The sequence below is a fragment of the Arachis ipaensis genome, chromosome B10 (assembly GCF_059453495.1).
Source record: "Arachis ipaensis isolate K30076 ecotype BB chromosome B10, ASM5945349v1, whole genome shotgun sequence".
Classification (NCBI taxonomy): Eukaryota; Viridiplantae; Streptophyta; class Magnoliopsida; order Fabales; family Fabaceae; genus Arachis; species Arachis ipaensis.
In genome coordinates, this window is record NC_142435.1 from 12,426,311 (window position 1) to 12,486,932 (window position 60,622).

The window sequence follows — 60,622 nt, forward strand, 5'->3', positions numbered from 1 at the left end:
TAAAAATATACTAATAGAGAATATATTTTAAAGTATAAAAAATATGTATATACTTTTTACTAACAAAGTGGTCTATTTTTCGTATAGAATTTGTGTCAAATTTTTTAACAATTTTTTTTCAATATAATTAAAAGACAATTAATAAGAAATTCATCTTTTATTTTGTTTTTGAGTCATTCTTCACAACATTCATAACTAAAAAAGATCTTTCAATTATAATAATTGAAATAAAAAAATTTAATACTAAATGAATAAAAAAAGATGATCATAAAAAAAATTCACTTTATAAAATTTAAAAGATTTTATTTAATTAAAAAATATTAATAATAATATTTTTTTTAAATTTTTAATATTATTATTTATTTATTAGATATTAAAATTATTAATATTTAAGTTAAATTGAATTTTTATTTATATTAAATTAAATATTAAATAAATTTTTTAAAAAATTAAATTATATTTAATAATTTATTATTATTAATTTTTTTAAAAAAAAAGTTAGGAGAGCCGAAGTCTTCACTTATCCCGTATGTCCGTCCCTGCTGGTGGTTGCCAAGTAAGTTCATTGTTCAGCTTTATCGATCAAAATAGTTCGGATGTTTTTTTATGCTTATTCATCTAATAAATATGACAAGTTAAATATGTATAGTTTATAAGTCGTGAATTATTTCGTTAAAGTTTTCTTTTAGTATTTTATTTATTTATATTATTATAAATTAAGTTCGCCCTTTTTTATTTTATACAAACTTATTACTTTAATATTTAGGTATTTATTGTTTTGGGTTGGATAAGGTTTTAAGGCCTAGGGGTCTGGGTTTATGGTTTTATTGTTTTGGATTTTGGATTTAGTGTTTTAGGATTTTAGTCATATAGTTTTTTGTTTAGGGATTTGGATTTATGTTTGATCGTTTATTATTTTTGGGTTTATAATTTTTTTTTTTTTTGGTTTAAGATTCAGTGTTTAGAATTTTTTATTTTGATTTTAAGATTTACAGGTTAGAATTTAAATTTGGTGTTTAACATTTAATATTTATGGTTTATATATATAATTTGAGATTTAGGATTAGTTTTTATAGTTTTAATTGTACAATTTTGTATAATTGTATAATTTTAATGTTAATCTCCTTCAGTTAAAAAGTTATAAATGATTTTTATTAATTTATAATATTTTTATTATGATTGTGTAATTTTTTTGAGTTATATAATTTTAAAAAAGCACTCAATACTTTTAGATATATCATTTACTTCGTTAATATTATTTAATTAATTTTTAACTAAAAATCATCGAATATCATCTTCATAGTACACTTAATATTTATATTTTTTTATAAATATTATATAGATTAATATTTTTGGTATATTAACTTAATATATAAATATATAATGTTAACTTTTTACTATTAGAGTATACAATCAATAATTAAATATGATAAGAAACAAGTGTTATTAGTGTTTATGGTGGTTAGCTTAGCGATGTAAATTTTAGGGTTCATTAGTTGAGAACAAAATTTGTATAATTCTTTTATTGTTTTATATATTTGTGATCTTTTCAGTTTATACGACTTTTCACTGTAATAAATTTTTCATAAGTTACGACTTTAATTTTTAGTTATTTCTAAATTCTTAGTTAGTGTTTACGGTGATTAGCTTAGCGATAGAAACTCAAGGGTTTCCTACTTAAAATCAAAAGTTTGTATATTTTTTTATTATTTTGTATAATACTTTAAGATATAATTATAAATAATTAATTTTTTTATTTATTAAGATGTATGATTTAATATACTATGAAGCACCGCCCAAAAAAAGTTATTATTGTATAATTGTACAATTCTAATTTTAATTTTTTGGTTTAAAAAGTTATAAATGATTCTTGTTCATTTATAATATTTTTATTATATTAATAATTTTTTTGATAAATCATTTGTTTTGTCAATATGATTTTATTAATTTTTTAACTAAATCATTGAATATCCAATTAAGATCACACTAATATTTGTATTTTTTTTTTACAAATATTATATATATAAAATACTGTTTACGTTATATTAACTTAAGATATAAGTATAAAGTGTTTCTACATTTAGGATATACAATCAATAATTAAATATACTAAAAAGCAATTCTTATTAGTATTTACGGTGCTTAGTTTAGGGATTGAAACTTTAAGATTTAACTATTGAGAATAAGAGGTTGATTTTTTCATTCTTCTATTATTTTGTATATTTGTGGTCTTTTTAGTTTTATTGTAATAACTTTTTGCTGTGATATATTTTGAAGTAAGTTTTAAAGTGGTCCCTAAAATTACCCTCGAGTCTCACAGTGATTTTTGAAGTTAAAAATTACTCATATTCATTCCTTAAGTTGCACTCCGGGATTCAGACTCGTCCTTCCAGCCAATTTCGTCCAACTGGCGCAACCGAAAAGCTGAGTTGGATTCGTTGGTGACACGCTGTCAGCACAACGGCTAGCTGACGTGGCAACATAAACTGTTTTGATTCAATTGAGTCTCTTCTCCTCTCTTTTTCATACCCTTCACCAGTTCTAGATGCCTAAATTGACAAATGCATTGCGACAAACTAGCAGTAACCGAAAGCAAGGTTTCAACACCCTTTTCACTCACAATGTTACCTCCAAAACCAGTGTAATACAATGTTGGGTATATCACCCTCCGGCATATTACATGATCCAAGAATTGGATCGCTCTTGAAATATGCTCAATCTCTAGTTTCGAATTATCCAACCTTAATCCAAAAGTACTCTCACAAAACTCAATAATTTTTTTCCTAACTTCCATTGCATCCTCCCTAGGCCCTCTAATTCCAATTAAAAAGTGACCCCCATATCTTATGTAATCCATCTTCCTAGCCTTCTCCTTTCCACTGGCTGGAACAAAGTCCGGCCATGCAGGGTTATGACAACCATCATCAATTGAATACCGCCATATTGAATCAAACTTACAAGGCCTAAAAAAACTCAACAATCATCCCGTCCATCATGTGATCCAATTCATTAAGGCAGATATTAGCAATCAATGGACTTAAAATCCCACAATAACCATAATCAGGTACCTTAGCAGCCTCCTCTGACGCGAAACCGAAGAAATTCTTCAACCAATATGGGTCCGACTTTGGCTCATTCTCATTGAGAATCCTCTTCTTAGTAGCCCTCCTCTTCTTAACCTTCCTCAACTCTTTCTTCTCCTCATCATTTTTATACACACACTTCAAAGGATGCTCTTTAAGTGCAGATTTTATCAAACCCGATATTTTTCTATCCTTTGTACCTATTTTAAGACACACCATGACCACATTCTGATCCACAGTATCAAGAATCTACGATGGTGGTGACTTTTTGGAGTTTGGGTGGAAAGAGTGGAGAAGAAGAGTGTGCTGGACAGAGATTGGCGGCATGACCAAAGGTGTTTAATGAATTTTCGCAATGACATTATTGCGCCTATTATTGAATTTACATCTGCTACCTAAAAATGAAAATGAAGGATATAAATTACTTATACAAACTATCACATATCTTGTAAATCAATAGTCAAAACCACCAAAAAAAAATGCCATCACAAAGAAAATAAAAAATTATAAGATAATAAAGCCATTGCAGAAGTTTCCATGATTATAAGCTCAAAAAACAAGTATCTATGCACTTCATTTGCCTTGCCAAAAAATCTAAAACCTGATAGCCATGAGATATAAATTTTTTCAAGTTTCTAATAAAAGAAGGGAAAAAAGGTAAGACACTAGTTACAATTCATGATAACACAACTCACAAAAGTAATGGGGAAATAACCAAAACGCCCTATAATTTGAAATAACCTAGAAAGTAATTGCATGTGAGGTGCCTTACCAAATATATCTCCAGACATAAGATATCTACAAAAATATTAATAGTAATAAACCGCTTGATGCACCAAAGTAAGACTGCAAGAATATAAGAATTTATATCGTACTCTACACAATTTTATTAGATAAAATTATCATACAATACTTAAAAGTAAGATGCCCATGTGAATTCCATATTATTACAACCACTACCTACTGATTCCTGAAAAAATGTTTGCAAAGATGTAAGTCTGGAGTTTATCACAGGATTTCCAAATTCACATGGTTTTACAGTGGTGCTACCGTGCTAGTAGTAGTTGATCAACTCTCCAAATATGCACACGTTCTACTGCTTAAAGGTGATTACAATGCTATGTTAACTGCTGAGTTATTTTTCATTAACATTGTCAAGCTCCGTGGCATGCCAGGAACCATTTTGTCATACTAGGATAAGTGTTCATTGGTGCTTTTGCCAGGAACCGTGTAGTTTTTGAAGATGGAGAAGACACTGTAGGAGAAGCAACAGAAGAGAGTCACCTCTGGTGCGATAGAAAAGAGAGGAGAAGAGACTCAATTGGGGATTAAGGTTTTTAACCTCAATTTAGGGATCAAATTGAATCAAAACAGTTTATGTCGCCACGTCAACTTGCCGATGTACTAACAGCGTGTCACCAACGAGTCCAACTCAGTTTTTCGGTTGCGCCAGCTGGACGAAATTGGCCGGAAGGATGAGTCTGAGTCCCGGAGTGCAACTTCAGGGATGAATGTGAGTAATTTTTAACTTCAGGAATCACTGTGAGGCTTGAGGGTAACTTCAGGGACCACTTTGAGGCTTATCTCGATATATTTCTCATACATTACAACTTTAACTTTTAGTTATTTCGAAATTCTTCATTAGTATTTACCGTAGTTCACTTAGCGATAAAAATTTAAATTAAAGGTTCATCAGTTGAGAGCAAGAATTTGTTTTATTCTTTCATTATTTCATATAGTAACTTAAATTATAACTATATATATGACAAATTAAATATGTATAAGTAATAAGTCGTGAACTCAATTATTGTCTTTTTTTTATTCTATATATATAAACTGAATATTTTAGTATTTAGAGTTTTTAAAATTTAAAATTTTGAATGTATAGTTTTGCATTTAGAATTTAAGATTGAGGTTTTATGATTTTGAGTTTTAGGATTTTAGATTTAGAATTTTGGATTTTAGTGATTTTTGAATTCGAGTTTTATATTTATGGGTTTAGGATTTATGATTTCAAAGTGTATGAATATATGATAACAAAATAAAAGGAAGAGGTTGGTCCAAAAAAATATTTTTGTGATTTTGCAGGGTTGATTTGTGAGAACACACACACAATGACCAAGACACGTAACGTACTACCTTCAATTTCAATTTTGTTTGTGGTGTTATTCTTTATTCGCAGTTGTGGGAATATTTTGATTTGTCTATTTGATATGATTCTTTCGTTGTTTTTCGATTTTTCTTTAGTTTTATAGTTGAAATGTAAAAACTTTGTGTCTTGATTTTTGCTTCGATGGTTGGAGATAGTTTTGATTTTCTTTTCCTATTTTTATGATTTGGTTATATATATATATTTTTTCTTTTACAATTTCTTCTTCGTTTAGTTTGTGTTGTTCTTCTTGACATGGATAAGTACATGTTAATTCGTAAAATACATATAGATTTATACGCATTGAACTAACACCTACAGCATTAATTACACGTTTGAAAATTGGTACATATGAGCAGTTGCTGATAAAACCTTTTAATACTCCCGTTGTTATTGAATTACAGAGTTTTTTTATTGTGATATTGGTTTAATTGTTTTGTGATAATTGTTTTTTATATTTTAATTAGGATTATACTTTTAAATTTTATATCGACTAATTATTATTATTAGTTGTTAATTATGAGTTTCTGTCTTATTTATTTAGTTTTATGTTAAAAGAATCAGAATTATATTTTTCTATTATTTTATATATTTCAAACTAATCTAACTCTGAATATTTGAATTTTTTATACTTATCTTTTTTTATTGTTGAATATAATTGTTTTGTCCTAGCACTGGGGTGGCCGAGCTTTAGCGACTCCGAGCAGGCGGTTGTCGGAGAGGAAGAGCTATACGTCGGCCTGGATCGAACACCGCGGCGGGAATACCTATAAAAGATACTCCGACGCTCAAGTTAATAATGATCTTTTAGTGAATCAGTTAAGTAAAGAATAGAGAACTGAGAATGGAACCTGATCCTTAGCCGAGAATATTAGTTCGGCTTTATAGGAGTTGTTTTACCCGTTTACTGTGGATAAGTCCTAGTTTGTAGGTTGGTTATCATATTCTGTTTTGCTGATTAGGTTTGTTGAGCACGTTTCTTATTTTCAAATGAGTGAGGCCGAGCTTATCTGCTCACGTGCCGAGCTTTCCGGGCGGCCGAGGATAGATGTGACGTATCATAGCCCCCAAGCTTGCCTTGGTTTGGACAGGACTAAGGCGAGCTTTTCGAACCAGGGATACCGCAATCCTCGGTCGTTGAGTTATTGTCGTGTATGCTCCTTACAGCCCCAAGCTCGGCTTGGTTCTGTGCAGAATTCAAAACGGTTTTGTAGTGGTGGCTTTGTTCTGCGCGCCATCATGACATGATTGATGTGAAACTGTCCCGTTTTTCTAGGCGCCCATGTCCGTTGGTTTTAGTAGTGGTTTTAATGCTTCTCTCTTTTTTGGCAATCTGGATTAAATGCATAGGTTTGGTAACCGTTTGCTTTATAGGAGTTATCTTTTGCTTATACTTCTTTTTCTTTCAAACTGCTAAGTTTTGGAAAAAAAAGTTTATTTTTCTCTTCGTGTCTGAAAAATGAGTAAGCAAGGTCAGTTTTGATTCTTTCTTGCCTTTCTTCTTTGTTTTCTTGCTTTTTCTTTCCTTGCCCTTGATGGAGAACTGTAATGTGGGTGACCCATATGATTGGATTGATGCTAGGGTAAGAGAGCGTGTGTCTCAGTTTGACGATGAGGAGTCGGTGAGGCTGTTGGGGTCGAATATTTGGGTCAGAAATGGTAGTAATGTTAGGATAGAGTTATTACCTTGTGGGAGGGATGACCGGGTCTGTGATCGATTAGATGATTGGTCCTTCTTCTATATGTATAGGTGTCTGTTCACTGAGCTGGGTGTGAGACTTCCCTTTATCAAGTTTGAGTGTGGGGTTTTGTATTGGTTGAATTGCGCCCCAACTCAGTTCCACCCTAACTCCTGGGGTTTTGTTCGGGCGTTCGAGATATTGATGGAACTGCTAGACCATCCGCCGTCTCTTAGGCTGTTTTTCTCATTATTTCAGGCGAAAGGGGTGAATAGGGGCTTGTGGGTAAACCTTATCAGCTATCCCCGTCGGGCTATATTTGGTCTATATAAGTCCTTGTTTAAGGACTTCAAATCTATGTTTGTAAAGGTTCGGAGTGTACCCGAGGATTTTCCCTTCTATTTGAATGTGCATTTAGTGGAAAGGTTCCCTTTATTTTGGTGTGCCGAGCCGTATCAAGCACTGGATGTAGATGATAGGCTTCTTGATGATGATATTGTGATGGATTTTTTGTTTAAGTCTTTGGGTCCGAAAGGTTTGTTGTCAGTTGCTGAGATGTTGAGATGGGATACCGATAGGCAGGCTGTGTATGATCACATAGGTAATTTGTTTTACTATGTTTGTTTCCTTTTCTGTTTTGACCTGTTGTTTCTGATTTGGTTGTTTGTAATTTGCAGTCGAGAAAGCTCCTGCCATCACTACTGCAGGTTTGAAATCTTACTTCAATCAACGCAAGAAAGGTGAGAAAGAGGTTTCTTCTAATGTTGGGAAAGGTCCTGCTGCCTTAGTTCAGTATGGTCCTGGGCAGAAGCATAAGAGGAAGAGAGGACAAGTTCAAGGTAACTTTGCCGAGGTCTTAGAAGGTAAAGGGGAGTCGTCTATGATTCTGCAGATGGTTGAGTCTGCATATGAATCATAGAAAAGGCTCCATGGATATGATGAAAATGAACATGCTAGATCTCTGTGGGCAAAGCTGTATCCTTTTAGTACCATGGCTGATGAACTTTGCTGTTTTCCAGATGACATAAAGATGATTGACGAAGTTGGCCGAGCTGGTGTTAGCCGATTTCTTCAAGTACAGGTTCTTGCTGTAGTGCTGTATATAGTTTTCTGTTAATGTCGCCCATTGATTTGTTTTTCTCTTTGTAGGTGATTAGTGCTCGTATTGTGGCCATTGCTAGGGCACAGGAGCTTGCCTTGGGCCGAGAGGAGAAGGAGGCTTCCCGTGTAGAGGAGCTGTCTGGCGTCATCCAGGAGAAGAAGAGAAAGATTGTTGAGCTCTCTTCTTCCTTGGAGAAGAAAGAGCTGGAATTGGCTGATGAGAGGAAACTGCACAAGACATCTTCTAAAAAGCTGAAGGTCATGGGGTCCGAGAATGATCAAATTTCTGCTCAGATCAAAGAATTGGAAAGTGGAATCTACAAGGCTTTTGCTCAAGGTTTTGATCGTGCCATTTCTCAGGTCAAGGTGCTTTACCCGGAAGCTGATCCTTCGAGGTTTGATGTTATGAAGGTGGTCGTGAATGGTCAGCTTGTGGATGACGAGGCTGCTGCTAGAAGTGATAGCGAGGGGTCCAGCATTGGTGATAAGGCAGATTAGGCCTTTAGTTTATTTTTTATTTTGTGGGCTCTGTATATGGTACTTTTGATTTCTAGACTTGTATTTGACTTGTTTAGTTTTTTGGATACTTCCGAGTATTGTTCTCGGTTGTGATTTTCATGGTTCCAAGTATAGAGCTCGGTTTGATGGTGACTGTTTTAGCCTTTTTATAAGGTATAATACTTTTGCAAAGTTATGATAATAGTAATGTGTTGTTTATAGCAATAATGTGTACGTATCGAAAATGGCTGTCGGTTGCCATTTTTTGGATGATCACGTTATCAATAAGGAGAGCGGTAGCTCTAATATAGGGGGTAGGGCGGAGTGAGCCCTTAGGGTTCGTTTAGAGAATTTGATTTTCTTTTGTTTGTTTGTATTTCTCCGAGTAATATGCTCGGCGTACGTATTTTGGTTTCCAAGTATGAAACTCGGATTATTTTGAATGTTTGTTGACTGAAATATATGCTAACTGTCATGATACAAAATATTTTGCTTGCAATGTAAGTGATGAGCGGATAATTTATACGCTTTTTGGCATTGTTTTTAGTATGTTTTTAGTAGAATCTAGTTACTTTTAGGGATGTTTTCATTAGTTTTTATGTTAAATTCACATTTCTGGACTTTACTATGAGTTTGTGTGTTTTTCTGTGATTTCAGGTATTTTCTGGCTGAAATTGAGGGACTTGAGCAACAATCAGATTCAGAGGTAGAAGAAGGACTGCTGATGTTGTTGGATTCTGACCTCCCTGCACTCAAAGTGGATTTTCTGGAGCTACAGAACTCAAAATGGCGCTCTTCTAATTGCGGTAGAAAGTAGACATCCAGGGCTTTCCAGCAATATATAATAGTCCATACTTTGGCCGTGTTTAGATGACGTAAAAGGGCATTGAACGCCAGTTCTACGCTGCTGTCTGGAGTTAAACGCCAGAAACACGTCACAAGCCAGAGTTGAACGCCAGAAATACGTTACAAACTGGCGTTCAACTCCAAGATTGACCTCTACACGTGTAACATTCAAGCTCAGCCCAAGCACACACTAAGTGGGCCCCGGAAGTGGATTTATGCATCAATTACTTACTTCTGTAAACCCTAGTAACTAGTTTAGTATAAATAGGACTTTTTACTATTGTATTTGACATCCTGGATTGTATTTTTGATCCTGTGATCACGTTTTGGGGGCTGGCCATTCGGCCATGCCTGAACCTTTCACTTATGTATTTTCAAACGGTAGAGTTTTTGCACTCCATAGATTAAGGTGTGGAGCTCTGCTGTTCCTCAAAGATTAATGCAAAGTACTACTGTTTTTCTATTCAATTCAACTTATTCCGCTTCTAAGATATTCATTCGCACTTCAACCTGAATGTGATGAACGTGACAATCATCATCATTCCCTATGAACGCGTGCCTGACAACCACTTCTGTTCTAACTTTGATTGAATAAGTATCTCTTGGATCTCTTAATCAGAATCTTCGTGGTATAAGCTAGATTGATGGCGGCATTCATGAGAGTCCGGAAAGTCTAAACCTTGTCTGTGGTATTCCGAGTAGGACTCTGGGATTGAATGACTGTGACGAACTTCAAACTCGCGAGTGCTGGGCGTAGTGACAGACGCAAAAGGAGGGTGAATCCTATTCCAGTATGATCGAGAACCTCAGATGATTAGCCGTGCTGTGACAGAGCATTTGGACCATTTTCACAAGAGGATAGGATGCAGCCATTGACAAGGGTGATGCCTCCAGACGATTAGCCATGCAGTGACAGCGCATCGGACCATTTTCCATAGAGGATTAAAAGTAGCCATTGACTACGGTGATGTCCTTACATAAAGCCAGCCATGGAAAGGAGTAAGATTGATTGGATGAAGACAGCAGGAAAGCAGAGGTTCAGAGGAACGAATGCATCTCTATACGCTTATCTGAAATTCTCACCAATGATCTACATAAGTGCTTCTATCCTTATCTTCTATCCTTATTTTATTATATATTTTCGAAAACTCCATAACTATTTTATATCCGCCTGACTGAGATCTACAAGGTGACCATAGCTTGCTTTATACCAACAATCTCCGTGGGATCGACCCTTACTCACGTAAGGTTTATTACTTGGACGACCCAGTGCACTTGCTGGTTAGTTGTATCGAAGTTGTGAATGAAAAATGATTTATTAAGACGTGCGTACAGAGTTTCTGGCGCCGTTGCCTGAGATCACAATTTCGTGCACCAAGTTTTTGGCGCCGTTGCCGGGGATTGTTTGAGTTTGGACAACTGACGGTTCATCTTGTTGCTCAGATTATGTAATTTTCTTTTGTTTTATTTTCAAAAATTTTTTCAAAAATCTTTCAAAAATTTTTCCTTTGTTTTCGAAAAAAAAAATTTTAAAATAAAAATGTTTTCAAAAATACATTTTTCCTCAGAATTTTTAAGAATGAGTTCTAGTGTTTCATGAAGCATGTTGAAGCCTGGCTGGCTGTAAAGCCATGTCTAATTCTTCTGGATAGGGAATGTCAGGTGTGTCATATTTGAGTTACATACTAAAGCTTGGCTGGCTATTAAGCCATGCCTGACCCTTTGATTGGAGCTTTAGAATAAGAGTGCAAGATTCCTGGAATTCATATTAAAAATTTTGGAGTCCTTATTTTTCTTTTTTAAATGATTTTCGAAAAAATTAAAAGAAAATACAAAAAAATTATAAAATCATAAAAATCAAAAAAATATTTCATGTTTCTTGTTTGAGTCTTGAGTCAAGTTGAAAGTTTGGTGTCAATTGCATATTCATCTTGCATTTTTCGAAAAATTCATGCATTCATAATGTTCTTCATGATCTTCAAGTTGTTCTTGGTAAGTCTTCTTGTTTGATCTTGATGTTTTCATGATTTGTGTCTTTTCTTATTTTTCATATGCATTCTTGCATTCATAGTGTCTATACATGAAAAATTTTTAAGTTTGGTGTCTTGCATGTTTTCTTTGCATTAAAAAATTTTTCAAAAATATGTTCTTGATGTTCATCATGATCTTCATAGTGTTCTTGGTGTTCATCTTGACATTCATAGCATTCTTGCATGCATTCATTGTTTTGATCCAACATTTTCATGCATTGAGTCTTTTTCATGTTTTTCCCTCTCATCATTAAAAATTCAAAAATCAAAAAAATATCTTTCCCTTTTTCACTCATAAATTTCAAAAATTTGAGTTGACTTTTTCAAAAATTTTTAAAATCAAGTTGTTTTTATGAGTCAAATCAAATTTTCAATTTAAAAATCTTATCTTTTTCAAAACCTTTTTCAAAAATCAAATCTTTTTCATTTTTCTTAGTTATTTTCGAAAATTTTAAAAATATTTTTCAAAAATCTTTTTCTTATCTTTATCTCCTAATTTTCGAAAATAACATCATCAATTAATGTTTTGATTCAAAAATTTCAAGTTTGTTACTTGCTTGTTAAGAAAGATTCAAACTTTGAGTTCTAGAATCATATCTTGTGATTTCTTGTGAATCAAGTCATTAATTCTGATTTTAAAAATCAAATCTTTTTCAAAACTAATTTCAATCATATCTTTTCAAAAATATATCTTTATCTTATCTTTTTCAAAATTTGATTTCAAAATATCCTTTCTAACTTCTTATCTTCTTATCTTTTCAAAATTGATTTTCAAATTTGTTTCAACTAACTAACTAACTTTTTGTTTGTTTCTTATCTTTTTCAAAACTACCTAACTAATTCTCTCTCTCTAATTTTCGAAAATATCTCCCTCTTTTTCAAAATTTCTTTTCAATTAACTAATTATTTTAATTTTTGATTTTAATTTTCGAAAAATTACTAACCTTTTTCAAAAACTATTTTCGAAAATCACCAATTTTTTTCAAAAATTATTTTCGAAAATTCTCTCTCTCTCTCTCTTATCTCCTTCTATTTATTTATTCATCTACTAACACTTCATCTCACCCAAATTCGAACCCCCTCTTCCATCTGTGTTCTAATTTTTTCTTCTTCTTTTCTTCTACTCACACAAGGACCTCTATACTGTGGTAAAAAGGACCCCTACTATTATTATTTTTCTGTCCCTCTTTTTTATATGAGCAGGAGCAAGGACAAGAACATTCTTGTTGAAGCAGATCCAGAACCTGAAAGGACTCTGAAGAGGAAACTAAGAGGAGCTAAATTACAACAATCCAGCAAAGCACCTTTCAGAAATTTTCGAACAGGAAGAGGAGATGGCAGCCAAAAATAATAATAATGCAAGGAGGATGCTTGGTGACTTTACTGCACCTAATTCCAATTTACATGGAAGAAGCATCTCCATCCCTACCATTGGAGCAAACAATTTTTAGCTGAAACCTCAATTAGTTTCTCTGATGCAGCAAAACTGCAAGTTTCATGGACTTCCATCTGAAGATCCTTTTCAGTTCTTAACTGAATTCTTGTAGATATGTGATACTGTTAAGACTAATGGAGTAGATCCTGAAGTCTACAGGCTCATGCTTTTTCCTTTTGTTGTGAGAGACAGAGCTAGAATATGGTTGGACTCTCAACCTAAGGATAGCCTGAACTCTTGGGATAAGCTGGTCAAGGCTTTCTTAGCCAAGTTCTTTCCTCCTCAAAAGCTGAGTAAGCTTAGAGTGGATGTTCAAACCTTCAGACAGAAAGAAGGTGAATCCCTCTATGAAGCTTGGGAGAGATACAAAGGACTGACCAAAAAGTGTCCTTCTGACATGCTTTCAGAATGGACCATCCTGGATATATTCTATGATGGTCTGTCTGAGTTATCTAAGATGTCATTGGATACTTCTGCAGGTGGATCCATTCACCTAAAGAAAACGCCTGCAGAAGCTCAAGAACTCATTGACATGGTTGCTAATAACCAGTTCATGTACACTTCTGAGAGGAATCCCGTGAGTAATGGGATGCCTATGAAGAAGGGAGTTCTTGAAATTGATACTCTGAATACTATATTGGCTCAGAATAAAATATTGACTCAGCAAGTCAATATGATTTCTCAGAGTCTGAATGGAATGCAAGCTGCATCCAACAGTACTCAAGAGGCGCCTTCTGAAGAAGAGGCCTATGATCCTGAGAACCCTGCAATAGCAGAGGTAAATTACTTAGGTGAACCTTATGGAAACATCTATAACTCATCATGGAGAAATCATCCAAATTTCTCATGGAAGGATCAACAAAAGCCTCAATAAGGCTTTAATAATGGTGGAAGAAACAGGTTTAGCAATAGTAAACCTTTTCCATCATCCACTCAGCAACAGACAGAGAACTCTGAACAAAATACCTCTAATTTAGCAAACTTAGTCTCTGATCTATCTAAGGCCACTGTAAGTTTCATGAATGAAACAAGGTCCTCCATTAGAAATTTGGAGGCACAAGTGGGCCAGCTGAGTAAAAGGATCACTGAAATCCCTCCTAGTACTCTCCCGAGCAATACAGAAGAAAATCCAAAAGGAGAGTGCAAGGCCATTAAATTAATCACCATGGCCGAACCTGTAAGGGAAGGAGAGGACGTGAATCCCAGTGAGGAAGACCTCCTGGGACGTCCAGTGATCAATAAGAAGTTTCCCTTTGAGGAACCAAAGGAATCTGAGGCTCATCTAGAGACCATAGAGATTCCATTAAACCTCCTTATGCCATTCATGAGCTCTGATGAGTATTCCTCTTCTGAAGAGAATGAGGATGTTACTGAAGAGCAAGTTACCAAGTACCTTGGTGTAATCATGAAGCTGAATGCCAAACTATTTGGTATTGAGACTTGGGAAGATGAACCTCCCTTGTTCACTAATGAACTAAGTGATCTGGATCAACTGACATTGCCTCAGAAGAAACAGGATCCTGGAAAGTTCATAATACCCTGTACCATAGGCAACATGATCTTTGATAAGGCTCTATGTGACCTTGGTTCAGGGATAAACCTCATGCCCCTCTCTGTAATAGAGAAACTGGGAATCTTTGGGGTGCAAGCTGCTAAAATCTCATTAGAGATGGCAGACAATTCAAGAAAATAGGCTTATGGACAAGTAGAGGATGTGTTAGTAAAGGTTGAAGGCCTTTACATCCCTACTGATTTCATAGTCCTAGATACTGGGAAGGATGAGGATGAATCCATCATCCTTGGAAGACCCTTCCTAGCCACAGCAAGAGCTGTGATTGATGTTGACAGAGGCGAACTAGTCCTTCAATTGAATGAGGACTCCCTTGTGCTTAAAACTCGAGGTCATTCTTCTGTAAACATGGAGAGGAAGCATAAAAAGCTTCTCTCAAAACAGAGTCAACCAGAGCCCCCACAGTCAAACTCTAAGTTTGGTGTTGGGAGGCCACAACCAAACTCTAAGTTTGGTGTTGAACTCCCATATCCAAACTCTAAGTTTGGTGTTGGGAAGTCTCAACAATGCTCTGAACATCTGTGAGGCTCCATGAGAGCCCACTGTCAAGCTATTGACATTAAAGAAGCGCTTGTTGGGAGGCAACCCAATTTTTATTTATCTAATTTTATTCTTCTTGTTCTTTCATGTTTTATTAGGTTCATGATCATGTGGAGTCACAAAATAAATATAAAAATTGAAAACGGAATCAAAAACAACCGAAGAAAAATCACACCCTGGAGGAAGACCTTACTGGCGTTTAAACGCCAGTAAGAAGCATCTGGCTGGCGTTCAACGCTAAAACAAAGCATGGTTCTGGCGTTGAACGCCCAAAATGGGCAGCATCTGGGCGTTTGAACGCCAGAATTGCACCCTGGAGAAGAGCTGGCGCTGAACGCCTAGAACAAGCATGGTTCTGGCGTTCAACGCCAGAAATGGGCAACAAATGGGCGTTCAACGCCCAGAACAAGCACCAATCTGGCGCTGAACGCCCAGAGTTGTGTGCAAGGGCATTTTGCATGCCTAATTTGGTGCAAGGTTGTAAATCCTTGAACACCTCAGGATCTGTGGACCCCACAGGATCCCCACCTACCTCCACTCACTTCTTCTCACCCCTCTTTCACACAATCCCATAAACACTCTTCCCCAAAACTCTTCACCAATCACCTCAATCTCTCTTCCCTATCACCACTTCACCACTCACATCCATCCACTCTTCCCCATAAACCTACCTCATAAACTCCACCTACCTTCAAAATTCAAAATCAATTTCCCACCTAAACCAACCCTATATGGCCGAACCTTACCCCCCTCCCTTCCCTATATAAAGCCCTCCTTTCTTCTTCATTTTCACACAAAACAACCCTCTCTTCCCCTTCTTGGCCGAAACACATCTCTTTCTCCCCTCCATATTTTCTTCTTCTTCTTCTACTATTCTTTCTTCTTTTGCTCGAGGGCGAGCAATATTCTAAGTTTGGTGTGGTAAAAGCATAAGCTTTTTGTTTTTCCATTACCATTGATGGCACCTAAGACCGGAGAATCCTCTAGAAAAGGGAAAGGGAAGACAAAAGCTTCCACTTCCGAGTCATGGGAGATGGAAAGGTTCATCTCCAAAGCCCATCAAGACCACTTCTATGATGTTGTGGCCAAGAAGAAGGTGATCCCCGAGGTCCCTTTCAAGCTCAAGAGAAATGAGTATCTGGAGATCCGACATGAAATCCAAAGAAGAGGATGGGAAGTTCTAACAAAACCCATCCAACAAGTCGGCATCCTAATGGTTCAAGAGTTCTATGCCAATGCATGGATCACTAGGAACCATGATCAAAGTAAGAACCCGAATCCAAAGAATTATCTCACCATGGTTCGGGGAAAATACTTAGATTTTAGTCCGGAAAATGTGAGATTGGCGTTTAACTTGCCTATGATGCAAGGAGATGCACGCTCCTACACTAGAAGGGTCAACTTTAATCAAAGGTTGGACCAAGTCCTCATGGACATATGTGTGGAAGGAGCTCAATGGAAGATTGACTCCAAAGGCAAGCCGGTTCAATTAAGAAGATTGGACCTCAAGCCTGTAGCTAGAGGATGGTTGGAGTTCATCCAACGCTCCATCATCCCCACTAGCAACCGATCTGAAGTTACTGTGGATCGGGCCATCATGATCCATAGCATCATGATTGGAGAAGAAGTATAAGTTCATGAATTCATCTCCCTTGAATTCTACAAAATAGCCGAAAAGCCCTCTCCTGGGGCAAGACTAGCTTTTCCTCATCTTATTTGCCATCTATGTTACTCAGCTGGAGCTTTCATAGAAGGAGACATTCCCATTGAGGAAGAGAAGCCCATCACTAAGAAAAGGATGGAGCAAGCAAGAGAGCCCATTCATGGAGCTCAAGAGGCGCATGAAGCTCATCACCATGAGATCCCGGAGATGCCTCAAATGCATTTTCCTCCACAAAACTATTGGGAGCAAATCAACACCTCCCTAGGAGAATTAAGTTCCAACATGGGACAACTAAGGGTGGAACATCAAGAGCACTCCATCATCCTTCATGAAATTAGAGAAGATCAAAAAAGTAATGAGGGAGGAGCAACAAAGACAAGGAAGAGACATAGAAGAGCTCAAGGACATCATTGGTTCCTCAAGAAGGAAACGCCACCATCACTAAGGTGGACTCATTCCTTGTTCTTACTTTCTCTGTTTTTTGTTTTCTATGTTAAGTGCTTATCTATGTTTGTGTCTTCATTACATGATCATTAGTATTTAGTAACTTTGTCTTAAAGTTATGAATGTCCTATGAATCCATCACCTCTCTTAAATGAAAAATGTTTTAATTCAAAAGAACAAGAAGTACATGAGTTTCGAATTTATCCTTGAACTTAGTTTAATTATATTAATGTGGTGACAATGCTTCTTCGTTTTCTGAATGAATGCTTGAACAGTGCATATGTCTTTTGAAGTTGTTGTTTAAGAATGTTAAATATGTTGGCTCTTGAAAGAATGATGACAAGGAGACATGTTATTTGGTAATCTGAAAAATTATAAAAATGATTCTTGAAGCAAGAAAAAGCAGCAAAGAACAAAGCTTGCAGAAAAAAAAATAGCAAAAAAAAAGAGAGAAAAAGCAAGCAGAAAAAGCCAAAGCTCTTAAAACCAAGAGGAAAGAGCAAAAAGCCAATAACCCTTAAAACCAAAAGGCAAGGGTAATAAAAAGGATCCCAAGGCTTTGAGCATCAGTGGATAGGAGGGCCTAAAGGAATAAAATCCTGGCCTAAGCGGCTAAACCAAGCTGTCCCTAACCATGTGCTTGTGGCGTGCAGGTGTCAAGTAAAAACTTGAGACTGAGCGGTTAAAGTCAAGGTCCAAAGCAAAAAAAAAAAAAAGAGTGTGCTTAAGAACCCTGGACACCTCTAATTGGGGACTTTAGCAAAGCTAAGTCACAATCTGAAAATAGTTCACCCAATTATGTGTCTGTGGCATTTATGTATCCGGTGGTAATACTGGAAAACAAAGTGCTTAGGGCCACGGCCAAGACTCATAAAATAGCTGTGTTCAAGAATCATCATACTGAACTAGGAGAATCAATAACACTATCTGAACTCTGAGTTCCTATAGATGCTAATCATTCTGAACTTCAATGGATAAAGTGAGATGCCAAAACTATTCAAGAGGCAAAAAGCTACAAGTCCCGCTCATCTGATTGGAGCTATGTTTCATTGATAGTTTGGAATTTATAGTATATTCTCTTCTTTTTATCCTATTTGATTTTCAGTTGCTTGGGGACAAGCAACAATTTAAGTTTGGTGTTGTGATGAGCGGATAATTTATACGCTTTTTGGCATTGTTTTTAGTATGTTTTTAGTAGAATCTAGTTACTTTTAGGAATGTTTTCATTAGTTTTTATGTTAAATTCACATTTCTGGACTTTACTATGAGTTTGTGTGTTTTTCTGTGATTTCAGGTATTTTCTGGCTGAAATTGAGGGACTTGAGCAACAATCAGATTCAGAGGTAGAAGAAGGACTGCTGATGCTGTTGGATTCTGACCTCCCTGCACTCAAAGTGGATTTTCTGGAGCTACAGAACTCAAAATGGCGCTCTTACAATTGCGTTAGAAAGTAGACATCCAGGGCTTTCCAGCAATATATAATAGTCCATACTTTGGCCGAGTTTAGACGACATAAAAGGGCGTTGAACGCCAGTTCTACGCTGCTGTCTGGAGTTAAACGCCAGAAACACGTCACAAGCCAGAGTTGAACGCCAGAAATACGTTACAAACTGGCGTTCAACTCCAAGATTGACCTCTACACGTGTAACATTCAAGCTCAGCCCAAGCACACACCAAGTGGGCCCCGGAAGTAGATTTATGCATCAATTACTTACTTCTGTAAATCCTAGTAACTAGTTTAGTATAAATAGGACTTTTTACTATTGTATTTGACATCCTGGATTGTATTTTTGATCCTGTGATCACATTTTGGGGGCTGGCCATTCAGCCATGCCTGAACCTTTCACTTATGTATTTTCAAACAGTAGAGTTTCTGCACTCCATAGATTAAGGTGTGGAGCTCTGCTGTTCCTCAAAGATTAATGCAAAGTACTACTGTTTTTCTATTCAATTCAACTTATTCCATTTCTAAGATATTCATTCACACTTCAACCTGAATATGATGAACGTGACAATCATCATCATTCCCTATGAACGCGTGCCTGACAACCACTTCCGTTCTAACTTCGATTGAATGAGTATCTCTTGGATCTCTTAATCAAAATCTTCGTGGTATAAGCTAGATTGATGGTGGCATTCATGAGAGTCCGGAAAGTCTAAACCTTGTCTGTGGTATTCCGAGTAGGACTCTGGGATTGAATGACTGTGACGAACTTCAAACTCGCGAGTGCTGGGCATAGTGACAGACACAAAAGGAGGGTGAATCCTATTCTAGTATGATCGAGAACCTCAGATGATTAGTCGTGCTGTGACAGAGCATTTGGACCATTTTCACAAGAGGATAGGATGCAGCCATTGACAAGGGTGATGCCTCCAGATGATTAGCCATGCAGTGACAGCGCATCGGACCATTTTCCAGAGAGGATTAAAAGTAGCCATTGACTACGGTGATGTCCTTACATAAAGCCAGCCATGGAAAGGAGTAAGATTGATTGGATGAAGACAGCAGGAAAGCAGAGGTTCAGAGGAACGAATGCATCTCTATATGCTTATCTGAAATTCTCACCAATGATCTACATAAGTGTTTCTATCCTTATCTTCTATCCTTATTTTATTATATATTTTCGAAAACTCCATAACTATTTTATATCTGCCTGACTGAGATCTACAAGGTGACCATAGCTTGCTTCATACCAACAATCTCCGTAGGATCGACCCTTACTCACGTAAGGTTTATTACTTGGACGACCCAGTGCACTTGCTGGTTAGCTGTATCGAAGTTGTGAATGAAAAATTATTTATTAAGACGTGCGTACAGAGTTTCTGGCGCCGTTGCCTGAGATCACAATTTCGTGCACCAGTAAGTTACAATGGTGTAATGATTTATGGCGTCCGGCCTCATTAAAACCCTCTCCGAGTAAAACCCATGTGTTCCGGGAAAAAACCTTCGAAGGGGAAAAAGAGTACCATCATTCGCGGATATACGGCATGTGTCATGATTGGTATTCCCTTAGTGAGGAGACATTCCATGTTCCTGGAAGTTAATCTCCTTTAAGGGTTTCTAGCTTGTAAGCCCCCTTTTCGAGGTTCTGAAGAACTCGGAAGGGTCCTTCCTAATTTGCTGCTAACTTGCCATGTGTTGGAGGTTTCCGAGCTTCTTCTGTTCCTCTAAGTACGAGGTCTCCTTTATTGAAGGACCTATGAACTACTCTTTTGTTGTGTCTTCGCTCTATGTACTACTTTCTGGCTTGTTGCTTTATGGCTGAGATGTCTCTTTCTTCTTCTACAAGATCCAGCTCGGCTGTTCGAGCTTGCAAGTTATTCGTTTGATCATAAAGCTCGGCCCTTAATGTTGGGACGCTGACCTCTACTGGGATCAGTGCCTCTGCACCATATACTAGTTTGAAGGGAGTTTCTCCTGTAGCAGATTGAATGCTAGTATTGTAGCTCCATAGGACTTCTGGGATGAGGTCGGCCCACTCTCCTTTAGCCTCACCGAGCTTTCTCTTTAATCCCTGCAAGATAATTCTGTTGGCTGATTCAACTTGTCCGTTGGTTTGCGGGTGCTCGACTGAACTGAAATGATGTTTAATGTTAAAATTTGTTAGAAAGGCAGCGAGTTTATGATCCGTAAATTATTTTCCGTTATCCGAGATTATCTCTCTTAGGATATCGTATCTACATATAATATTTTCCATAAGAAAGACCGTATTTTCTCTGTCGTTATATGTGCTAGTGGATGTGCTTCTATCCACTTAGAGAAATAGTCTATTGATACTAAAAGGAACTTTACCTAGCCTGGCGCTTTCGGAAAAGGTCCTAGGATATCCAATCCCCACCTATCGAAAGGCCAGCTTACCTCTATGGTGTGGAGCTCCTCGGCCGGGATCTCTGAAAGGGTGGCGTGTTTTTGACAATTATCACATGCCTTGACTTTTGAAATACAGTCCTTTTTTATCATCGGCCAATAGTATCCTGTTCGCAATATCTTCGCAGCCAATGCTCGGCCACCGATATGGTTTCCACAAACCCCTTCGTGCGTTTCTGCCATGACATCCTCGGCTTCGTCATTGCTGATGCATTTGAGGAGTGGTTGGGAGTGTCCTCGTCTGTACAGGGTATTTCCGAGAACTTTATAAAAACTTGCTCTTCTTCGGAAGAGTGGCAAGTTCGGCTCCTCTTTAGGCACGGCACCTGTGTTGATGTAATTGAGAAAATGTGTTCTCCAATCTGGTACCTGCATGATGTTTAAGATTGTGCCCTGCTCGAAACTCAGCTTGGTGAGTGTTAGTTGTGATAGGGCCGGTGTGTTCTCCGCCTGCCTTGTTGTGGCTAACTTGGATAACACATCGGCTCTAGTGTTTTGTTCTCGGTTTACATGAATAATATCAAATTTATTGAACTTTGAGATGAGATCCTTTGTTATGAGCCAATATTTCTCTAACAAAGGATCTTTTACCTGGTACTCCCCCTTGATTTAATCATTATCAATCTCTGCCAACGGCGCCAAAAATTTGGTGCAGATTTTCTAACCACAGACTAACCGGCAAGTGTACCGGGTCGTACCAAGTAATACCTTACGTGAGTAAGGGTCGATCCCACGAGGATTGATGGATTAAGCAACAATAGTGTTTGATAGGCTTAGTTAGGCAAACAGAAAGTAATGTTTGGGCAATATAAAAGACATTAAACAATATAAAAAATATTGAAGAAAGGCAAGTAAATAAATTGGAGATAGCAGTTAAGGCTTCAGAGTTATCTATTTTTCCGGATTTACTTTTCTTACTAACTATTTTAATTATGTAGGATTTAATTTATGGCAAACTATATGTGACTAGACCCTAATTCCTTAGACCTTTATAGTCTCCTCTAAAATTCATTAACTGCCAATTCCTTGGTCAATTAATTCCAATTAGAAGCTACATGATCAAATTCCAGTTTATATGCCACAAAAACTCTAATTACCCAAAAATAAAAGGATTATATGTCATGTATCCCGTTAAATCCAGATAATTAAAATTTAGGAGAATATGTTTTCAAGCTGTTGTTCAAGTAAAGAGCTTTTCCAAGTTATACAAGAACTCAAATAGAAAGAGGGTCATACTTCCGTTCCACCCAAATTTATAAGATAAAGAGCGAAAACAATTCTTAAATTATAAATCCATACATGAATTAAAATAGATAAAGCAATAAAATCAATCCATACAAATAGACAGAGCTCCTAACCTTAACAATGGAAGTTTAGTTGCTCATGGTTCAGAGAAAATAAGGATTGTAAATTAGAATAGAATTGGAAGTCTGGAATTGAATAATGTTGAGGTGGTATCCCCCTATTTATATCTAATTCTAATTAATTTAAAATCTATCTTTAAAACTAAAATAATATCTTTTCCTATTTTTAAAATTTGAATTTAAATTAGAATTAATTATAGCAATCAGCAAATCTTCAATTGATGGATGGGAACCACTTGGCTTCACTAGGATCCACGCCTAACTTGGGCTTGGCAGTATGAATTGGAGTTTAGTTGAGTGAAGCTGCGCCTAACTTGGGCTTTAGTGCGCCTAACTTGAAGTGGGCAGGACCAATCTCGCGTATTGTTGTTGTGTCTTGCGCCAAACTTAAGAAATCTCAAGTTAGGCGCAGCCTTGGCAGCGAGTTCGGAGAATAAGTATGTACTATTATATATTGTTGAAAAGCTCTGAAAGTTAGCTTTCCAACGCCACTGGAATCACATCCATTGGACCTCTGTAGCTCAAGTTATTTAGGTTTGAGTGCAGAGAGGTCAGGGTTGACAGCATCATTCGCCTTCATCTCTTCTTCTGCAGAAACTCCATCAAATCCAGCTGAATGCTACCTAAAATAAACAAAATTGCACAAGATTCAAAGTAGCATACATATTGGCTAAAAGATAATTAATTCTTTATTAAACTCAACAATTTAGATGCAAATTCACTAGGAAAAGATAGGAAAGATGCTCACGCATCACAACACCAAACTTGAATTGTTGCTTGTCCTCAAGCAACCAAAACTAATATAAGCTTAGGATGTGAATTTGCATGAGAATGAGAGTTCGCTTAAGCTCATGTCTCTTCTTATAGTGGGGTTTACAACTGCAATCCTGAATAGTTTTGGCATCTCACTTTATCCTTTGAAGTTCAGAATGATTGGCATCTATAGGAACTCAGAATTCAGATAGTGTTATTGATTCTCCTAGTTCAGTATGTTGATTCTTGAACACAGCTACTTTATGAGTCTTGGCTGTGACCCTAAGCATTTTGTTTTCCAGTATTACCACTGGATACATAAATGCCACAGACACATAGCTGGGTGAACCTTTTCAGATTGTGACTCAGCTTTGCTAAAGTCCCCAGTTAGAGGTGCCCAGAGCTCTTAAGCACACTCTATTTGCTTTGGACCACGACTTTAACCGCTCAGTCTCAAGCTTTTCACTTGACACCTTCACGCCACAAGCATATGGTTAGGGACAGCTTGATTTTAGCCGCTTAGGCCAGGATTTTATTCCTTTGGGCCCTTCTATCCATTAATGCTCAAAGCCTTGGATCCTTTTTACCCTTTGCCTTTTAGTTTGAAAGGTTATTGACTTTTTCTGCTTGCTTTTCTTTTTTTTCTTTTTTTCTTTATTTTATATAATAATTTTTTTTCGCAAGCTTCGTGTTTTTCACTACTTTTTCTTGCTTCAAGAATCAATTTTATGATTTTTCAGATTATCAATAACATTTCTCTTTTTTCATCATTCTTTCAAGAGCCAACAATTTTAACATTCATAAACTTCACTATAAAAAATATGCACTGTTTAAGTCATGCATTCAGAATCACAGAAAGTACCACCACATCTAAGTAAAAAAGACTATTCTTCAATATAGACTCACTTTCTCATGCAATACATCACTTCTGTATATTTTTTTTTTATTTGAATTTCAAGCTCAGTGAGTAATACATGAGACATCTTTTCGGAATTAAATCAATTAAGAGAAAACTAAACTAGACCTAGGATTCTAACTAATAAAGGATCATGCAACAAACAAAGCAAAATAGCAGAAAATCGGAACATAACATAATAAAAGCGGGAAGGAATAAAAAATGAAAGGAACTCAACCACCTTAGTTATCCGAGCGGTCATTTTATTCTTCAGGTTGTGCTCCTTTGTGAAGATGATTCACCTCCCTTAGTGCAAAAAAAATAAACAGAAAACCCTTAAGCGAAGCGTCAACACCAAACTTAAAGGTTTGCTTGTCCTCAAGCAAAGAAGAACTGAAAATAAAAACAAATAGTAAGAGGAATCTCTGGTTCCTATTCTAAAATAGTTGCATGATCAGAAAAATAATAAAAACTCAATAAAAATCAAATAAGTAAGAAAGCTACTACTACGAAGAATAACTAAGGATACGAAATTATCGGGTTGCCTCCCGACAAGCACTTCTTTAACGTCACTAGTTTGGCACTTGATTATTGAAGTTTCTTCCTCTTCTTCCAGTTGGTTAAAAGAAATGTCTCCAAGGGGGGAGAGGTGAAAATTAGTGCCCCCTGATATAAATTTCTCCTAACAAGTTTTCTTTTATTGTGATTGGCTTGATTCACCTTGCTTGTTGGGGTAGAGGTTGGATTGTTTTTTTCTGACCTTTTCTTCTTTATGGATATTTTCTTCTGTTTCTTGGTCAGTGGTGCACGAAATTGTGATCGTTCATTCCTTGGTAACGGCACTGAAAACTTAATACGCACGTTCATAATCTTAGTTCTTTGTCACAACTTCGCACAACTAACCAGCAAGTGCACTGGGTCGTCCAAGTAATAAACCTTACGTGAGTAAGGATCAATCCCACGGAGATTGTCGGCTTGAAGCAAGCTATGGTCACCTTGTAAATCTCAGTCAGGCAGATTCAATTGGTTATGGAGATTTGATAATTAAAATATAATTAAAATATAAAATAGGATAGAAATACTTATGTAATTCATTGGTGAGAATTTCAAATAAGCGTATGGAGATGCTTTTGTTCCTTCTGAACCTCTGCTTTCCTGCTGCTTTCATCCAATCACTCATACTCCTTTCCATGGCAAGCTGTATGTTGGGAATCACCGTTGTCAATGGCTACATCCCGTCCTCTCAGTGAAAATGGTCCAAAATGCGCTGTCATCGCACGGCTAATCATCTATCGGTTCTCGATCCTGCTGGAATAGGATTCAGTAATCCTTTTGCATCTGTCACTACGCCCAGCACTCCCGAGTTTGAAGCTCGTCACAGCCATCCCTTCCCAGATCCTACTCGGAATACCACAGACAAGGTTTAGACTTTCCGGATCTCAAGAATGGCCGCCAATAATTCTAGCCTATACCACGAAGACTCTGATCGTAAATCAGAAGGCCAAGAGATATGCATTCAAACTTGCTTTCATGTAGAACGGAAGTGTTTGTCAGGCACGCGTTCATAAGTGAGAATGGTGATGAGCGTCACATAATCATCACATTCATCATATTCTTGGGTGTGAATGAATATCTTAGAATAAGAATAAGCTTGAATTGAATAGAAAAATAATAGTACTTTGCATTAATTCATGAGGAACAACAGAGCTCCACACCTTAATCTATGTGGTGTAAAAACTCCACCGTTGAAAATACATAAGTGAAAATAGGGTAGACATGGCCGAGTGGCCAGCCTCCCATGGAGGTCTAGAGATTTAAAAATGATAAAAAATGTGAAATAAATCACTAAAAGTAGTTTTTATACTAAACTAGTAACTAGGATTTACAGAAATGAGTAAATAATGCAGAAATCCACTTCCGAGCCCACTTGGTGTGTGCTTAGACTGAGCATTGAAGCTTTCACATGTAGAGGTCTTCCTTGGAGTTAAACGCCAGTTTGTAACTTGTTTCTGGCGTTTAACTCTGCTTTGCAACCTGTTTCTGGCGTTTAACTCTAGAATATGGCAGAAAGCTGGCGTTGAACGCCAGTTTACGTCATCTAAACTCGGGCAAAGTATGGACTATTATATATTTCTGGAAAGCCCTGGATGTCTACTTTCTAACGCATCTGAGAGCGCACCATTTGGACTTTCGTAGCTCCAGAAAATCCACTTTAAGTGCAGGGAGATCAGAATCCAACAGCATATGCAGTCCTTCTTCAGCCTCTGAATATGATTTTTGCTCAAGTCCCTCAATTTCAGCCAGTAATTACCTGAAATCACAGAAAAATACACAAACTCATAGTAAAGTCCAGAAATGTGATTTTTATTTAAAAACTAATAAAAATATACTAAAAACTAACTAAATCATACTAAAAACTATGTAAAAACAATGCCAAAAAGCGTATAAATTATCCACTCATCACAACACCAAACTTAAATTGTTGCTTGTCCCCAAGCAACTAAAAATCAAATAGGATAAAAAGAAGAGAATATACTATAAATTTCAAATATCAATGAAACTTAGCTCCAATTAGATGAGCGGGACTAGTAGCTTTTTGCCTCTGAACAGTTTTGGCATCTCACTTTATCCTTTGAAGTTCAGAATGATTGGCATCTATATGAACTCAGAATTCAGATAGTGTTATTAATTCTCCTAGTTCAGTATGTTGATTCTTGAACACAGCTACTTTATGAGTCTTGGCCGTGGTCCTAATCACTTTGTTTTCCAGTATTACCACCGGATACATAAATGCCACAGACACATAATTGGGTGAACCTTTTCAGATTGTGACTCAGCTTTGCTAAAGTCCCCAATTAGAGGTGTCCAGGGTTCGTAAGCACACTCTGTTTTTGCTTTGGACCTCGACTTTAACCGCTCAATCTCAAGCTTTTGGCTTGACACCTTCACGCCACAAGCACATGGTTAGGGACAACTTGGTTTACCCGCTTAGGCCAGGATTTTATTCCTTTGGGCCCTCCTATCCACTGATGCTCAAAGCCTTGGATCCTTTCTATTACCCTTGCCTTTTGGTTTAAAGGGTTACTGACTTTTTCTGCTTGCTTTTTCTTTTTCTTTCTTTTTTTTTTCGCCATTTTTTTCGCAAGCTTTTGCTTTTCACTGCTTTTTCTTGCTTCAAGAATCAATTTTATGATTTTTCAGATTATCAAATAACATTTCTCCTTTTTCATCATTCTTTCAAGAGCCAACAATTTTAACATTCATAAACAATAAATTCAAGACATATGCACTGTTCAAGCATTCATTCAGAGAAACAAAAAGTATGGTTACCACATCAAAATAATTAAACTAATTTCAAGGATGAATTCGAAATCATGTACTTCTTGTTCTTTTGTGATTAAAAGCATTTTTCATTTAAGAGAGGTGATGGATTCATAGGACATTCATAGCTTTAAGACATAGACACTTAAACACTAATGATCATATAGTAAAGACACAAACATAAATAAAACATAAGGCTCAAAACCGAAAAAAAGGAAAATAAGAACAAGGAGATTAAGGAACGAGTCCACCTTAGTGAGGGTGGCGTCTTCCTCTTCTTGAAGAACCAATGGTGCTCTTGAGCTCCTCTATGTCTCTTCCTTGTCTTTGTTGCTCCTCCCTTATAGCTCTTTGATCTTCTCTAATCTCATGGAGAATGATGGAGTGCTCTTGGTGTTCCATCCTTAGTTGTCCCATGTTGGAACTTAATTCTCATAGGGAGGTGTTGATTTGCTCCCAATAGTTTTGTGGAGGGAAATGCATCCCTTGGGGTATCTCAGGGATTTCATGGTGAGGAATTTCCTCATGCTCTTGTTGAGGTCCATGATCACTTGTTTGCTCCATCCTTTTCTTAGTGATGGGCTTGTCCTCATCAATGAGGATGTCTCCCTCTATGTCAATTCCAGCCGAATTGCAGAGGTGGCAAATGAGGTGAGGAAAGGCTAACCTTGCCAAAGTGGAGGACTTGTCAGCCACCTTGTAGAGTTCTTGAGGTATAATCTCATGAACTTTCACTTCCTCCCCAATCATGATACTGTGGATCATGATAGCCCGGTCTACAGTAACTTCAGACCGGTTGCTAGTAGGAATAATTGAGCGTTGGATGAACTCCAACCATCCTCTAGCTACAAGCTTAAGGTCCAGTCTTCTCAATTGAACCGGCTTGCCTCTTGAGTCAACTTTCCATTGAGCTCCTTCCACACATATGTCCATGAGGACTTGGTCCAACCTTTGATCAAAGTTGACCCTTCTAGTGTAGGGGCGTGCGTTTTCATGCATCATTGGCAAGTTGAACGCCAACCTTACATTTTCCGGACTGAAATCTAAGTATTTCCCCCGAACCATGGTAAGCCAATTCTTTGGATTCGGGTTCATACTTTGATCATGGTTCCTAGTGATCCATGCGTTCGCATAGAACTCTTGAACCATTAAGATCCCGACTTGTTGAATAGGATTAGAGAGAACTTCCCATCCTCTTCTTCTAATCTCTTGTCGGATCTCCGGATATTCGTTCTTTTTGAGCTTAAAAGGGACCTCAGGGATCACCTTTTTCTTGGCCAAAACTTCATAGAATTGGTCTTGATGGACCTTTGAAATGAATCTCTCCATCTCCCATGACTCAGAGGTGGAAGCAATTGCCTTCCCTTTCCTCTTTCTTGAGGTTTCTCTGGCCTTAGATGCCATTGATGGTTATGGAAAAACAAAAAGCAATGCTTTTACCATACCAAACTTAAAAGGTTTGCTCGTCCTCGAGCAAAAGAAGAAAGAAAGTAGTAGTAGAAGAAGAAAATGGAGGAGATGGAGGGAGAGAGTGTATTCGGCCAAAGGGGAGAAGTGGTGGTTGTAATGTGTGAAAATGGAGTAGTGTTGAGGGGTTTATATAGTGGTGGGGGAGAAGGGTAGGTTTCGGCCATTAGGGTTGGGTTTGGGAGGGAAAAGAATTTGAATTTTGGAGGTAGGTGGGGTTTATGGGGAAGAGTGAATTGATGTGAGTGGTTAAGGGTATTTGGGGAAGAGAGTTATGAAAAGGTGTGAAGAGGAGAGAAGAAGAGGTGGGGTAGGTGGGGATCCTGTGGGGCTCACAAATCCAGTGGGGTCAAGGACTTAGCATTCCTGCTCCAATTAGGCGTGCAAAATGTCCTTAGAATGCATGTCTGGCGTTAAACGCCAGCTTGCTGCTTGTTTCTGGCGTTTAACGCCAATTCCATGCTCTGTTCTGGCGTTAAACGCCAGTCTGATGCTTGTTTCTGGCGTTTAACGCCAGCTTGATGCTTCTTTCTGGCGTTAAATGCCAGCTTGATGCTTCTTACTGGCGTTTAAACACCAGTAAGCTCTTCCTCCAGGGTGAGCTGTTTTTAATGCTGCTTTTCATTCTGTTTTTTTTTCAGTTGTTTTTGTGACTTCACATGATCATCAACCTAAAGAAAACATTAAATAGTAATGGAAAATAAATAGATATAATTAAATAACATTGGGTTACCTCCCAACAAGTGCTTCTTTAATGTCAATAGCTTGACAGTGAGCTCTCATGGAGCCTCACAGATGTTCAGATCATTGTTGGGACCTCCCAACACCAAACTTAGAGTTTGGATGTGGGGGTTCAACACCAAACTTAGAGTTTGGTTGTGGCCTCCCAATACCAAACTTAGAGTTTGACTGTGGGGGCTTCGGTTGACTCTGCAGTAAGAGAAGCTTTTCATGCTTCCTCTCCATGGTTACAGAAGGAGATCCTTGAGTTTTAAACACAAGGTTGTCCTCATTCAGTTGAAAGACCAACTCTCCTCTGTCCACATCAATCACAGCTTTTGCTGTGGCTAGGAAGGGTCTTCCAAGGATGATGGATTCATCCTCATCCTTCCCATTGTCTAGGATTATGAAATCAATAAGGATGTAAAGGCCTTCAACCTTTACTAACAAGTCCTCTACTAATCCATAAGCCTGTTTCATTGATTTGTCTGCCATCTCTAGTGAGATTCTTGCAGCTTGTACCTCATAGATTCCCAGTTTCTCCATTACAGAGAGTGGCATGAGGTTTATCCCTGACCCAAGGTCACACAGAGCCTTCTCAAAGGTCATGGTGCCTATGGTACAAGGTATGAAGAACTTTTCGGGATCCGGTTTCTTCTGAGGCAATGTCTGCCTTATCAATGCACTAAGTTCATTGGTGAACAAGGGGGTTCATCCTCCCAAGTATCATTACCAAATAAACTGGCATTCAACTTCATGATGGCTCCTAAATACTTAGAAACCTGCTCTTCACTGATGTCTTCATCTTCTTCAGAGGAAGAATAGTCATCAGAGCTCATGAATGGTAAAAGGAGGTTCAATGGAATCTCTATGGTCTCTAGATGAGCCTCAGATTCCTTTGGTTCCTCAAAGGAAAACTCCTTATTGGTCAGTGAACGTCCCAGGAGGTCTTCCTCACTAGGATTCACGTCTTTCTCCTCCTCTCTGGGTTCGGCCACACCAAGTAAGGTTATGGCCTTACACTCTCTTTTTGGATTCTCTTCTGTATTGACTGGGAGAGTACTAGGAGGAGTTTCAGTGACTCTTTTACTCAGCTGGCCCACTTGTGCCTCCAAATTTCTAATGGAGGACCTTGTTTCATTCATGAAACTTAAAGTGGCCTTAGATAGATCAGAGACTATATTTGCTAAGCTAGATGGATTCTGCTTAGAATTCTCTATCTGTTGCTGAGAGGATGATGGAAAAGGCTTGCTATTACTAAACCTGTTTCTTCCACCATTATTAAAGCCTTGTTGAGGCTTTTGTTGATCCTTCCATGAGAAATTTGGATGATTTCTCCATGAGGGATTATAGGTGTTTCCATAGGCTTTACCCATGTAATTTACCTCTGCCATTGCAGGGTTCTCAGGATCATAAGCTTCTTCTTCAGAAGATGCTTCTTTAGTACTGTTAGATGCAGCTTGCAATCCATTCAGACTCTGAGAAATCATATTGACTTGTTGAGTTAATATTTTGTTCTGAGCCAATATGGCATTCAGAGTATCAATTTCAAGAACTCCCTTCTTCTGAGGCGTCCCATTACTCACAGGATTCCTTTCAGAAGTGTACATGAACTGGTTATTTGCAACCATGTCAATGAGTTCCTGAGCTTCTGCAGGCGTTTTCTTTAGGTGAATGGATCCACCTGCAGAATGGTCCAATGACATCTTTGATAATTCAGACAGACCATCATAGAATATATCCAGGATGGTCCATTCTGAAAGCATGTCAGAAGGACACTTTTTGGTCAGTTGCTTGTATCTCTCCCAAGCTTCATAGAGGGATTCACCTTCTTTCTGTTTGAAGGTTTGAACATCCATTCTAAGCTTGCTAAGCTTTTGAGGAGGAAAGAACTTGGCTAAGAAAGCCGTGACCAGCTTATCCCAAGAGTTCATGCTATCTTTAGGTTGAGAGTCCAACCATATTCTAGCTCTGTCTCTTACAGCAAACGGGAAAAGCATAAGCCTGTAGACCTCGGGATCAGCCCCATTGGTCTTAACAGTATCACAGATTTGCAAGAATTCAGTTAAGAACTGAAAAGGATCTTCTGATGGAAGTCCATGAAACTTGCAATTCTGTTGCATCAGAGAAACTAATTGAGGCTTTAGCTCAAAATTGTTTGCTCCAATGGCAGGGATTGAGATGCTTCTTTCATGGAAGTTGGAATTTGGTGTAGTAAAGTCACCAAGCATCATCCTTGCACCTCCACCATTGTTATTGGTTTCGGCCATCTCTACTTATTTTTCGAAAATTTCAGTAAAGTTCTCTTCAGAGTGTTGTGTTTTAGCTTCTCTTAGCTTCCTCTTCAGAGTCCTTTCAGGTTCCGGATCAGCTTCAACAAGAATGTTCTTATCCTTGCTCCTGCTCATGTAAAAAAGAAGAGAACAGAAAATATGGAATCCTCTATGTCACAGTATAGAGATTCCTTTATGTGAGTAGAAGAAGAGGAGAATAGAAGAAGGAGAAGAGAAAAATTTGAAAATTAATTAAAATAAAATAAAAATATTTTTGTTTTTATTTTAAATATTAATTAGAATTGGAAAATTAAAAAGAGAAATAAAATTAAATTAAAATTTAAAACAATTAGTTAATTAAAAAGAATTTTGAAAAAGGGGGAAGGAGTTTTCGAAAATTAGAGAGAGAAAATTAGTTAGGTGGTTTTGAAAAAGATATGATTGAAATAGAAAACTTTTAAAATCAAACAAAAATTCAGGTAGTTAATTGAAAAAGGATTTGAAAATCAAATTTGAAAAGATAGGAAGTTAGAAAAGATTTCGAAAATTGATTTTTGAAAAAGATATGATTTGAAATTTAATTTGAAAAAGATTTGAAAAGGAAATTAAAAAGATTTAATTTTTGAAATTAAAGTTGATTACTTGACTAACAAGAAACTAAAAGATATGATTTTAAAATTCAATGATTGAACCTTTTTTAATAGGTAAGTAACATCTAAAAAATTTTTTTGAATTAAAACATTAAATGTTAGTGAGATTTTCAAAAATATGAACTAAGAATGAGAAAAAGATTTTGAAAATCAATTTTAAAAAAATAATTTCGAAAATTATGTAAAAATAAATGAAAAAGATTTTATTTTTGAAAAAGATTTGAAAGATTTGATGAGTAAAACAAGGAAAGATATATTTTTTATTTTTTTTTAATTTTTAATGAGGAAAGCGAAAAAAGGAAAGATATCATTTTTATGTTTTTCTCTTTTTCTATTAAACAACAAAAATGAAACACACATAAAAATTTAAGATCAAAATAAAAATGCATGCAAGAACACCTTGAATGTCAAGATGAACACCAAGAATACTTTGAATGTCAAGATGAACATCAAGAACATGTTTTTGAAAATTTTTAAGAAAAGAAAAATATGCAAGATACCAAACTTAAAAATTTTTAAACTATAGACACTAATAATTCAAAAATGCATATGAAAAACAAGAAAAGACACAAAACAAGAAAATGTAAAGATCAAACAAGGAAAATCATCAAGAACAACTTGAAGATTATGAAGAACACAACTCAATGCATGGATTTTTTGAAAAATTTTTAGAAAAATTAAAAAGAATTCAATTGACACCAAACTTAAAATTTGACACTAGACTCAAACAGGAAGCATAAAATTTTTTGTTTTTATGATTTATTAATTTGTTTTTTTCGAAAATTACTTTGGGAAGAACGAAAAAGAAGAAATTTTTTTTTGTATTTTTCGAAAATAAGAAATAAAAAGCTTAAAATTAAAATAAAATTACCTAATCTGAGCAACAAGATGAACCGTCAGTTGTCCAAACTCGAACAATCTCCGGCAACGGCGCCAAAAACTTGGTGCACGAAATTGTGATCGTTCGTTCCTTGGTAATTGTTCATACCCTGGGTCGAGTTACCCGACCCGGGATGATTGGCGACAAAGCGACCAACCTCTTCGGGTCAGACTACCCGACCTCTCCTAAAGAGCTCGGCCAAATCGACAGGAAAGCCCAATAAAGGGCCCCAAATAGAGGAACACGACCCAAATCCAGAGGCAATCCAAGCCTATAGAGATAAAGGCGGTTCCCTTGAAGATAAGCTGACCTCAACTCAAAAAGATAAGATAAGATAAGATAACTAACTTATCTTATCTAAAAAGGTCACTCTACAACTACTATAAATACACTGGAGCACCCAGGTATAACTCATACTCTGATTCTACATAAAACCTGCTTAATACCCGTGCTAACTTAAGCATCGGAGTCTCTTGCAGGTACCCCCCACCCTCCGGTGGCCAAGGATCAGCAATGCAGCAAGTCCAACAAGTCGAACACAACAGCTCCGGCCACCACCAGCCAGCCGGACACGCCATCTCTGACCAGTACAGAAGATCTCATCCGAGATCGACCTCCAATTTCAGGTAACCCTCGGAACATTGGCGCCGTTGCCAGGGAACTGGAAGTCATCCCAACACCATGGCGGATGGCCATGACAACGACCACAATTCAGATATGGAAAACAGAACACCGCACAAGAACGCGGACACCACGCTAAAGGATACTCCGGAATCCAACGGAGACAAAGACTCATCAAATCCGGGGATAATAGACGCACTTCAAGACCGTTTAAAGCAACTCGAGAAAGAAACTCAACAACAACGAGAGGTCAGAAAGGATCTACAAAGAGAGATACGGCGACGTCGAAAATTGGAAGACAAGTTATAGCAATTAGAAGCCGATCTCAAATTAAAAGCCCCTCGGGTCACTCCTGAGGAAAGCTCACGCAAAGAACAGGATCCATTCACCAGAGAAATTATGAAAACCAAAATTCCAAAAGACTTCAAACTACCGGATATGATTTTGTACGACGGCACCACCGATCCCAACCATCATCTCAGCAATTTCAGAAGCAGAATGTACCTTACCGATGCCTCAGATGCCGTTCGCTGCAAAGCTTTTCCAACAACCCTCACGAAGACGGCGATCAGATGGTTCGACAGCTTACCTCCCAAGTCCATCTCAAACTTCGACGATTTGGCCGGAAAGTTCCTCGCCAGATTCTCCATCCAGAAAGATAAAGCTAAACACGCTCCCAGTCTACTAGGGATCAAGCAAGGAGATCGGGAGAGCCTCCGCAGCTACATGGAAAGATTCAACAAAACATGCATGGGCATACAAAGCTTACCCACAGAGGCCGCCATCATGGGACTTATCAACGGCCTACAAGAGGGACCTTTCAGCCAGTCTATATCAAAAAAGTACCCGACCTCCTTAGACGAAGTGCAAGAACGGGCAGAAAAATACATCAACATGGAAGAAAACGCTCGGTTAGGAGAGACCTCAAAATCGGGGGCCTCTTACCGTGACAAAGACAAAGAAAATAAACGAAAAGAAGACCGGCAAGGGGAGAAAATTAAAAAATACCATAATTATACTCCCCTCAGAGCATCCCTAGTCGAAATATACAAAGAAGTCTGCCATACAGAAAAAATTCCCCCAGCAAGGCTGACGAACGGATTTTTGATGGTATAGAATTTCACAAATGAATTCTCGTTGCAAGTATAGTTCCTAAACCAAACAATAATCCTTTCATACAAAAGATTGTTTGTCACAAGTAACAAACCCCTAAAATCTATAAACCGAAGTATTCAAACCTCGGGTCGTTCTCCCTAGGAATTACAATAAAGTGCCTTATTATTGGTTATGAGTTGTGTTTGGGGTTTTTGAGATAAGAGACAAGAAAAGTAAATGGCAATGAAAATAAACTAACAACTATAAAAGGCTCTTGGCAAGGTATGAAAATTAGAAGTCCTATCCTAGTTATCCTTCTCAATTGTGATGAGAATTGTTCATTGCTACCACTTAGTTAACCCTTACTAATTAAAGGAAAGTCAAGTGGATGAATTGACTTGAGCCACAAGTCCTAGCCAACTCCCAAGGAAAGACTAGCTTTAGTGCACTCCAAACCAATTAGCAATCTCTCCAATTATCAATCAACAAAGGAATTAGATAACTCAAGTGTCACTAATTACTCTACCTAGGCCAAGAGGAACAAAATCTATACTATATCTAGAAGAGACATTTCAACAAACACATAGAGTGCAATAGAAGTAAACATTACTAATTGCAAGAATTAAAGGAATTTACAACTACAAAGGCAAGAGATCAACAATAGAAAAGCAAAGAAGAACAATTATTATGAATTACCTCTTATTGAATTGGAAGAAAGTAGAAGGAACAATACTAGATCTACAACAAAATATAAGAACAACATAAAGGAAATTATAACAAAAGAATAGAAGAAGATGAATGTAGCAACAAAGAATTGAGAGATAGAAGTGGAAGAAAGCAAAGATTAAAACCTAGATCTAAGAACTAAACCTAATCCTAATCCTAATTCTAGAGAGAAGTGAGAGCTTCTCTCTCTAGAAACTAACTCTCACTACTAAACTAAGCTAAAACTATGACTAATGATGACAAGTATGTAAAGGTATGAAAAGTATGTTGATTCCCCTTCAATCCTTGGCTTAAATAGCATCAGAAATGAGTTGGATTGGGCCCACAAGGCTTCTAAAATTGCTGGCCATGTTTGCATTAAGTGGGTCATGTGCCACCATCGGCGCGTCCGCGTACCGTGCGCGTGCGCGCCCCTATGCGCGATGCAACTATGGCAAATCTTATATCGTTTCAAAGCCCCAGATGTTAGCTTTCCAACGCAACTGGAACCGCATCATTTGGACCTCTGTAGCTCAAGTTATGGTCGTTTAAGTGCAAAGAGGTCGGCTTGACAGCTTTCCGGTTCTTTCATTTCTTCATGAGTTCTCCAACTTTTCATGCTTTCTTTCTTCATTCCCTTGATCCAATCTTTGCCTCCTAAACCTTAAATCACTTAACAAACATATCAAGGCATCTAATAGAATCAAGGTGAATTAAATTTAGCTATTTTAAGACCTAAAAAGCATGTTTTCACTCTTAAGCACAATTAAAGGAGAAGTTATAAAACCATGCTATTTCATTGAATAAATGTGGGTAAAAGGTGATAAAATCCCCTAAAATCAATACAAGATAAACCCTACAAATGGGGTTTGTCAATCTCCCCACACTTAAACCAAGCATGTCCTCATGCTTAAGCCAAGAATGAAGTAAGGGATGGCATTTATTCAATGGAAATAGACTATATGCAACCTAAACTATATGCAGTTATCTACATGAATGCAAGTGCTTGGTCAAAATAAATCAATTCCCAAGATGCATATATGCACAAGGGCTAAAGGTATTGACAACCATGCCAATCCACAATTGAATTGAGCTATTAAATATTTTTACAAACTTGCATGAAGAATGATGATCATAGGTGAAAACATGTAATTGAGCATCAAACCCTCACCGGGTGTGTTTGCACTCTATTCGCTCAAGGGTTTAGGGTTGATTCACTCAATTCTCCTCTATTTCATGCTTTCCAAGATTTGTTTTTCTTCTAACAATCAACATTTATTTCATGCATGCATACAATTATCATGAGGTCTTTTCATTGGTTGTAATGGGGCTAGGGTCAAGGTAGGATGCATATTTGGTCAAGTGAGCTTGAAATTTGAATCTTTGATAAGCTTAAACTTCCCACCTAACCTATGACATCCTATACAATTAAGTTCTAATCTAGCTACCCATTTTTCACTTTTTCACATACTCATGCATTTTCTTTTCATTTCACAACTCATATGCATTGATCTTATTGAGCTTCACTTTGGGGCATTTTGTCCCCTTTTTTATTTCTTTCTTTTTCGTTTTCTTTCTTTTTCCATTTTTTCTATACTTTTCATATATTTTTTTCTCATTTTTTTTCTTTCTTTCAAACTATATACAAGAGTACCAATGCATAAGGTCTATACATTTAATCAATACATGAGCATGTACCCAATTCCCAATATTTACAACAAAAATACAAAACTACCCTTTTACTCCCCCAATGTCCCAAGTTTCCCACACTTGAATGATACACACACTCTAGTCTAAGCTAATCAAAGATCCAAGTAAGGACATTTATTGTTTTTTCGCTTTAAGGCTTGTAATGTGCTAAATTAAGAACAAGTGGGTTAATCGTAGGCTCAAATTTGGCTAATAATGGAAGATAAAAGGTAGGCTATTTGGGTAAGTGAGCTAATGAAATGATGGCCTCAATCATATAAATGCATGAATACAAAAAATAATGGACATAAAGAATCAAACAAATCAAAGATTACATTCATAGAAAGAGAATAATGCACACAAGAAGGAAAAATACGTGGTTATAAGATGTAACCACATCATTAGGCTCAAATCTCACAAGCTTGTGTTCTTAGCTCAAAACATGATCCATAATATATATAATTCAAGCAAGTTCTATTAAAAGTTTTCACTCAAATCAATTGACATGCCCTATAGATAGAAATCTTGAAAAATTTCATTATTTGACTAAGCTTATTGTGTATACATATGCAAAAATAAGAAAATGCAAGTAAAAATCCTAAAATCCTAAAATGAAATGCAAAAGTGTTGGGATTAGAAATTTGTCACCCAAGATTGCCGAACGGTCGGACGACCTCCCCACACTTAAAAGTTTGCACCGTCCTCGGTGCACTCAAAGATGAGCAAGGGGGTACGGCGTCTCTCCGGATTGCTATGTGTTCTTTCTTCCGCTTCCATGGTTGCTTGTGGTGCATTCGTTATGAAAAACAAAAATATAACACCATAAGATGAGAAGATATAAAAGCAAGGAAGCATACATTGTTGGAATGAGGTAAATCACTAGAATGAGGTGAGTGAATTAGTGTGACATTAAGAAATATTAGGTGTGTGAATTCTAAATTGCGCGGTTTAGAATACACATTAGCATAAAAGCTATGTCACAAAAGAAGCATGCACTTCACTTATCCTAGTGTGCTTGAGATGCTTTAAGTGAACTTGTAAGGTAAAACAAGCATTACCGAAGCATAAAAGCATTCAAGCCAAACATATGGATGGATATAATCATGAAATACAATGCATTAAGGTAAATGCATAACATCATCCATCAAGAGGTTGCCTAATCAAAGAATACGGTTCAAATCACATGGTGGCTAGCTACAACATGCAATTCAAAAGAGTTATAAGCTCGAAGACAATTCTCATCACTTGGTATTTTTCAAAAGGTAAGCATGAAGAATTCAAAACCAAGTAGTAAAATATAACCTCAATCATAGAATCCAACAAAAATTATCTAAAAACATTCATGCTAAAATAGCATTTAGGCAATAAGGGATATAGCAATGTATAGTAAACAAAGTCAATACTCCAACACTTATGATGAAAAGAGAGAAAATAAAATGGAAACTAAACTAAAACTAACTAATCAACTAACTAACTAACTAATTAACTAACTAAAATAAATGGTTATCAATGGTGTTTGGAAGTGTTGGATGGGGGGTAGGAGAAAGGAGAAGGAAAGAAATAGAAAGAGGAGAAGAAAAGAAATGTGGTGAAGAAAGGAAATCCGCGCGTACGCGCGCATGCCGCGCGCGCGCGGATGGCTTATTCCGAGAGTGACGCGTACGCGTCGTGTGCGCGTGTGCGCAAGTGGGGTTTGTGCCAGAGGCATAACGTTGGCGCGGCGCAGGCACAACTCTCTGGGAAATGTATGGAGGTTGGAACTTCTCAATCCACGCGTACGCACGCATGGCGCGCGCGCGTGGATGGTCGAAAATGCTGGAAGTGCGCGTACGCGCCATGTACGCGTACGCGTGGATGGTGCTCTATTTTTCAAAATTTTTTTTTTCTATGTTTTTGCACCAATCCAAGCATTCCAAACCTCCAAACAGCTACCAAAACACCATAAAACCTTATTTAATATACTTAAACTACCAATTAAACTCTACCAACTAATCTAAACATGAAATTAAGCTAATTTTACCAATATTTACAAAAGAGAAAATGAAAAGGTTTTACCATGGTGGGTTGTCTCCCACCTAGCACTTTTGTTTATTGTCCTTAAGTTGGACTTATGGGGAGCTCCTCATCAAGGTGGCTTGTGCTTGTATTCATCTTGGAACTCCCACCAATGCTTGGTTCTCCATTGTGCCCCAAGATTCTTCATGGATTGAGCCAAGTCTTGATGGAGTTCTTCACAAGCTTGGGGCTCCCAAAATTGATCCTCATGTATTCCCGGATCCCATATCTTATTTCCACACCCATCTTCAAGTTGATTATCATTATTCCATTTGGGTGGCATGACCTTAGAATTCTCAATAAAGTGACCAAACATTCTCCTAAACCCAAACAATCTAGCTCTATACCAAACCGTGCAATTAAGCTTTGAACATGCAACCATAATGAACCTAGAATGATATTTCAAACCACTAACCATCTCCTTTTTACTCTTAAAGCCACAAATATGTCTTAGTTGACCATCCGTCCTAAGCAAACCATATTCAAGGGGAATAATAAAGCTTGAGCATAAGGAATTTACCCACTTGAATGAGAGAATGGATGGTGATGGCTTGGGGAGAGGTATCTCCAATGTGCTAGCAAGCTTTACTCCCTTGTGTTCTTCCTTGTCAATCTCCACCTCTTCATAAACTTCTTCATTTTCAATCCTTTGTTCATCAACTTCCTCTAACTCTTCAACATCACTCAAGTCATAAATGGGAGGTTGAGAGAAATCTACCTTCATATCACTTTCAAATTTATTAGGAGAAGGTTCTTCAAATTCAAAGGATTCTTCACCAAGAAGATTGGATGCATGATCTTCATCGCCAAGGAAACTCAATTCTTGCTTCATTCTCTCCAAGTCTTCATATAGAATATGCCTCGGAGGTTGTGCACATTCCTCCTCAACATCAAATTTACTCTTCTTGGAGGGATTTTCTTTGATTTTAGCTTCCCATGGAGGTTCCGCATCTCCTAAGTCTTCAACCACTTCTTCCTTTTCTTTAATAATCATAGGCTCCTCCAATTGTTCTAACACAAAGTCGCATTCCTCCTTTTCCACCGGAGTTTTCAATCTTTCCTTCATGCTATGCTCTTTAATTGGTTCTCCACATGTGACCATGGGAGTGCTTTGAGTGCTCAAGCATTGGGAGGCTAAAATGCTTACTACCTTGGTCAAGGTAGCCATAAATTCTAGTGTCTCCCTTTGCATTTCTCCTTGCCCTTGAAGTATAAGGCTAAGGATTTTATCCATTGAGAATTGGGGTGGATAAGAGGGTTCATTGTCTTGGAGAAAGAGTTCATTATAGGAAGGTGGTTCTTCTTGGTAAGGTGGCGGTGTGTATTGAGGTGGTTCTTGGGAGTAGTAATCTTGGAATTGTGGTTCCATGTATGGTTCATATGGTTCAAAAGGAGGTTGGTATGGTGAGTAAGGATCATGGTCATATGGAGGTGTTTGTTGAAAATAGGCTTGTGAGTGTGGTTGAGGTTCATGTTGAGGATATGACTCATAGGCATATGGTGGTGGTTCTTGAAAGTCACAAGGAGATTCACCATAGCCATTGGATTGATATGCATCATAGAATGGCTCTTCTTCATAGTGCATTGGTGGAGGTTGTTGCCAAGAGGATTGATCATAAGCATATGGCTCCTCCCACCTTTGGTTATCCCATCCTTGACACACATCTTCATTGTAGCTCCCATCACCTACAACATAGTTGTAATCACACTCATAGCCAAAATGAGAATTCATGGTAAAAAGATAAAATAAAAACAAAAGCTAATAGAGAACAAAAGAAACAAAATTCTACAACTAGCAAATAAAGCAAAAAGCAAGATATTCACACTATTCACATATGTACAACAACCAATAACATAACACCATTGCAATTCCCCGGCAACGGCGCCATTTTGACGAACGGATTTTTGATGGTATAGAATTTCACAAATGAATTCTCGTTGCAAGTATAGTTCCTAAACCAAACAATAATCCTTTCATACAAAAGATTGTTTGTCACAAGTAACAAACCCCTAAAATCTATAAACCGAAGTATTCAAACCTCGGGTCGTTCTCCCTAGGAATTACAATAAAGTGCCTTATTATTGGTTATGAGTTGTGTTTGGGGTTTTTGAGATAAGAGACAAGAAAAGTAAATGGCAATGAAAATAAACTAACAACTATAAAAGGCTCTTGGCAAGGTATGAAAATTAGAAGTCCTATCCTAGTTATCCTTCTCAATTGTGATGGGAATTGTTCATTGCTACCACTTAGTTAACCCTTACTAATTAAAGGAAAGTCAAGTGGATGAATTGACTTGAGCCACAAGTCCTAGCCAACTCCCAAGGAAAGACTAGCTTTAGTGCACTCCAAACCAATTAGCAATCTCTCCAATTATCAATCAACAAAGGAATTAGATAACTCAAGTGTCACTAATTACTCTACCTAGTCCAAGAGGAACAAAATCTATACTATATCTAGAAGAGACATTTCAACAAACACATAGAGTGCAATAGAAGTAAACATTACTAATTGCAAGAATTAAAGGAATTTACAACTACAAAGGCAAGAGATCAACAATAGAAAAGCAAAGAAGAACAATTATTATGAATTACCTCTTATTGAATTGGAAGAAAGTAGAAGGAACAATACTAGATCTACAACAAAATATAAGAACAACATAAAGAAAATTATAACAAAAGAATAGAAGAAGATGAATGTAGCAACAAAGAATTGAGAGATAGAAGTGGAAGAAAGCAAAGATTAAAACCTAGATCTAAGAACTAAACCTAATCCTAATCCTAATTCTAGAGAGAAGTGAGAGCTTCTCTCTCTAGAAACTAACTCTCACTACTAAACTAAGCTAAAACTATGACTAATGATGACAAGTATGTAAAGGTATGAAAAGTATGTTGATTCCCCTTCAATCCTTGGCTTAAATAGCATCAGAAATGAGTTGGATTGGGCCCACAAGGCTTCTAAAATCGCTGGCCACGTTTGCATTAAGTGGGTCATGTGCCACCATCGGCGCGTCCGCATACCGTGCGCGTGCGCGCCCCTATGTGCGATGCAACTATGGCAAATCTTATATCGTTTCGAAGCCCCAGATGTTAGCTTTCCAACGCAACTGGAACCGCATCATTTGGACCTCTGTAGCTCAAGTTATGGTCGTTTAAGTGCAAAGAGGTCGGCTTGACAGCTTTCCGGTTCTTTCATTTCTTCATGAGTTCTCCAACTTTTCATGCTTTCTTTCTTCATTCCCTTGATCCAATCTTTGCCTCCTAAACCTTAAATCACTTAACAAACATATCAAGGCATCTAATAGAATCAAGGTGAATTAAATTTAGCTATTTTAAGACCTAAAAAGCATGTTTTCACTCTTAAGCACAATTAAAGGAAAAGTTATAAAACCATGCTATTTCATTGAATAAATGTGGGTAAAAGGTAATAAAATCCCCTAAAATTAATACAAGATAAACCCTACAAATGGGGTTTGTCAAAGGCCCCTCAAAGGAAAAAGGGGAGGAGGAAATCGGAAGGAATATTGTGAATATCATAGGGTCAAAGGACACGCCACCAACGAATGCTTCGACTTAAAAAATATCATAGAAAAATTGGTAAGGGAAGGAAAATTAGATCGATTCCTGGCCACCCGAGATGATGATCAAAGAAAAAGACGAAGGGATGAAGATACCGAGCGAACAGAACGACGGACACCAGAAAGACATGTCCACATGATACATGGCGGATTCGCAGCAGGAGGGATCTCCAAATCTTCCCGCAAAAGGCATCTCAAAGAAGTATATCATGTCGAAGGAGAGGAGGAAGCACTCAACATCCCAGCGATAACATTCACTAAGGAGGACGCGTCCGGCATCATCACAGGACACGACGATCCCATGGTCATCACCATCATATTGGCAAACGCCAACCTACACCGCACCTTAATAGACCAAGGGAGTTCTGCCGACATCTTATTCAAAACAGCCTTTGACAAACTCGGCTTAGAAGAAAAAGAACTTAAGGCATATCCAAACAGTCTGTTTGGGTTAGGAGATACCCCGGTTCGACCATTAGGATACATATCACTACATACAACCTTCGGAAAAGGAGACCAATCCAGGACCCTCAAAATAGACTACATCGTAGTCGATGTAAGTTTAGCTTACAATGCTCTCATAGGTCCGACAACACTCAACCAACTCGGCGCAATAGTCTCGACCACACACCTATGTATGAAGTTCCCAACTCCAAAAGGGACAGCCACGATAAAAGCTGACCAAAAGATGGCACGTCGCTGTTATAACGAAAGCCTAAACCTCAGAAGTAAGGGAGAAGAGTTCCACGCAATCGAGTTGGGCGGGATCCAACGACGAGAAGATCTTCGCCCCCAACCAGAGGGCGAGATAGAAAAAATTCAGATCGGGGACACCTCGGAAAAAACAACTAATATCGGCACAATCCTCAAAGGAGATTTAAAAGAATTGCTAATACAATTCTTACGAGATAATGTCGACCTCTTTGCATGGAAAGCCGCGGACATGCCAGGCATAGACCCTAAGCTAATGTGCCACAAGTTGGCGGTCTACCCAGGATCTCGACCGGTACAGCAGAGACGAAGAAAGCTTGGGCCAGAGCGATCCCAGGCTGTGGAAGAGAAAGTACAAGCACTACTCGAAGCCGGATTTATAAGAGAAGTTAAATACCCGCTATGGCTGGCCAACGTCGTCTTGGTGAAAAAATCAAATGGGAAGTGGCGATGTGCACCGATTACACCGATCTCAACAAAGCTTGTCCAAAAGATCCATACCCACTCCCAAGTATTGACGCCCTGGTAGATGCTTCCTCTGGATATAAATATCTCTCGTTTATGGACGCATACTCAGGATACAACCAAATCCCCATGTACCCACCAGATCAGGAAAAGACCTTGTTCTTAACACCAAAGGCAAACTACTGCTACATCGTGATGCCTTTCGGTCTCAAGAACGCAGGAGCTACTTATCAAAGGCTAATGAATGAAGTCTTCTCATATCACATCGGAAAAATTATGGAAGTTTATGTGGACGACATGTTGATAAAAACACAATCCGAAGATACATTATTATCCGACTTGGCTCAAGTATTCGACACCATAAGGAAACACAACATGCGACTCAATCCCGCAAAATGTACCTTCGCAGTAGAAGCAGGCAAATTCTTAGGTTTCATGCTCACACAAAGGGGAATTGAAGCAAATCCAGACAAATGTCAAGCCATACTCAACATGAAGACCCCAACTTGTGTCAAAGAAATACAACAACTCAACGGGAGATTGGCCGCCCTATCCCGATTCTTAGCAAGAGCTGCGATAAGATCTCTCCCCTTCTATGCCACTCTAAGAAAGGGAAAACAGTTCGAATGGACGACAGAATGTGAGCAAGCCTTCAAAGACTTCAAGGAATTCTTAGGACGGCCACCTATCCTATCTCAACCACGAGAAGGAGAACCGCTCATATTATATCTCGCAGTAGGGAGTCGGGCAATAGCCTCAGCACTAGTCAGAGAAGACGAAAATGGGCAACAACCCGTTTATTTCATTAGCAAGGCACTACAGGGATCCGAACTGAACTACCAGAAAATAGAAAAATTTGCCTATACTCTTATCCTAACGTCTCGACGACTCCGCCCGTACTTCCAGGCTCACACCATTAAGGTTCGAACTAATCAGCCCATAAAAGGAATATTGCAGAAAACAGATCTAGCAGGCAGAATTTTACAATGGGAAGTCGAGTTGTCAGAGTTTGACCTCCAATATGAAGCTCGGACGGCCATTAAATCACAGTATCTGGCCGATTTTATCGCAGAATTCACAGATGCCCTAGAAACCCCCACAGAATGGAATCTTTACGTGGACGGTTCTTCAAACAAAACTGGAAGTGGTGCGGGCGTGATAATAGAAAGCAACCAAGGAACCCGAGTTGAGCTCTCCCTCAAGTTCGGGTTCCCCGCCTCAAACAACCAGGCGAAATATGAAGCATTATTAGCTGGTTTGAAGCTGGCTAAAGAAGTCGGAGCTCAAAAACTCAACATTTACAGCGATTCACAAGTGGTTACATCACAAATAACAGGGAGCTACCAAGCCAAAGATCCCACCATGAAAAAGTATTTAGATAAAACCAAGGAACAACTCGGACAAATAGGGAAATATAAGATCTGCCACATACCCCGCGAACAAAATGCCCGAGCTGACGCACTCTTAAAACTAGCCATCACCAAACCAGGGGGCAATAATAGAAGCCTCATCCAGGAAATGTTGCAGAACCCATCAATCTCGGAAGAGGAAAAAGTCTTGACCATAACAAGTCAGGACCAAGGATGGATGACCCCTATAGCCAACTACCTCAGAACAGGAACGCTCCCCACAGAAGAAAAGGAGGCAAAGAGGTTAAAAAGGGAGGCACAGTACTACACCATCATAAACAACATCCTGTACAAAAGAGGAATCTCAACACCTTTACTAAAATGTGTGCCAACCTCCAACACAAAGGAAGTGCTAGAAGAAATACACGGCGGTATTTGTGGCAATCATCTCGGAGCACGAGCTCTCGCCAAAAAAGTACTCCGGGCGGGATTTTATTGGCCAACTCTACAGAAAGAAGCCACAGAATTTGTAAAGACATGCCCACAATGTCAGAAACATGCCAACTTTCACATCGCCCCGCCAGAAGAGCTCATCAGCGTGACCTCGCCTTGGCCGTTTGCAAAATGGGGACTCGATCTTCTCGGCCCATTCCCACAGGGATCAGGACAAGTTAAATTCCTCATAGTAGGGGTAGATTACTTTACAAAATGGATCGAGGCAGAGCCCCTGGCCAATGCCACCGCTCAAAGAAGCCGGAAATTCTTATATAGAAACATTGTCACAAGGTTCGGGGTTCCATATTCAATAACCACAGACAATGGCACTCAATTCACAGATGCAGGCTTCAGAAAACTAGTAGCCGACTTGAATATAAAGCACCAGTACACCTCCGTCGAACATCCACAAGCCAATGGGCAGGCCGAAGCTGCTAACAAAGTCATATTGGCCGGATTAAAACAGAGATTACAAGATGCAAAGGGAGCCTAGGCAGAAGAGCTTCCACAGGTCCTATGGGCATATCGAACAACGCCACATTCCACCACGAAGGAATCCCCCTTCCGATTAGCATACGGAATAGAGGCGATGATTCCAGTAGAGATTGAGGAAGGGTCGCCCAGAGTAGTTCACTACAATGAGGGAGCAAACTCCCAACTTCAGAGAGAAGAGCTCGACTTGTTACTCGAAATCCAAGAAAGAGCTCGGATCAGGGAAGAAGCTCTAAAACGCCGAATGGCTTCCAGATATAATCAAAAGGTAGTGCCGAGAAGTTTCACAGAAAATGATCTCATCCTAATCCGAAATGATATCGGAACAACTCGACCAGGAGCGGGAAAGCTGGCAGCAAACTGGAAAGAACCCTACCGAGTGGTAGACGTACTTGGAAAGGGCTACTACAGATTGTTTGAACTCGATGGACGAGAGCTTCCCAGGTCATGCCACGCCTGCAACCTCAGAAGGTACTACAGTTAGAAAAGATAAAAGACCTTATCATTGGACGCACTCTTTTTCCTGAAAAGGTTTTTTAATGAGGCACCAAGTTAAGACTCAGACAATCCCATATGTATATATTTGCATTCTTTCTTTGAATAAAATACATTTTAGATATTCTACAAAGATTTCAAGACGCATTAATCTGAAGTATTCATCGTCCGATTATAAAGCAACAGATCGGCAGAAAGTGAAAAACCATTTCACTGCACGATCACGACAAAGACAACCGTCCGATAAAGGTGAAAACGCGATTCACCCAAAGGACGATCTAGGGATGAAAACCACTTTCTACAAATCGGCAAAGATGAACACAGAATAATGTAAGAAGTTATCGAAAGTGATCTAAAAAAAGAGCCTGACGAGGTCTTACGGATTGCTAAAATAATAACTTAAAGACTGGCCGACATTGAGAAGTCGGACCAAGTCAACCCAAGTTATAAGTAAACCCTGGAAAGAGGTCTGGCCAACCCTATTAAAGAGGATTACTTTAACTTAGAAGGGCTCGACATGAAAAAGTCAGCCCAAAATGAAAAGTTATCAAAATAGTCCCTAAAAGAGATCTGACAAAGATCCAAGAAAGAGGACTACAAAAATAACTTAAAGGAGACCGGTATAACCAAGTCGGACTCCTACTACTTAAAAGTTATCAAAATAGTCCCTGAAAGAGATCTGACAAAGATCCAAGAAAGAGGACTACAAAAATAACTTAAAGGAGACCGGTATAACCAAGTCGGACTCCTACTACTTAAAAGTTATCAAAATAGTCCCTGAAAGAGATCTGGTAAAGATCCAAGAAAGAGGACTACAAAAATAACTTAAAGGAGACCGGTATAACCAAGTCGGACTCCTACTACTTAAAAGTTATCAAAATAGTCCCTGAAAGAGATCTGACAAAGATCCAAGAAAGAGGACTACAAAAATAACTTAAAGGAGACCGGTATAACCAAGTCGGACTCCTACTACTTAAAAGTTATCAAAATAGTCCCTGAAAGAGATATGGCAAAGATCCAAGAAAGAGGACTACAAAAATAACTTAAAGGAGACCGGTATAACCAAGTCGGACTCCTACTACTTAAAAGTTATCAAAAGAAGTCCCTGAAAGAGATCTGACAAAGATCCAATAAAGAGGACTACAAATAACTTAAAAAAGACCGACCTAATGAAGTCAGACTCCTACAACTGGAAAGTCATAAAAGTAATCCCTGAAGGAGACCTAGCAAAGGTCCAAGACACAGGATTATGAGAATAGCTTAGAAGGGGACCAACAAAAGCATACAAAGCAAAGAAAACCAAAGAAACAAGTTGGACCCCTACAACAGTGACCTCCAAGGATTCAAGCTACAAATAAACATAACAAAAACAACCTAAGAAGGTCGAGCCACAAGATTTCGACATCAGCAGAAAACAGAAAAGATGCCTAGTCAAAAGACTACTTTTTACAGAGTTATAAGGCCTCGAAAGGCCACCAAAGACTACTATCAAAAAGATAGCGGGCTATTGTTTGTTTTTCAAAATAAAAAGTTGCTAGATAAGCAACTAAGAAGTATCAGCAAATAAATAAAAGAGTTCTAAAAAGCCCACAAGCCGGGCCAACTACACAAAATTTTAAGAAAAGATCAACAAGCATCAGGAGCTTTCTTGGCAGCATCAGGACAAGGAGAAGGAGGGCGAGTCTGGATCGGAACAGTATCCACAGTTCCATCCTCCCGATTCAAGATCTGGCAATCTGGGTCAGGCACAGCAGGGGGAACCGAAGAGGTCGGCACTTTGGTAGAAGACACAGGAGGAACGACATCATCATCATCACCCTCATCATCAGGGACAATCTTGCCATCCCTGACAATATTATCCAGGCTAAAAAGGGTGAGGTCGGCCTCGGGAGCAATGACCCGAACTTGGTCCTTCAAGTTCTCGTAAGCAGCAATCACCCTGCCAACGAGATGACCCTGAAGCTCAGAATAATCTTCCCGGGCATGGTCGAGCTCCTCCCTCAGGCGCAGCACCTCTCGATAAGAGGTAACATAACTATCCTTGTGCATCAGGACTGCGTCCTCAGCCAATCTCAAAGAAGCCGCCAGTGACTGGGAACTCGCCTCCTCATTCTTCAAGTCCTTCTCCAGCTTGGCAACCTTCGCCTCGAGCTCCTCCTTCAGCTCCTTCATTCGATCAAACTCCTGTTTTGCCTCCTCCATAAATGCTTTAGTAGCGTGGAGAGGGAGATTCTGAGCAGTCCGATATATGGCAGCCGACATGTACGCCATCTTCACATGATTTCAGGCCATGAATTCCAAGTGATGGAGGATGGCCACATCGTCCATGGAGAGAGTGCCGTAAGGACCGATTTGTTGATCCACGAACTCAATAGCATTAAAATCTGGAGCATCGAGGTCAAAGGGCTCAGCAGTCTTTTGTTTTTTATTGGGAAGAGCAACAGAAGGAGCAGCAGAGGTGACGTGAGGATCTGCCAAACGAACTCGGGGTGTAGGGATCACCTTCTTCACCCCGGCGGAACTCTGCACTGATGGCTTCTCGCGCACTTGGGAGGATCCCTCCCCAGCCGCCTGGGCAGCAGCATTTCTGGCAGCAGTCGCCCTCTGCGCCCTCTTATAAGCTTTCATGGATTCATTATTCTTCATGGCCTCTGCAAACAAAACAGAAAACTCAGCTACAAGTTGGATAAGTCGAAAAAGACAGCTACAAGCAACATAAACAAAATAATAAAAGAAACACAAGATACCCAGTTCAGTTTGAAGAAGAGCAGGATTGGTTAAAAATTTCTTTGTGTCAAGATGGGGAGGTTGACCCCAGCGTTCTTCCAAGATAGTCACAAAGGCTTGCTCAGCCTCATCCAACATTTCCCACGAATACCTGGAGACCCTCACATCTTTTTGCCATTCCAAGGGAAAAGCAGGTTCGTCATTCTCATCTAGAAAAAAGGGTCGAGCTCCTTCAACAGCTCGGACCTTAAAAAAGTAGTTTTTAATATCACGGAACAACTCGTCAAACATGGAAAAAACCTTTTTCCCCTGGGTAGAACGAAAGGAGACCCAGGCCGACTTCTTTTTTACCACACCGGGCTTAGTCAAGACAAACAGATAGAAAAAGAGAGATTGGGAAGCAGGAATACCAAAACCATCGCACAGCAATTGGAAAATTTTTATGAAACCCCAGGAGTTGGGGTGAAGTTGAGAAGGGGCAACATTACAAGACCATAACAGGTCGGTTTCAAATGGAGTAAAAGGAAGGGTAATACCCAGTTGACCAAAGAAAAAATCGTAAGCATAAAAGAAGGGGCGATTGTCAACAATCGAGTCGAGAAGCAGACTCTCTCGTCAGAAGAAGGAGGAACAAGCTCGTAGTTCTTCTCATCACTAGAATCACTACAGACACTATGAAACTGCCTAAGCTGAGCACAAAACTCAGAATCAACTAGCGAGACACACATGAGAACCATGGAATCCACCCAATCGGCCATACCCGCAGGGACCTGGGAAGGCATCTCTACAATGTTATTTCGGGAAGACATGAGGTCAACTAAATCCTACAAAAAGAAAAGAAGAACGGATTACTTAAAAACATCTCGGACAGGGGGCAAAACATCTCGACGGGCGGATAAACAAAAAAGGGAAAACCCCAAGACTCATGACAAAAAAGTCTTGGGGCATCCCTTGGAGGCAGTAAACAAGCAAGGTTTTCAAGTTATTTCTACGGCCTACATCCAAGCACTCATCAAAATATGATCTAGAAAGAAAGCGAAAATGCAAAAGGTCCACTCTCATACAGTTTATCAGAGGAAAGCGCTATTTCTACAGTTTGTCAGAAATGGCCAAGCAGAAAGGCGCAAACCTTTTCAAAGTCAAGCAAAAAATCGTCAGCAAAGAACAAGCACCAACACCGAGCATACCAAAACAGAAATCATCAAAGACACAGCCTTTTTTCCAGAATCAAACAAATTATCATCAAAAGCACAAACGAGAAATAACATACAGAAGCCCTAAGCACGATAAAGCAATAGGAAAGACAAAAAGATTCATACAAAAGGATGAAGAAACTTCGGAGCACGCATTACGATAGTAAACCAGGCACAGTAAAAGCAGAAAGATCCAAACTTCCCTCAGAGCAAAATCGCAACTTAATCACAAAATCTAAAGTAGCGAAAGAGAAAGAAAGTACGAATGGAACTCACCTGGAGAAGAGAAAAGCTGCAAAGGAAAAAAGGAGATGTAAAAATGAAAGTTGTCCTAAGAATTGCCAAACGACGCCGCAACGAAGGAAGAAACGTAGGCGAAAAATAGAGAACGAGAAAAACGGAGGAAAATGGTGAAGAAGTTATGAAGGAGCAAAGAAGAGAAACCGTTTCTGAGTTTTCGAAAATCAAAATAAAGAGCCAAAGGAAAAACGGGGAAATTAATACTAATTAATTAGGGCATTAAACCCTCGCACGTTCCCCAGGACAAAGCGCTAATACAAAAGCGCGCGCCTTTAGAAAAAAACGTTTTACATTCAAAAGATTCTACAAAGGGAAGAAATCGACAAAATGCTTGAGTTCGGCTTCAACAGAGAACGATCGAAATCAAAGACTCGACCTCAACAAAAAGATCGAGCTCAAGCAGGGGCACTGTTCATACCCTGGGTCGAGTTACCCGACCCGGGATGATTGGCGACAAAGCGACCGACCTCTTCGGGTCAGACTACCCGACCTCTCCTAAAGAGCTCGGCCAAATCGACAGGAAAGCCCAATAAAGGGCCCCAAATAGAGGAACACGACCCAAATCCAGAGGCAATCCAAGCCTATAGAGATAAAGGCGGTTCCCTTGAAGATAAGCTGACCTCAACTCAAAAAGATAAGATAAGATAAGATAACTAACTTATCTTATCTAAAAAGGTCACTCTACAACTACTATAAATACACTGGAGCACCCAGGTATAACTCATACTCTGATTCTACATAAAACCTGCTTAATACCCGTGCTAACTTAAGCATCGGAGTCTCTTGCAGGTACCCCCCACCCTTCGGTGGCGAAGGATCAGCAGTGCAGCAAGTCCAACAAGTCAGACACAACAGCTCCGGCCACCACCAGCCAGCCGGACACGCCATCTCCGACCAGTACAGAAGATCTCATCCGAGATCGACCTCCAGTTTCAGGTAACCCTCGGAACAGTAATGGTGAATACTTATGTAATTCATTGGTGAGAATTTCAGATAAGCGTATGGAGATGCTTTTGTTCCTTCTGAACCTCTGCTTTCCTGCTGCTTTCATCCAATCACTCATACTCCTTTCCATGGCAAGCTGTATGTTGGGAATCACTGTTGTCAATGGCTACATCCCGTCCTCTCAGTGAAAATGGTCCAAAATGCGCTATCATCGCACGGCTAATCATCTGTCGGTTCTCGATCCTGCTGGAATAGGATTCAGTAATCCTTTTGCATCTGTCACTATGCCCAGTACTCGCGAGTTTGAAGCTCGTCACAGCCATCCCTTTCCAGATCCTACTCGGAATACCACAGACAAGGTTTAGACTTTCCGGATCTCAAGAATGGCCGCCAATAATTCTAGCCTATACCACGAAGACTCTGATCATAAATCAGGAGGCTAAGAGATATGCATTCAAGCTTGCTTTCATGTAGAACGGAAGTGTTTGTCAGGCACGCGTTCATAAGTGAGAATGGTGATGAGCGTCACATAATCATCACATTCATCATATTCTTGGGTGCGAATGAATATCTTAGAATAAGAATAAGCTTGAATTGAATAGAAAAATAATAGTACTTTGCATTAATTCATGAGGAACAGCAGAGCTCCACACCTTAATCTATGTGGTGTAGAAACTCCACCGTTGAAAATACATAAGTGAAAATAGGGTAGACATGGCCGAGTGGCCAGCCTCCCATGGAGGTCTAGAGATCTAAAAATGATCAAAAGATGTGAAATAAATCACTAAAAGTAGTTTTTATACTAAACTAGTAACTATGGTTTACAGAAATGAGTAAATGATGCAGAAATCTACTTCCGGGCCCACTTGGTGTGTGCTTGGGCTGAGCATTGAAGCTTTCACGTGTAGAGATCTTCCTTGGAGTTAAACGCCAGTTTGTAACCTGTTTCTGGCATTTAACTCTGCTTTGCAACCTGTTTCTGGTGTTTAACTCCAGAATAGGGTAGAAAGCTGGCGTTGAACGCCAGTTTGCATCGTCTAAACTCGGGTAAAGTATGAACTATTATATATTGCTGGAAAGCTCTGGATGTCTACTTTCCAACGAAATTAAGAGCGTGCCATTTGGACTTCTGTAGCTCCAGAAAATCCACTTTAAGTGCAGGGAGGTCAGAATCCAACAGCATCTGTAGTCTTTCTTCAGCCTCTGAATCTGATTTTTGCTCAAGTCCCTCAATTTCAGCCAGAAATTACCTGAAATCACAGAAAAACACACAAACTCATAGTAAAGTCTAGAAATGTGATTTTTATTTAAAAACTAATAAAAATATACTAAAAACTAACTAAATCATACTAAAAACTATGTAAAAACAATGTCAAAAAGCGTATAAATTATCCGCTCATCAGTCACAATCCCCTTTTCAATGCTTCCCTTGGTTATCTTCACTTCTTTGATTTCAACATGTGGGTGTTGTGTGATGGTTAGAGTGTATCCTTCATCAAGAACTTCTTAAAGTGGTGGTACAATCAACTCACCCTCTATGCCACTCTCTGCTTCATTGGAGTGTAAATTCCCATAATTGTTTTCATCCCTTGTAACCTCTTTTGTTTGTGCATCTTCCTCCTTTGTTGGTGCATCTTCCTCCTTTGTTTTTGTATTTTCCTCTTCTTCCATATGTGAGGATGAAAAGTTCTCTAATTCACTGGAGTATGAACTCCTTTGATTGATTTTCTCACTTTCTTCTATAGGATCTTGTATTATATCTCTTGGAAAGGAATTTGCTTGCTCTTCTTCTTGTGACTTGATAATCGACTGCACATGTTTCTCTATATTTTTGACACTCGTCTTTATATCATGTAAGAATTCTTTCATGAGAAGCTCAAGATCTGATGGTATTTGAGATGAATAAGAAGGAGGTGGCTCTTGATATGGGTAAGAAGGAGATGATGATTCTTGATAAGAGTAAAAAGATGATGGTTCTTGATATAAATAGGGAGATAGTGGCTCTTGATATGGGTAGAAAGTTGATGGTTTTTGATATGGATAGAGAGGTGGTGGTTCTTGATATGAATATGAAGATGGTGGTTCTTGATAGTTGGAACATGGAGCATTGAAGTTTCTTTGATTTTGACTTTTCCAACCAAAATTCGGGTAGTTCCTCCATCCACAATCATATGAATTATTACTTGGATGTGAGTAGTAACCCATGTGATTCCTCTCCATTATTTTTCCTTAGCACAAAACACCAAACAGAATTAAACGCACCATATAGTAAACAGGAAAGCAAAGAAAAAAGAACAAAATTCTAAAAATTAAAATAAAAAAAATTAAAATAAAACTAACTAAAAAACACCAAACTTAATTTTAAAATTTAAGAAAAATATTAGTACTATTTATTTATTTAAAATTTATTATTTGTTTTAATTATATTTTTTTATTTTTTTATTTATTTAAAACTAACTAATAAAAGAAAAGAAACAGAAAACGAAAAAGGGGAGGGGGATGCTGAACGGAAAAGAAGAAAAAAAAATTTAAAAAGAAAACACAACGAAAAGAAATATAAAAAAGAAACGACAGTAAAAGAAAGAAGAAGAAAAACGGGGTAGGGGAGGGGTGAACGGAAATAAAGAAAAAAAAAGAACAATTAAAAATTGAAAAAAAAATCTAATTAAAGTAAAAATTATCTAATTTAAGCAATCAAACAACGAATAGTTGTTCATCATTATCAATTTTCGGCAACGGCGCCAAAAATTTGGTGCGGATTTTCTAACCACAGACTAACCGGCAAGTGTACCGGGTCGTATCAAGTAATACCTTACGTGAGTAAGGGTCGATCCCACGAGGATTGATGGATTAAGCAACAATAGTGTTTGATAGACTTAGTTAGGCAAACAGAAAGTAATGTTTGGGCAATATAAAAGACATTAAACAATATAAAAAATATTGAAGAAAGGCAAGTAAATAAATTGGAGATAGCAGTTAAGGCTTCAGAGTTATCTATTTTTCCGGATTTACTTTTCTTACTAACTATTTTAATTATGTAGGATTTAATTTATGGCAAACTATATGTGACTAGACCCTAATTCCTTAGACCTTTATAGTCTCCTCTAAAATTCATTAACAGCCAATTCCTTGGTCAATTAATTCCAATTAGAAGCTACATGATCAAATTCCAGTTTATATGCCACAAAAACTCTAATTACCCAAAAATAAAAGGATTATATGTCACGTATCCCATTAAATCCAGATAATTAAAATTTAGGAGAATATGTTTTCAAGTTGTTGTTCAAGTAAAGAGCTTTTCCAAGTTATACAAGAACTCAAATAGAAAGAGGGTCATACTTCCGTTCCACCCAAATTCATAAGATAAAGAGCGAAAACAATTCTTAAATTATAAATCCATACATGAATTAAAATAGATAAAGCAATAAAATCAATCCATACAAATAGACAGAGCTCCTAACCTTAACAATGGAGGTTTAGTTGCTCATGGTTCAGAGAAAATGAGGATTGTAAATTGGAATAGAATTGGAAGTCTGGAATTGAATAATGTTGAGGTGGTATCCCCCTATTTATATCTAATCCTAATTAATTTAAAATCTATCTTTAAAACTAAAATAATATCTTTTCCTATTTTTAAAATTTGAATTTAAATTAGAATTAATTATAGCAATCAGCAAATCTTCAATTGATGGATGGAGACCACTTGGCTTCACTAGGATCCACGCCTAAATTGGGCTTGGCAGCATGAATTGGAGTTTAGTTGAGTGAAGCTACGCCTAACTTGGGCTTTAGTGCGCCTAACTTGAAGTGGGCAGGACCAATCTCGCGTATTGTTGTTGTGTCTTGCGCCAAACTTGAGAAATCTCAAGTTAGGCGCAGCCTTGGTAGCGAGTTCAGAGAATAAGTATGGACTATTATATATCGTTGAAAATCTCTGGAAGTTAGCTTTCCAACGCCACTGAAATCACGTCCATTGGACCTCTGTAGCTCGAGTTATTCAGGTTTGAGTGTAGAGAGGTCAGGGTTGACAGCATCATTCGCCTTCATCTCTTCTTCTGCAGAAACTCTATCAAATCCAGCTGAATGCTACCTAAAATAAATAGAATTGCACAAGATTCAAAATATCATACATATTGGCTAAAAGATAATTAATTCTTTATTAAACTCAACAATTTAGATGCAAATTCACTAGGAAAAGATATGAAAGATGCTCACGCATCAGTAGGCTGTTATCTGAGGTATTCTGAGTTGTTGGGAGAGCTTCAATCCTGCTAGCAGAGCTTCGTATTCCGCTTGGTTGTTACTTGCATTAAAGTGGAATTATAGTGATTGCTCGGCTATCACTTTCTCTCCCTCCTTTAGCAGTACCCCAGCTCCGCTTCCTTCTCTGTTTGATGCTCGATCCACATGTATACTCCAATCGGCTGCTGTGTGTTGTGTATCATTAGTCATTTCCGATACGAAGTTGTCAAGTACTTGTGACTTCAGAGTCTTTCTCGACTCGTATTGAATGTCGAACTCGGATAGTTCAATTGACCACTTTATTAATCGTCCGGTGAGCTCGGGTCTGGTTAATATCTGCCTTAGTGGTTGGTTTGTTCGTACTATGATTGTGTGGCTTTGAGAGTAATGGCGCAACCTTCTTGCCGTGGTGACTAGTGCCAGCGTTAGCTGTTCTATCTTTGGATACCTTGTTTCTGTTGGTTGTAACACCTTACTAATGAAGTATACTGGGTTTTGCTTTTTTCCTGTTTCCATCACTAGGACCGAGCTTATGGCATGGTTAGATACTGATAAATATAAATACAACGACTTACCTGCCTCTGGCCTCTGGAGTATTGGAGGTGATGTTAAGAGCTGTTTGAGTTCCCTAAAGAAATTTTCACATTCATCCATCCATGTGAATTTCTTGCCCTTAGAGACTGTCTGGAAGAAATGATAAGATCGGTTTGTCACTACGGGTAGGAAACGTGATAGGGCGGCTATTCTCCCTGCTAATTGTTAGACTTCTTTTACTGTCTTTGGGCTTGTCATGGTCAGCACTGCATTGCATTTCTCTGAGTTAGCTTCTATACCTCGTGAGGTTAGTATGAAGCCAAGAAATTTTCCTCCTTGGACTCCAAAAGCACATTTGTCCGCATTGAGCCTCATGTTATATGCTCGGAGTTGGTTGAAAACTTCTACCAAATCATCACAGTGTGACCCTTGCGCAGGCGTTTTTGCTACCATATCATCTACATAGACTTCCATATTCCAGCCTATCTGTTGTTGGAATACTTTGTCCATTAATCTTTAATATGTCGCACCTGCATTCTTTAAGCCAAAAGGCATTACCTTATAACAAAAGTTTCCATGTTCTGTTATAAAAGCTGTTTTGCTTTGGTCTTCTGGGTGCATCAAAATCTGGTTATAACCAGAGTATGCATCCATAAAACTCAAGACTTTGAAACCAGAAGCGTTATCAACTAACTTATCAATGCAAGGTAATGGATATGCATCTTTAGGGCAAGCTTTGTTTAGATTTGTAAAATTGACGCACATGCGCCATTTACCTGAACTTTTCCTTACCATTACCACGTTTGATAGCCATGTGGTGAAGCGGATTTCTCTGATGAAACCTACGTTGAGGAGCTTCTTGGTCTCTTCAAGTGCTGCTTGTTTTTTCTCTTCTCCGAGGTTTCTTTTCTTCTGTGCCACTGGTCGGACTGTTTTGTCGATTGCTAATTTGTGGCAGATGACTTCTGGGCTTATCCCCGGCATGTCGTCTGGTGTCCATGCGAATAGGTCGGCGTTCTGGCACAGTATGTGTATAAGTCTTGCTCGTTCTTCCCCTTCCAGTGCTTCTCTGATGTATGTGTATTGCTTTTCATCTGCTGTTAGTGTTAATTGGTGAAGGTTGTCCATTGGCTGAGGTCTTCTCTCGGGTCGAGATCAGCTAACATCGTGGCTTTGACCGAGCTATGTATGGCTTGGACCTGGGTCATAGCTATCTCCTTCGTATGGGCTTGCTTTAGACAGGCATTGTAGCACTGCCGAGCTTCTTGGTGATCGGCGTACACTGTAGCTATCTTGTTTTCCTGCACTGAAAAATTGACACACAGGTGTAATGTGGATACTACCACTTTGAATATATTCAAGGCAGGTCTCCCAATTATAATATTATAAGAGCTATAACAGACTACTATTAGGTACTGAATATCAATGGACTTCGACATAGGGATCTCTCCCATTGTGGTCCTCAGCCATATATATCCCATGATGGGGACCCTTTCTCCGGAGAACCCAATTAGCTCTCCCGAGGAAGGCTGTATTAATTTTTCTGATAACTTCATCTTTTTAAAGGTAGAATAAAACAAAAATATCAGCACTACTACCTGGGTCCAGTAGTGTTTTTCTTACAAACAGCTCTCCAACCTGTATGGAGATCACTACTGGGTCGTCGAGGTTAGGGCTTGTCGATCTGAAGTCTGATTGATTGAAGGATATTGTAACATCTGGGTCCTCTTCCTTCTTTGGCTGCAGTGTTCCCTCGATTGCCAGCATCGCCCTATAGCTTCATTTTCTGGCCGAGCTTGTTTCACCTCCGCCTACGTATCCTCCTGATATGTGGCTAATGATGCCTCTTGGTGGATCAGGAGTTGTTTGTTCTTTTTTGTTTTTATCTGTCACTGCTTGTTTGTGCTCGTTCCTGTCCGAGTTTGTCCCTCTGGCTTTCCGGCCTTCGATATATTTGTCTAAGAGCCTTGGCGTGCCAGTCTTTTGAGCAGGTCTTTTGCAACGATGCAGTCGTCCGTGGTATGGCTGAACTTCTGGTGGAAGGCGCAATGTTTGATTCTATCTACGAACCTTTGGTCTTGGTAGTTCCCTGCTCGAGCTGGCGGCTTCACAATTTTGGCATTCAGAATCTCTTTAATGATGTTTTCTCTCTTGGTATTGAATCTGGTATACGTGTTGTATTTTAGTGTGAGCTTGAAGGGCCTCTTTGTATCCTTGTTGCCTGGTGATCTGAAAGCTTTCTCCTCATCTCTCCGTTGTGGTTGTCTGTCCGTCTTTTGGGCCTCGCGGAGTTCTTCGGTCTCCATTTGACCTGCAGCCCTTTCTCGGAACTCCTCCAGTGTTTTTGGTTTTGTTAGCGCAATGGTTTCCCGGAATTTTTCTGGTCGGAGGCCGGCCTTGAGGGCATGCAGATGGACAACCGGATCCAAGTCTTGGATCTCCATAGTAGCCTCGAAAAATCTGGTCATGTAGTTCTTTAAACTCTCGTGTTGGCCTTGCTTGATTGTGCCTAGGTAGTCTGATCCATGGACATAAATTCTCGATGCAGCAAAATAGTCAATAAAGGATCTCGCCAGTTCCTCAAAGGAGGAAATCGAACCTGCAGACAGTTTAGAAAACCACAGTAACGGGCTCATTGTTAGCGCCGTTAAAAAATATCATGGATTGAAACTTTTTGACATGAGCTCGGGGGTCACCGAACCCCTTGTATGGTTCCAGCGCTGTAGGTAGTACAAAGTTCTTCGGCATCTGGAACTTAGTGATCTCGTCAGAAAAGGGGTTCTCGAGGGTGAGCTTCTCCTTTGGTGGAGTGATGTTCAAGGGATCTGTATTGCCCTGCGCCGAGCTTTTAGAGCTTTCTCCTTTGTTCTTTCCATTGTTTTGTGGGGACAGTTCAGCTATCTTCCGCACCTCCGCCTGGAGTTCGGCGATCTGAGCTAGGAGCTCTGCCTGTGTGGGTTGGGGGTTCCCATTGTCAGCCATGTCCGAGGATCGGAAATCCTGCAAAATAAGGTAAGACACTAAATAAAATGGGTGGTGAGGTCAGATATATTCCGGGCCCCATGGTGGGCGCCAAGTGTTTCGTCCTGGCACTGGGGTGGTCGAGCTTTAGCGACTCCGAGCAGGCGGCTGTCGAAGAGGAAGAGCTATACGTCGGCCTGGATCGAACACCGCGGTGGGAATACCTGTAAAAGATACTCCGACGCTCAAGTTAATAATGATCTTTTAGTGAATCAGTTAAGTAAAGAATAGAGAACTGGGAATGGAACCTGATCTTTAGCAGAGAATATTAGTTCGGCTTTATAGGAGTTGTTTTACCCGTTTACTGTGGATAAGTCCTAGTTTGTAGGTTGGTTATCATATTCTGTTTTAGTGATTAGGTTTGTTGAGCACGTTTCTTATTTTCAAATGAGTGAGGCCGAGCTTATCTGCTCACGTGCCGAGCTTTCCAGGCGGCCGAGGATAGAGGTGACGTATCAATAATTATTCTGGTGGTTGAAATCTTTCTTTATTTTGATTTTCTAGCAAAGTATTTGCATCCTTCGATTTATTATATTAGTTTTTACCTTCTATTCAATGGTTGATAAAAGTGTAATCTTTAGCTATTTTTTTTTCAACTTAATTTATCATTCGTAATGTGATATCTGAAAACATGTGTTATTTTTTAATAGGTTTTTAAATTTTGTTAAGGTTTGAATTATGCAT

The 60,622-nt window shown here is 38.6% G+C and overlaps 1 protein-coding gene, 2 non-coding genes and 1 pseudogene across 3 annotated transcripts; 1 reads left to right on the forward strand and 3 right to left on the reverse strand.

Moving 5' to 3' along the window:
* Positions 1–2,464: 2,464 nt before the first annotated feature.
* On the reverse strand, positions 2,465–3,302 carry LOC148579169 (nuclear intron maturase 1, mitochondrial pseudogene; annotated as a pseudogene).
* Positions 3,303–13,116: 9,814 nt separating this feature from the next.
* LOC148579170 (small nucleolar RNA R71) lies at positions 13,117–13,224 on the reverse strand. Its single transcript, XR_015899521.1, has one exon. It is a non-coding gene; the product is annotated as a small nucleolar RNA R71 (small nucleolar RNA).
* A 7,050-nt stretch (positions 13,225–20,274) lies between these two features.
* Positions 20,275–21,281, reverse strand: LOC148579171 (uncharacterized). The gene is made up of 2 exons (XM_088489062.1): positions 20,878–21,281; positions 20,275–20,614 (listed from the first exon to the last, which is right to left on the reverse strand). Exons 1-2 carry the CDS (start codon positions 21,279–21,281, stop codon positions 20,275–20,277), a joined length of 744 nt encoding a protein of 247 aa, XP_088345188.1.
* A 9,905-nt stretch (positions 21,282–31,186) lies between these two features.
* LOC148579172 (small nucleolar RNA R71) lies at positions 31,187–31,294 on the forward strand. The gene has a single exon (XR_015899644.1). It is a non-coding gene; the product is annotated as a small nucleolar RNA R71 (small nucleolar RNA).
* Positions 31,295–60,622: the final 29,328 nt, after the last annotated feature.

Bases quoted from the DNA above. Each gene is read 5' to 3' on its own strand.
- LOC148579171 (XM_088489062.1), bottom strand. From the start codon at position 21,281: ATGCAGGTACCAGATTGGAGAACACATTTTCTCAATTACATCAACACA. The intron at 20,615-20,877 runs GTGGGGATTGGA...ACATCATTTCAG, and splicing joins GTAAGCTGGCCTTTCGATAG to TTCAGTCGAGCACCCGCAAA.